This window comes from Panulirus ornatus, chromosome 14 (genome assembly GCF_036320965.1).
Source record: "Panulirus ornatus isolate Po-2019 chromosome 14, ASM3632096v1, whole genome shotgun sequence".
NCBI lineage: Eukaryota > Metazoa > Arthropoda > Malacostraca > Decapoda > Palinuridae > Panulirus > Panulirus ornatus.
In genome coordinates this window covers 7,246,291-7,318,379 of record NC_092237.1, presented here as the reverse complement: position 1 = coordinate 7,318,379, position 72,089 = coordinate 7,246,291, and the positions used below count along the sequence as shown (strand labels likewise).

The 72,089-nt window shown below is 38.7% G+C and overlaps 4 protein-coding genes across 9 annotated transcripts in view; 3 read left to right on the top strand and 1 right to left on the bottom strand.

The window, feature by feature from the left end:
* The window catches only part of LOC139753250 (uncharacterized), a 25,236-nt gene extending 22,545 nt beyond the window's left edge, over window positions 1-2,691 (top strand). The window contains exon 6 of the mRNA XM_071669502.1: window positions 1-2,691. This exon is cut by the window's left edge and continues 12,148 nt beyond it. The gene's annotated coding sequence lies outside the window, so the exon portion shown is untranslated.
* Window positions 2,692-17,177: 14,486 nt separating this feature from the next.
* LOC139753247 (uncharacterized) lies at window positions 17,178-42,319 on the top strand. The gene is made up of 7 exons (XM_071669494.1): window positions 17,178-17,290; window positions 20,563-20,701; window positions 25,026-25,449; window positions 33,242-33,618; window positions 35,377-35,497; window positions 36,580-36,684; window positions 41,360-42,319. The coding sequence occupies exons 2-7, from the start codon at window positions 20,685-20,687 to the stop codon at window positions 41,465-41,467; spliced, it is 1,152 nt and encodes a 383-aa protein (XP_071525595.1). The 5' UTR covers window positions 17,178-17,290; window positions 20,563-20,684; the 3' UTR covers window positions 41,468-42,319.
* A 2,424-nt stretch (window positions 42,320-44,743) lies between these two features.
* Window positions 44,744-63,576, bottom strand: LOC139753248 (uncharacterized). Of its 6 annotated transcripts, none has more exons than XM_071669500.1 (8): window positions 63,413-63,576; window positions 56,719-56,741; window positions 54,595-55,018; window positions 52,636-53,021; window positions 46,939-47,065; window positions 46,321-46,425; window positions 45,240-45,332; window positions 44,744-44,963 (listed from the first exon to the last, which is right to left on the bottom strand). In XM_071669500.1, exons 2-7 carry the CDS (start codon window positions 56,721-56,723, stop codon window positions 45,309-45,311), a joined length of 1,071 nt encoding a protein of 356 aa, XP_071525601.1. In that variant the 5' UTR covers window positions 56,724-56,741; window positions 63,413-63,576; the 3' UTR covers window positions 44,744-44,963; window positions 45,240-45,308. The 6 variants fall into 6 exon arrangements, with proteins under 6 accessions (XP_071525601.1, XP_071525600.1, XP_071525599.1 ...); XM_071669499.1 differs by lacking the exon at window positions 63,413-63,576 and adding an exon at window positions 58,899-59,001 and having other exon boundaries at window positions 44,744-44,969; XM_071669498.1 differs by lacking the exon at window positions 63,413-63,576 and adding an exon at window positions 58,899-59,001.
* A 6,289-nt stretch (window positions 63,577-69,865) lies between these two features.
* Window positions 69,866-72,089, top strand: part of dUTPase (Deoxyuridine triphosphatase) — a 10,148-nt gene continuing 7,924 nt past the window's right edge. Inside the window, exons 1-2 of the mRNA XM_071669501.1 lie at window positions 69,866-70,050; window positions 72,009-72,089. The exon at window positions 72,009-72,089 is cut by the window's right edge and continues 157 nt beyond it. The gene's annotated coding sequence lies outside the window, so the exon portion shown is untranslated. The remainder of the gene's footprint in view (window positions 70,051-72,008) is intronic.

Below are 72,089 nucleotides of genomic sequence, written 5' to 3'. Positions count from 1 at the left end.
GGACATTCCATGCCAAAACCTTTTGAACTCTTCTCTAACCTGCAGTTTAGTTGACAGATCTGAGGCCTTTTAAAAAGCCTGAGACATTGAAAAGTGTCCCTTTTAGGTTGTTTATTGTGATGTCATTGAGACTGGTACAAACTCCTATGCTTTCTCACTATGGTCCCAGCATGTCCTCAGTGTTTTTGGAGTATGTATGGGAGATGAATACAAAAGGCTTAACTAAAACTGCAAGAGACCCTATGCACTTCAACATTCTGTTCCTAGTCCAGAAGGGTTCACACTAGGTATAGGACGATTCCAGATCTTTCTAGTCTTCTGAGAGCTGATTTATACTTGAAGGTGACAATGATTGATTTGGTTTGTTAAGTTTAGGAGAAAAGAGTTTGGACTGTCATAGTGAGGCATCCACCTAGCAATTCAGAGGTATGCTTGATTGGCTCAGCATAACATTATGTGTTTGCCTGACTTCTTTCAGTTGTTGTGAAGATTCCAGAAAGTAAAGAGAACATTACACTTCAGCTAAGGATTATTTCTTCATGGTTGAATCATCAAAAGTGAAATGTCTATTAAAAGTTCAAGTAGTTTTGGAGACTTTAAATCTTGAAGCTCATCCTTGACTGAAAAAAAAAGTATAGCAAAATTTTTAAGGTCAATTCACATTTATCATTGATGTGTCAGTGCCATGTCAGCTCAGTGTCGGTGAAATCCATGACGCATCAGCAATGCCTATGCACTCATGTCTGTAGAGTTTGAAGTCAGTGATTTTCGAGATGGCAAAGTTTACAGGCGTGGAATTGGCAATGAATGCCATATTTTGGATGAAGAGGAAGAAGGGAAGCATCAGGTGAAAAAAGGCAGTGGGTAAATGAGGCTTGGAAGAGAAGAGAAAGTGAAGGAGAATTTGCTACCCTATACAAGGAATTTATTGATGCTGTTGAATTGAAAGACTTCATTCCAAACAGTGCTTTGCAGTCAAGTAGATTTCTTGTTCATTGATTGGACTTAATAGTTATGCAAGGGGATTGGAGCAGAACTTAGAAATTATATCATATTGAGAGAGGAATGACATTAGTTCTGAGAAAAGTGATCCATATTTGTTTGAAGGAAATACAGAATTGACATATAAGTGAGCCAGATTTCTGGAGAACACAGAAATGATTTGTGCTGTTTCCAGAAGTTAGCAGTGCATAGAACCTAGTCCAAGTAGTCAATTTTTGCACCCAAAAAGCTTGAAAAGTGATTGTACATTTTTTGAAATGATTAACTCTGAGAAGTAGAAGTGAATTTTAACAAGTGAGTCTGACTTAAGTCAGAAACAGTAGTGAGCTGAATGAAATTGTCAATTGTGATTTTGAAACTGTGATATCACTTAACTTTGCTGTGGCCATTAAAATCACAAGATGTCAAAGAAATTTCTGCTGCTTGTGATCCTGGTAAGATAATTGGTTGCGAAGTATATGTACCAAGTTAAAGAAAAAGATCTAACATTAACCCCAAAATACCATTGCTATTTAACTTTTTCATAATCAAATAAGGGTTTACTAGAGATCTTGCAATCATTTAGAATGCACTGTAAGTAAAGCATGGAAATTATTGCCACTAAACAGGGCAGATTTTCACAACTTTGCAGGCTTTCAAAGGAAAACTTTCATCTGAAAGATTCAGTTATCTAATGTCATGATATAAAAAATCGACTGGCAGAAGATTACTCACCTGCATTACTTATGTCATGGATATGGCTAATCTGAATCCCAAAATGACTAGGGTTACCACTTGAGACAAGGGTGTGAAGTGAATGCTAGTAAGCATCCTGACTTGTTCAATGTATTTACAGACCATTTTTTCTATATCTTTTTGGGTATGAGTATGCAAGATAAGCCTAGGGCCCTACAAGGTAACTGCTTTGAATAAAACAGATCTGGGAGAAAACTTTTAAGCAAAAGAGAAAGGTTAAAGGATATTTGGTTTTATCATTAAATGTCATACAAAACAATGCACAGAGTGTTACAAACCATACTCTCTTCAGTGAGATGATTAATTTTTAACTTAGTTGAGTGTCATTGTTGTGTTTTCCTGATGTGAGAGGCAGGAATAAATTCTTTACAATGTGTTATTGCTTCAAACAATACAAGGGACTTTTAGTTACCTTTAAAGTAATAACATAAGCAGAGTAGAGTTTATCTTTGCAAAGATAGAATAATGTTTTTGTACACTTGCCTTTAACATTACAGAACCAAAGCCTGGAATACAATACAGGCTTCTTCATTGTGACAGTTATCTTTGTGATTTCATGATTTATGGTAATGACAACCTCAGGAACATCTTGGTACAAGTTTTTTATGTGAAATTAATCATGACCTCAGGAACATATTCATTCAACCTAATTTGAAGCAACTGGATGCTAAGTGGGCTATATGTCTTTCCTAAATTCATAAATATTTCTCTCTTACACTGGTAAGTTGAAAGGCAACAATTTGATTGCCTCACAGATTCATGAATCATACTTTCTTGTATACGAAAGCACTTTATAACCTTTTTTTTGAATCATTACTAAAAAAGGAATAGAATATATGGCATATAACCTCCATTTTGCATCAGTGATCCTGTGTAGGGTATAATTGTGACCTCAGGAAGGTGAATGCACCAAGTGTGTATTGCCCATGTACAATACAATAAAACCTCTCTCTATTGTATCTATGTATACTGCCTTATTGACATGATCTATATCATATAAAAGGAATCATGAGTATGTTTCTTGGCGCTACCCCGCAGACGCGGGAAACGGCGATCAATAAAATTATATATATATATATATATATTGGAAAGGAGTGGATCTGTCAGCGGATGGAACCATGGAAGCGGAAGTGGATCATAGGGTGGGGGAGGGGGCGAAAATTTTGGGAGCCTTGAAAAATGTGTGGAAGTCGAGAACATTATCTCGGAAAGCAAAAATGGGTATGTTTGAGGGAATAGTGGTTCCAACAATGTTGTATGGTTGCGAGGCGTGGGCTATGGATAGAGATGTGCGCAGGAGGATGGATGTGCTGGAAATGAGATGTTTGAGGACAATGTGTGGTGTGAGGTGGTTTGATCGAGTAAGTAACGTAAGGGTAAGAGAGATGTGTGGAAATAAAAAGAGCGTGGTTGAGAGAGCAGAAGAGGGTGTTTTGAAATGGTTTGGGCACATGGAGAGAATGAGTGAGGAGAGATTGACCAAGAGGATATATGTGTCGGAGGTGGAGGGAACGAGGAGAAGAGGGAGACCAAATTGGAGGTGGAAAGATGGAGTGAAAAAGATTTTGTGTGATCGGGGCCTGAACATGCAGGAGGGTGAAAGGAGGGCAAGAAATAGAGTGAATTGGAGTCATGTGGTATACAGGGGTTGACGTGCTGTCAGTGGATTGAAGCAAGGCATGTGAAGCGTCTGGGGTAAACCATGGAAAGCTGTGTAGGTATGTATATTTGCGTGTGTGGACGTGTGTATGTACATGTGTATGGGGGGGGGGGGGTTGGGCCATTTCTTTCGTCTGTTTCCTTGCGCTACCTCGCAGACGCGGGAGACAGCGACAAAGTATAAAAAAAAAAAAAAAAAAAAAAAAAAAAAAAAATTGGAAAGGATCACAATTTTTGCACGTGATCAGGTATATTCCCATGAGTCCACGGGGAAAATGAAACACGATAAGTTCCCAAGTGCACTTTTGTGTAATAATCACATCATCAGAGAGACACAAAGAGAGAAATATGAGTCAGTTGATATACAACGAAGAGGCGTAGCTAGGACGCCATTTGGTAAACATCGCATGTTTACTAAATGGCGTCCTAGCTACGTCTCATGTGATTATATATATATATATATATATATATATATATATATATATATATATATATGTGTGTGTGTGTGTGTACGTGATTACCGTTTCCCGTGTTAGCGAGATAGTGCCGGGACCAGAAGAAAGGTTGCTTCCGGTCATATCCTTTCTGCTGTTGTCATGTTTATTGCACCGAAACCACAGCTCCCTATCCACAACCAGGCCCCACAGACCTTTCTATAGTTTGCCACATTCATTGTTTTGAGACCAGAGGTTACTACGTGCAGCTGTCCACAAGTCTTACATTGATGTGGTGCTGTGTGTGCATTTGTAGAGATTGCAGGGCAACGAAGTTGTAAGTGTTGTTTGTCTATGGTACTCGTCCATAATGGCATAAAGAGTCAAGAGATGAGATGAAATGAAATGGTGTTAGTAGTGTTGCATGATGGGTAATGTCCATTCTATAGACGGGAGAGTGTGGCTTTTAATGGGTGTATGTCTGGTGGGGTAGAGTTTAAGACCAAGGTCGTTTATTTAGTGCTTGTCAGGTTTTATCATTGTGTATGTTTTATCAACATTACTTTTGTTGCGGGCGAGGGAATCTATGAGTAGAGGTTTCTGTAGCGAGATGGGGTAAGCTTTTTATTTTGCCTGGGGGGGGGGGGGGTTAGTTATCATCGAATGGTTTTGGTTGGGGAGGGTTTAGTGCTGTTACATAGATCAGATGGCTGAGTATGTTGATGTTGGTTTCTACTGAAAGAGTGTTTGCTTGAGTAAGTGAGCATCTGTGGTAGGGAAGCAGACAGAGTGGTTTGCAGCTGCTAAATTTGCTCTTGTGAGGGTGGAAACCGGACAGACGAGGAGGCGTAGTTTAAAGTGAAATGAATAATCGTTTACAGGCTGTTGTGCGATTTTTTTTGTTTCTAAATCTGGTGCCAGTTCTCTGGGCATTTAGTTTGTTGCTTCTGTGTTGTTTTTTTGGTGTGGGGAGTGAATATCATGAAAATGAATGTAATGCTTAGAATGGTTGGTGTTTTGTTTATTGGGAGTGATTGTTTAAGCTGGATTCAAATCCGTCTGGGGTTAAAGTCTTAAGAATCTCGAGATGTCTGGGACTAACTGAAATTTGACATTTTTAAGAAATGTACGGATGTCCTTGTGATTCCACACTATAATTACTGGTTGCGATATAATTTCCTTTAATTGACATTGTCATATGGATGAATCTTATCTACACATTTTAAATTGTTAAAGGAACCTGCTATGATATACTGTTTGGACATTCACATAGGTGTTAATAAAAAGCGAGGTATGTGGTATGTTGAGAGAAGTGGACTAGTTTAGAAGAAAAAATCCATTTTATCCTTTTAATGTTGTTACAATGATTTTTATGGTTGGGACTTTTCTCATTAGAAAGGACTGCGAGACAAGAAATTGGGTAAGAACACAGAGGGTGTGTTATTTTATAGAACTCGTGTTGGGATGAGCCAAAAAGTTTCATGCGTCTGTACTCCTGTTGTTTAAGAGTAGGCTGATTATTCATTCTTAATTTGGTTTACACTCTAGTGTTTATGTGATTCATGCATCCACTTAAAATCTAAATGGCATACTAGGAATAAAGTTGCTTGGCGGTATTTATGCCCATTGTGCCTTTGTTGATGACTTTGTTATCTGGTGATGATGCATGAAAACGGCGATTTTAAGAAGTTTGTGAAAGATTGATTAAATTAAGGCATGGAGAAAATCCATTTTCGATAACTAGTACGTGTTTCCAGTGTACCTCACTTAACCTTTTTGCTTCTAAACCTCATTCATTGGTCACCCCTGAAGTACTCAGAACGAGCCATATCCACCAGGCAGGGCAAGTAATGAGATAATTGTGTGATTGAGATGTAAGTGCGGGACAATTAAGTGTGAAAGTAGCATCTTGGGATAAGGGGTCTCATACATTGAACTGATGTTTATGATCATGCTGAGATGGTTGGTGTCCAGAACGAGAATAAGAGTGTAACTCATATGCATCGAGAGAGTATAGTTTCCTTGTGGGAAATAATTTTTTTTTTTTCCGCCGTTGACGTTAGATGTTTCGGGTTCTTAGCGGTCCATGATTACTAAGTTACAACAGCTGCATAACGCTCATTAGGATCGTAATTATTAACACCTAACAGGTAAAGAATGACCAATGATAGAAAAATGAATTACAAACATATATATATATATATATATATATATATATATATATATATATATATATATATATATATATATATTTTGTTTTTTGTTTTTTGTTTTGTTTTCATGCTATTCGCCATTTCCCGCCTCAGCGAGGTAGCCTGAAGAACAGAGGACTGGGCCTCTGAGGAAACATCCTCACCCGGCCCCCTTCTCTGTTCCTTCCTTTGGGAAAAAAAATGGGAAGATTTCCAGCCCCCCCCCCGCTCCCTTCCCTTTTAGTCACCTTCTACGACACGCAGGGAATACGTGTTAAGTATTTTTTCTCCCCTATATATATATATATATATATATATATATATATATATATATATATGTATGGACAATCACTTGTTTACCAAATGGCGTCTCACTTCTTTCTTTTTCCTGGAGCGGGAAACAACTGTTCCGTGTGTAGCGGGGTGGCGATGAGAATGGATGAAGGCATCAAGTATGGATATGTACATGTATCTATATGTATATGTCTGTGCATTTATATGAATGTATACGTTGAAATGTATATGTATGTATATGTGCGTGTGTGGGCGTTTATGTATGTACATGTGTATGCGAGGGGTGGAGCCATTTGTTTCCTTGTGCTACCTCGCAAACACGGGAGTGGCGGTTAAGCATATATATATATATATATATATATATATATATATATATATATATATATATATATATATATATATATATATATATATATATGCTTAACCGCCATCTCCCGTGTTTTCGATATGAGAGAGAGAGAGAGAGAGAGAGAGAGAGAGAGAGAGAGAGAGAGAGAGAGAGAGAGAGAGAGAGAGAGAGAGAAATGTGGCACCACCGCTTCAATCTGTGACAGTTGTCAGCAATTTACTGACACAAAACGTCATAGAATAAATAGCACACCCTGAAAGCATACTTCCCTGCCTAAATGAAATGTTCACCGAGATGAATGCCTTATATATGTATTTTTAAAAAAATCCTTTTGCAATTTGTCCTGCAGGCTGAATGAAAAATATTTGAGATAAAACACGTTCGACGCATGAATTCTTAGAACCCCAACGTACGGTGCAGAACTCGCCCAGACCTTGGGAATTAAAGGCAAAACGTATCGTGTGCTTGTGGCCTGGACCACCGGCTGCTTGAGTTCTTACGATGTTGTTTTATTTAGTTCCGATTTCCGAAAACATAGTCGTGATGAAAGGAGGGGTAAATGTCAATGAAAGGAGGGGTAGATGTCAAAGACTGAGTAGTTTACATTTGGGTTCAAGTTTGAAGCTTACCTCGTCGAAAGCATAAATTGGATAATTACACTATGTCGAAAATAAACTTACAAGCAAAATAATATGACATACCGGTGCGACTAGTCGGCGGAATAACCACTAAAAAGAATTAATCGATATGTAATCATTTCCCACCTTCCATTTGCAGTCATAATTCATAGTTTTCGAACAATGAGAAACAACTGTGGTCAAAGGCATACAATATGATTACCAGAGTCATTTAAGATAGTGACATTTCAGATCCATCTGTGAACTTCGGTCAAATGCATCTTACAACAACAAAGAAAATTTTTTTCATGTGTCAGGCTCGGCAGCTGCCACTAGGTATGGAGAAATTTAAGAGGATGTAAGTTTGGATAGCGATATTATATCCTTTTCTGTTACTCCCAGATATGTTGTTCATCATTAACATCGTCACTGTGGGAGGCACCACATCCAACAGGATATGATTGTTAACACTGGCAGTGTCCCTTGTGGTAGGCGCCACCACCAAGTCATGATTGTTATAATTAACAGTTGCCACTGTGGTAGACGCCACCTCTATCAGGTCATGACATTATTAATATTAACAGTGGCCCTTGTGGTAGGCGCCACCTTCATCAGGTTATGACTTGTTATAATTAACAGTGGCCACTGTGGCAGGCACCACCACTAGCAGGTCGACATAATTAACAGTGGCAGGCGTCTCCAGTGGTTGGTCATGACGACGACAATTGAGTGGCCATTGTGGTGAGTGTCCCCAGCAAATGGTCATAGTAATTAACAGTGGCTACTGCGTAAGCAATACCACCAACAGGTCATGATTACTATGATTAACAGTGGCCATTATAATAGGCGCCACCACCAGATCATAGTTACCGGAAGCAGTAACTAGTTACTGTAGAAGATACCAGTCATACCACCAGCTTATAACAACATCAGATGGTTAGTATTACCTCGTAATATTAACGAAACGGCAATATTTGCCTCCACTGATGCTAAACCTTTACCAGTTAAAACATAATTACGACTACAGACACTACAATGTTATTATTATTATCATTATTATTATTATTATTATTATTATTATTATTATTATTGTTGTTGTTCTTGTTATGATTATTATTATTCATACAAGAATAGATGGCCATGTTATGTAGTAGAATTATGTGATCTACCTTCAACATCAAAAGATTGTGATTCAAGCTTTTCAGTTGTCTATAACAAAACATTGACGGTATTAGGGACTGACGGTTGATGAGCGTAAAGGCCCAAAATGATTAACATGTTTATTGTGACCTGGAGACGGGTAGTGCTATTCCGTTAACCAGAAGATCTACTTAACAGCTTCATCGAGTGGTTCTTGGTATTGACCGCATCGCCCACGCACCAGCTCTTTGTTATCAGTGATACAAGAGATAAAATAATCGAGTTCTGAATGACATCATGGGGTAATATATTCCTTGCATTTAAGTGAAGTATTGACGGACCACCTCCCTACTCATTCAACTTCAAAGGTTTTTAATATGTGTTTGGCAGTATAACCATAAGTGGTAAGCATGCCTAACTCACTGTCCAAAATGGTTCTGGTTGCATTTTGTCCTGCTTGGAGACATACGTTGTCTAGGATCTCCACCAATAGCATCACGCGATTCTCATATGACGTGTTTCTCCCCTCAAAGAGAAAGCTATTCTTCAATTATCATTTCTTAGAACTTTGTATTTAGTAAAGTTACATATGATAAAAACATAGACTGAAAAATTCATATAAGTTACAAATCATGGAAACATAGACTGAAAATTTAGTAGTGAAGATACAAATAATGAAACCTTGACAAAATTTTAGACCCTAGCGAACGTATGAACACAGCTTTCCCATGTAAACTATTGCCTCAAACTTTGTAGTATTAAGTCTTGAGGTCAGAGTCTCTAAGAGTCTAGATTTAAATTGCTGCTTAATTACCACGATTTTTTTTTCAAGAGAGAACGCTCTGTAAGCCACTAGAAAAAATATATAAATACATCGTTCGGAAATGGCAGCCGGAGCGAATCATGGTGAAAGAGTGATACGTAAGCAAGGAAGCGACGGTGCCACCTCTCGCAGACCGTGTTGCCGACAACAGTGCGCTGCTTTGCCGCCACCTTTAAGACCTTGCATGTCACAATAAAATGCTTCTGCGGCTGATGAATCCTACTCTTGTGGAATTATTTGTAAGATGACATTTCATGCCACTTCCTGCACGCTACTTGACGCTTGGACTTTTCTCATACGCCAGATATTTCAAAATATCCCTTTCTCTCACTCATGACCAATTTAAACCATAGCTTTTCTACTACTATCCTTACTAAGCTTTACTTCCAGCTATTTGAATTCATCCATAATTTCCAGTCTTTTATTGTGCAGTTCTCGACTAGAAGGTGTACGTCAAAATATTTCTCATTACTTACTATGTTTGCAGAGTACGTTCTGGTCTGCTGGTGTGTGATTGTAATTTCCTTCAAGTATTTGTTCTTCAAGGACAATTATATAGTCATCTCTAATTGTATCCTCATTAATTTCTTCACAGACATTGAACAGTTTTCCAAAACCTGAGACATTTATCTTTCATCTTTCATTTGTCTATTTAGTTGTTTCTCGTTTTCCCTTACCCTTTTCCGACCCTTTGAATAAAGGACTGGTGCAGTTCCCTTAATCATTTTCCCTTAGAGAGAGAGAGAGAGAGAGAGAGAGAGAGAGAGAGAGAGAGAGAGAGAGAGAGAGAGAGAGAGCATCCCATATCGCCAAAATTTTAAAGATTAAAGCTTACCTTTGCCTCACCTTACTCATCAGGCACCCATGTCCAACCTCCAACAAACACAACACACAGACAAAACACATGTTCATAAAGATGGCCCAACAAGCAATTGACAACCACCGTCTTAGCTCAGGCCGAAACACTGCCATACAAGATACACACACACCCATCTGAAACCATACGACCCACTCACCTCTACAACACTACTACCACCAGGTCAGCATAACCCAAGACCCTTCAGTGATGCTAACGATGCAACTACTACAACTAAGGCACCGAACTACTGCACTGACGTGCAGTCTCTACAAGAAGCGCTCACATCACTACACTTTATGACCCCCTGGTGGCCGTGGTGGCCTTCCTGAGTGTTGCGGTAGCCCCATAAAGATAGAAGGTTACGTCCACGGACGGCGTGGAAGATGCTTTCAAGGTTCGGGGTCTGAAAGTGCAGGAGGGTGTGAGGCATGCATGGGACAGAGCCTGAGCGATTTGGATTACAGGGGACGACTATACATTGTCAAATGGGCTGGACCAGGGGATATGAAGCGGCCAGGGGAAACCATAGAAAGGTCTGTGGGACCAGGTTGTGGATAAGGAGGTGCGGTTTAGGTGCATTACAAATGACAACTAGAGAATGCTGTTTTACTGTCGCGTTAATTCGGGAAACGGTGATCAAGTATAAATCAAGTATGAAATTATATATATATATATATATATATATATATATATATATATATATATATATATATATATATATATATATACGTTAGACAAGTACTTATTTATTGACAAGGCTCGTATCATGGTGAAACCGTTGGCGCGCTGAGGCGGGGCCAAACCCGGCGCGGGAGCAGTCCAGACCGGGCGCAGCCCCGTGCATACTTGCCAACCCCCACCCACGTGACTCACGCCTAGTAACTCCAGCTGCCTATTTCGTATCAGCTAACAGATAAAAAAAAAAAAAAAAAATAATTTCAGACATTCACTTGGGGTCTGCGTAAATACACTTCGTTTTCAGAGGGGTAAAATACTTCATTCTATGTTACAAAGTTTTGGTATATATATATTCCGTAAACATATTACATTTACCGATGTGATCGATGAGTGGCATGACTTCATATGAAAGATGAAGTTGTAACATCTACACCAGCGTTATCAACGTTCACCCCCTTGAACACGACGGTACATCCCTTAGGGTATCATGGCCCTAAAGGTTTTATTTACTCAAAGGCCAGAGCAATACATTTAAAAGGGGTTAAAGATCCACACACACACACACACACACACACACACACACACACACACACACACACACAAATGATAATGAGCGTAGCAAGAGACATACTTATATTCATATCTAAAATGTATCTTTGTTTATCATCAACTGCGACACATCTCTGAATGAAATAATGGTTGAAATTAAACGTTTTTGCTATGAAAAGTTGTACAACACATTACGCGTCGTGAAACGTTGATGATGAAATTTCAGAACAACTTTTTTGTTAGGGAAGGTCATCAGTTTTGTTATAAAAAAATGATACGAGTTAGAAATCATAATTTGTACGCAATATAACCATAACACCAATATCAAAGAGAAAATCTATATACGTATGTTTTAATTTCAGGCATCACGTGCTTTGAAACAGACACGTATGAGACAGCACACGTTGCCGATGTACGATGACATTCGTAGACATAAGATAAAGCTAATACTAAAGTGATAGCATTAATGATCATGATGATAACAATAACTCCATATCAAAATAACAACCATATACTGCTGGAAAAAAAATCAGTAAAACCTGATATGGCACATAGAAAACATAAAACCAAAATGTTGGTGGCCGACTGCCAATACAAACATTTTTTCTTTTTTCACCACCGTTTCATCAGCCGCTCTATATGCTGTAGTGTGGCCAATATATATACCAAGTACTTCACTAACTTGAGTGTATAGATTTACACAAATGTGTGTAAACGTGAGCCGAGTTACAGGCGGGAAGAGTGCCATAGGTTGCATCAGTTGCTCGGTAAACAGAATGTCGCTGAGGGCTCTGTACATTCATAATGTTGGTACACATAAATTTGTAAAACTTCAGGAATTAATGTTCTCAGATATGCATATTACTGTTGATGTTCAATACTTGCTCTAGAATTTAGGCAACGGAAATTTCATATTTGGAATTGTTAACAAGGCGATATATTCAGTGGAAACGCGGGAAGTTACTGTTTAACTTGATGATGACAACCGTAACGAACCCTGGCAGTCAGTATTCCTTAAAACCCAAACAAACACCCAGTCTTACAAGATGGCATCAGTCTTTTGCTTGAGGATAAAACGGGCCATCCACGACAGAGCTGATCAGTCTTTTAACTACATAGATGTCCCATTTTACCTCACTGGCAAGTGACCGATGCCGTGCTGTAAGCATTCCAAATTCTCTATCTATAAAGGAAATACGAAACACCAAGAGTAACATTTTCTGCCTAAGTAGAGGGTAAATGGTTCTAATGGACCAATTAATGAAGGAAAAATAAAAATCCGAACCACTTGCTAAGCTTTATACAATTTGGGACGAACGTGGTCTACCTCCAGCTTTAGTTTTCAGATTTTAAGTCTAGGATAGTCATTGGTTCAGCTTCGTGCAAGTCCCATTCAAGAAGCTTATTATCCGATGCCATTACCGTTAGTAGAAAAATGGAACTGGCATTGCATGTAGAAGTGAGGTTATTGTAGGTGAGGGCAAGGGCTTTGTGTTTGATGGTATAGCATACCATAGAGATTATCTGAGTGGAGTGGGGACACTCTACCTTTGGCGTTTCGTAACAAAAGGAGTCAAACACTCAAGAGGAGTCTCCAATCGCCCTACCACTCCTGCAACAGACTTGACCCCTGTTTTGCTTTTGAACCCTCCTAATATATTTATATATATATATATATATATATATATATATATATATATATATATATATATATATATATACATTATTTCAGCCCCCTCGGAGTCTTCCACCCACAATATTATCATCTAGATGGGTACGATCAACCTCTCTCTATTCCCTCTCACGGAAACAGCAACTTTGCCGCAAGAGCCCTGTAGTCATCTTTGCACAACCAGATATTATGCCGACTTTTCTTCAGATCATTTTTTTTCTCACCAAAGTTGATGTTGCTCTAAAGCCCGTCACTTCAGGGGAAGGGCTTATCGCGTCAGGAAACTCTTGCCTTCTCTGGAATGACACGCTGCCTTGGTTAACTGCACGGAATCATGGTGAAATGGTAGGAGTCGGCTAGGTTACTGAATGTAGGAAAGAACAATCCTACCAGGGCGCTAATGAATTGCTTATTGGTTGCAACTAATGTGATTTAGGAAGCTTAATCGAAACTTACTGAAATAACAAGGAAAATATACAAATATTGCACGTAATTGATTTTCATCGAAATGAACATGTTCGAAAAAAATTTTGTAATTGCTTCATTTTTTGGTGTACTCCGGGGGCTCCCCCTCCTCAAATTCCCCATTCAATTCAGGTTCAGTCGGACTTTCTGTGGTGACAGAACTATCCATGGGCCATGAAAGACAGTAACACTGCTGGCTGTGTGTGCGTGCAGGCCATTACATTTAACGAACACAACAATGAGTTAGAAATATATCAAACATTTTAGAGCATAGTGGTTGAAAGACCCCAAATATGAAAAGTGGGTAAGAAAAGTAGAGGTAGATGACACAAAATGTCTTTGCATGTACTGTCATTGTCCATTGCCTGCCAAACTTAGTGACATTGAAAGACACAGCAAAACAGCTAAACACAAGAAAGCTGAAGAGCCATCCAGTATTCAAAGACAAACCACAATTCCGTTTGAAAAGTGAGTGATAACGCACGGGAGAGTGAAACTGATCACTATTCATTGCAGTATACTGTTCATTACGTGTTGCTGATCATCTCAGTGAGTTTTGCAAACAACAATTTGCAGACAATTAAGGGTGCAAAAGTTTCAACTTAAAAAGGTCGAAGTGTAGTGCAGTTGTGAGCAATGTGATTGCCCCGCATTCTAACAGTAACTTGAAAAGTGATGTAGACAATTCAGAAGTTTAGTCTTTTAACTGATGAGAATTAATGACATTACGGTAACGAAACCATTGGGTATCGCTATCCGGTTCTGTTCTGAAAGTAAGAAGATTGTACTGACTTTCTTGGACCTTGCTGAGCTGACTGACTGTAATGCTAATGGGATATGTGATGCCATTAAGAAATCTCTGAAAAATAATGGTTTGAAGTTACAAAACCTTGTTGCAATTGGCACCGACAATGCCTCTGGGATGACAAGTGTTAACAGTGGAGTGCATGCTAAACAAAAGTTAGAAATTCCTCATTTGATCCTGATCAAGTGGGTGTGTGTGTGCCTGTGATTCTCTACAGATAGCTGTGTGTCATGCTGCGGTAGAGCGTTTCTCTAGGAACCTGGATTTTGTGTCAGAGAAACCTATGATTGGTTCTCCCACTCTGCCATACACCATGCAAGGTAAAAGATCTTTTCTTTGATCAGTGATGGTCAAGCTCCATCGAAATTAACACAGCTAAGCCAGACTCGATTATTGACAATTGAATTAACAATTGTCATAATATCGCAGCAGTGGGTTGATTTTAAGATTCACTATGAAATGGCAAGAAGTGGTGAAAAGTGTTACGCAACTCAGATCCTCTATAACATGTTTTGTGGCAAGAAAAAGTATGCCTTCCTGATATCATTCCTGAAAGATATTCTTGGAGAGGTTCAGCGTGTAAATGAGAAATTTGAAACGGAGGAACAGGATCCAACTAAACTGCTTTGTGACCTTATTCAAGGAAGGCGAATCAGTAGAGGACTACTTAGACCCATATCCGTACTTAGGGTACGTGTTTGGAGAGGAGATGGCATAACGTAAGTTTCCTGATGAAAAAGGGTATTCGAGGAAGATGCATACAGTTTGTAGTAGTGTTGGTGAAACAGACTTCGTCAACGTTTGCCTGACAGTGTTCAAGTGTTACAGTCAATGTCATCATTGAGTGCAAGTGAATGCCTGCAAACCTTAAAACCTGGAATATTGGAATCAGCAAAGATGTGCACTGATAACGAAGAAATTCTCACACGCATTGAATTCCAGTGGAGAAGCTTCGTTAGGCTTCTCACAGCATGAGCAAAAGGTTCACGCCGTACGCCTTTTGCCATTCTTGTGGTTTGGAAAGAACCCAAAAGTCATGCTTCAGATTGCTACTTCTGCCTGACAAATATAAATGGTATGACATCAGAATCCAAGCATTCTGTTAGGTATCCTAATTCATCATCTGCTATGAGTACAGTACCTCACAGTCAGGATTTACTAGTGCCAAAGCCTTCAAGAAACATGACTGAGTAACGATATGGATCCAACATTTGAAGCAAGCTGTTCTTCAAGTGAACCACCTCTGCTGAGTTGAGATCTTCATAACCTCGTCCGCGATTTAGATTTGTCTAAAAAGCAAGCCGATCTTTTGGGTTCCAGGTTAAAGGGCTGGAATCTTCTTCAGGATGAAACTAAAGTTTGTTTTCATCGTGATCGCCAACGTCGTTTTCAAAGAATTTTTCTCCCTTGAAGATGTTCTGTTGTTTTGCAACGATATTCGTTCTGTTGTGGAGGCACTTGGCCACGAATAGAACACAGGTGAGTGGCGCTTGTTTATTGATTGATTCATCAAAAGTAAGCTTGAAAGCGGTCCTACTCCACGATCGAAATAATTTCCCCTCCGTTCCTCTGGCTCACGCAGCTAACATGAAGGAATCGTATGATAACATGAAGCTTCTTCTGGGGGGGGGGGGGGGGTAAGTATGGGGACTTTAAAATGAATGTATGTGGTGTCTTAAAGGCTGTGGCACTTTTACTCGGAATGCAACTTGGTTACACGAAGTTCTGTTGTTTCCTGTGTGAGTGAGACAACCGGGACAAGAAAAATCATTTTGTAAAGAAAGTTGTGGCCAAAACGAACATCACTGACTCCATTGAAGAAGAATGTCATCAATCCTTGTTGATCCTGAGAAAATTTATCTGCCTCCTTTGCTCATTACGCTCGTGTTGATGATCTCTGTCAAAGGTATGGATAAAATTGGCCATTGATTCACATTTTTGAGGAATACATTCCCTAGAATTAGTGATGCAAAAATCGAGGGTATATTTATGTAGGACCACAGACCAGATGAAAAGTTCGATGAAAAATGAAGTTAAAAAAAAATTGCATGGCTGTCATTTGAATTTGCAAAGATTTTGGGGGAATCACAGATGAGAAAACTCCTGTGTTGTAAAAGATCTATTGGCTGGGTTGGAATATGTCTAAAGATTCACTTCTTGGACTCGTATAGACTATTTTCCGGAATTTTTTTTTTTTTTTTTTTGGGGGGGGGGGGTAGGGGCCATCAGTGATGGGCACGGAGAAAGATTTCAGTGGGACTTTTGGACATGGAAAAGCGGTACAAGGGAAAGTTAAGCTCCTTTATGTTGGCAGATTACTGCTGGACACTAAGGAGGGACGTTCCTGAGGCCAGATATAGCCGAAAATTGTACACTTCTACATTTTAGAGGTGAGTATTCTAAGGGTAAAACCAGTAATACCAGCCTTATTCATGAATGAGTAATATACACTTATTGTAAAATCTAATTCCTGTCACTTAAAAACCACGCCTGATAGAAAAATCCTAAAAACATTCAAATTCAGAGTAAAAAGTAATAAAAGGCTGACCTATTTTAGTTCGTTAGACAAAGAAAAAAATAGAATTTTGTTGACCGGTGTTATAAACTGCCTAAGGAAGTACCGAGAAACATTAGGTTATTGATAGCAGACGAGCCATCGCGCCAGCAACTAGGACCCTCACATAAACCACCACAATCTCAGGACACCAAGGACGAAGAGATTGTGGATTGGGAATCAGCAATCAGTCGTACTTGTTATTAATAATCTGCCACGTCAAAGAGCAGAAATAATTCGAAGAGCAATTTTTTTTTTTTTCCGCTGTCGTCCTAGTAAGTTTAGCGCTTCTTGGGAGTGAGTCGAGCGCTATCAGAAATATTGAGTTGGCAACATTGTACGTACGAAGCAGACAGTATAAATACCAATGGCAGAGCGCGGCACATGACAGTAGAGTGTATAATTCAGTGCACTTGAGACATTCACTTGAGACAAAGATCTCTCTGTGTTACATTTCATTAAGGTTAGTTCTACATTAAATTTACAGACAGCAGTTTTATGTAGCCCGACGGAAAATATGAAATAATTGTCATCTTACATGGTTTTTTTTTTTTTTTATATAGTATGAGTATCAGTCGAATGTTGACTTTGGTGGCGCTCCGCCTTCATGCAGCAGATAGCTTTTGTGATGTTATCTTTTGGGAAAATATAATTCAACAGTCTCAGTAAAATGTAATTCCTGATTGAAGGACAGTTTGTTTGTTTTGCCCAACAGATTATTCATTCAAATATTAAAATGAAAAATCGAAACATGGTTTGAATGAAATTTTTCTTGAAATGTTTAGATCTTTGTTGCGAGGTGATTTCTTGCATGTACTGAAAATATGTATTATAAGTCGTTTTGGAAATGTATATACATAATTGATAAGATGCAACAGAATTAGACCGAGTATCTATACAGTTTCTGACATCCGGCGACTTTTGGTGTTTAAAAGTCGGAATCTTTAGTTTAGGCAATTGTATGACCTTTTTCTTCTTGACCATTTCACGTGCAAGTGATAACTTCCGTAGGAAATTAGGATACTTTTGTCTGAAAATCACTATTTTTTTTTCTTAAGTACATCAATAACGACGAACGAAATGGTTGGCATACCGGGTCATCAGTCTCTTGCGAGTTTTATTAAATCACATCAGACCTTAGGTTATGGGTCTGTGGTTAGGTTTGGTTTGCTGGAAATTCTTTTCAGATTCTCTTAAGTTTTAATCAATCTGCTGTTGAAATGGTAAGAATCGTGCAAATATATATATATATATATATATATATATATATATATATATATATATATATATATATATATATATTATATATATAATACGATGAATCATGATTTCAATCGATGGATTCCTTATATTGCTGTAATGTGTACAGTTGCTATACACTGTTCTTTCCAATCAGTTTTCCTTTGCTTCAAGAGTCCAACCCACGTTATAGGGAACTCTGCCTTCAAGGAGTAACATGGTCTCTTCAAAACCACATTATCAGTCCTGCAGAGAAGGAATAATTTGTTGGTACCACTTTCACCAAAATTCATTTTGCTAGAACACATGTAAAGTGACGAGATGCATTATATTTATGATAAACATTTTTTCATGTTTCAGTAAACATGAAAAGCAAAATTGAGAATAGAAAAAAAAAAAAGCACCATCCAACCCGGTATCACTGATGTCCTGTTAAACATACAGAAATTTCACAACTTCCATAACTCGCCTTCACGTTGTATTCTTTCCTCTGGCTGTAGCTCACTCCATCTCCCAATACAGTATTTGCTGTTAACCTACTGCATTCGTCTCATTTACTTGTACCTTAACCCTTGAGTAGGATTTTTGAGACTGCTAGGGTTTTTGTATGCCTTTGTTTTTACCTAAGAAAACAATAATAATTAGACCTGAAAAGTTTTTTCTTTTTCAGGACAAAATTATTTTGAATTTTTTTTCATGAACTGTAGCTTTATTTTAATGTATCTTTTGAATTACATCTGACAGATTTCGTAGAGGTTGCATAGTTTTAGTTCCATGAAATTGATAATACTTTTAAAAGTTAATTGTAAAAACTGCAATATCTTTTTTCATGAGCTTGAAATGTATGTGAATTTTGACTCGGTAAGTGTACAAACCTGTAGCTGTACTCGCCATATAAGCCATATTTGTCAGCCTCTAACCCACCTAGACTTCTCTCAGATGCCTTTCAGATTTGGACATTTTGAACACAGTTATGGTCTCTTTTGTGGACACCAGCCTTGAATTATTATAAACAAAAGTCTGCTTTATTAAGTTTCTTAAGAATGATGTCTTCATTGGAAGTAGAACACCATTATATTATTATGATTATTATGGTACTATTATGTTATTATTATTGTTGTAATTATTATTATTATCATTATTATTGTTGTGCAAATATTAATGTCATTGTAACTTGTTAGCCATTTTAATTTAAGATGCATTATTCACCGCCTCCCTGTTGTCTTTCAGCTCTCGCACACAACCGAAATCTATCAATCTATGGTAGAGCCATTCATATTATTATTAGTAGTAGAATTGGTAGTAATAGTATAATTGTCATTGTTGTTAGCCATTTTCAGTTAAGATGAATTATTTACATCCCTGTTGTCTTCCAGTCCTCCTTTCAGTTGATATTTATCCTTTTATGGTAGTCATCCATATTGTTATTATTACTAATTTACACTTGTAAACCATCTTTAGTTAAGAAGCATTATTTACATCCTCCCTCTTGTCTACCAGTCCTCATAGTTGATATTTATTCATTTATGTTAGAGCCATCCATATTGGTGTACTGCAGAAATATTATGTTTATGAAAGCTTTTATACTCACTCAAGCCTAGTACTGAATCCCCCTATAATATACACCAATTCCAACACCCATCAGAGTCGACTGTTACCTGCCCTAATGTAAACAGGATTTACAGAGAGTTAGGAAGCAGTGTCCTTAAATAGTATTTTTGCTGTAGTCAGACTAAACCTCATATGAACATGTGTACAAAAAAGAAATGATTATTGTTCAAATCACAATTTGTTTTTATCCTTTGTTGCAGTTAATTTTCCTGCTTCCTCTCTCTGTTTACACTTGTTGGGATGACAGATTGTCAAAGTGAACAAAGACCCAGACATAGGGATCATCAGGAAGATGTACAGAGAAACCGCCTCAAACTCGTTGTTTGCCCCTTGAACCTTCCCAACACTAGACTTCTCTAAACCCAACCCATTATTTATCAGAAAGCCAGTTCTCCCCTCAGATCTAGTGTTCCTCAAAAACTTTTGTTATGTCTCCTGAAAGCCAATTATTACTTCCCTCAAGTTCTAGTATTTACTTTATTGCCAGTCTGCTTATCCTTAACTAAAGAACTCCATCTTTCAGAATTCATCTCAAGATACTAGCACTTATTTGAGCATTAGCATTTATCTAAACCCCAGTGCTCATCACTTACCCCATTACAGTTCTTGTTCCTACCCAGAGCCTTGGTACATATTTCAAACCTGCATAATCCTACCCAGGGTAGCCAGTCATATTTGCTCTCAGACCTCTGAATTTAGTTGTACCTCAAGCATTAATCCTTAACCATGTTTGGTTTAGATTTGACAATAATTGATATACTTCATTCTTTATTCAGAATATTGTATCATTTCAGTGACATGAAACTTGGTTGAGATTTGACAATAATTGATATACCTCATTCTTTATTCAGAATATAACATTTCAGTGACATGTTTACTTCTCAGATATTGAAGTACTGAGAGCCATAGTGTTTGGTTCAGTTTTCCAAGTTTTACTCTGAAGAGAAAAGGGACTTCATCCACAATACAGAAAAGTGCCTGAATTACATCAAGAGCCACAGCTTAAAATGAGCAACAATAACATGTAAGCATTAGTGTTTTGTCTCTCACTTCTTTGTAAATGCTGAATGGATTTTATCAAGCAAGACATGAATGAAGTGAGTGCTTTATGGTAGTCTTGCCAATTTGGCTAAATCCTGAAGGTACATGTTACAGATATATATTCCATTGGGAGATGAAAGAGAGCAATTATGTAAGGTAATGCTTATATGTGAGACTTGGTTGAATACAGTTTATGCACAAACCTGTAAGAAATAACACCACTGATGTAATTTTTACAAATGACATAGCACCCAGCATTAACTATGAAGTTAGTTAGACAAACATCTAGGATCATAACATCATATGTGTCTACTAACATTAAGGTTGAAATTGATAAAGGCAAACAATGAAGTAATAGATACATAAGTATGTATTATAAGCAACTTCAATTTTTACAGAGAGAATAGAGTGAAAATGAAGCCTGTACTCCAATAGCTAATACAAAGTGGAATGAAGGTCTCAGCTGTATTGGTACAAAAACAAATACTATACAAAACTTTTTTTTTTTGCTGGTGCTTAATTCAGATGAGGTGCACCATGGACACACACACACACACACACACACACACACACACACACACACACACACACACACACACATTTATGGAGGTGTTGGTAATGAAATGTTTGAGGACAATACGAGGTGTGATGTGGTTAGATTAAGTAATGATAGGGTAAAAGATATTTGTGGTAATAAAAGTGTGATTGAGAGAACAGAAGAGGGTTTGTTGAAAGGGTTTAGACATATGAAGAGAATGAGTGAGTAAAGGTTAAAGAGAATATGTGTGTCAGAAGTGGAGGGAACAAGGAGAACTAGTTTACCAAATTGCAGATGGAAGGATGGAGTGAAAGAGATTTTGCATGATTAGGGCCTAATCATACAGGAAGGGGAAGGTGTGCACAGAATTGGATAAATTGGAATGGTGTGGTTTACTGGGGTCAAGATTTTGTCAGTGGACTGAACCACAGCATGTGAAACATATGAGGTAAACCATGGAAAGGTCTATGGGGCCTGGATGTGGATAGGGAGCTGTGGTTTCAGTACATTGCACATGACAACTCGTGTATGGATGCGAGTGGATGTGGCCTTTCTTTGTCTGTTTCCTGGCATTACCTGCTGAGGCAGGGGGCGGCAATTGGATGTAGGGGAGAAGAGAATGCATGTGTTATCTTTTCTATAACAGGGAATAGACAAAGGAAGGCCACATCCGATCAGATCTATACTCGAGTTGTCACGTGTAATGCAATGAAACCAATTCTTCCTATCCGTATCCAGGCCTCACAGACCTTTCCATGGTTTATCCTAGGTTTTTCACATACCCTGGTTCATTCCTTTGACAGCACATTAACCCCACTATTCCACATCATTCCAATTCACTCTATTACATGCACTCCTTTCACCCTCCTGTATGATCAGGACCCGATCACTCAGAATCCTTTTTCACTCCATCCTTCCGTCTGCAATTTTTTCTCCAAGTTCTCTTTGTTTTCTCCACTTCTGACACATATATTCTCTTTGATAACCTTTCCTCACTCATTCTCCACACATCCAAACCATTTCAATACACCCTCTTCTGCTCTATAAACCACACTTTTTTTGTTACCACACATGCCTTACCCTTTCATTACTTAATTAAACCAATTCACAATGCACATTGTTCTCAAACATGTTTCCATAGCCTCCGCCTTCCTCTGCACAATCCTATTTATAGCCTCTGCCTTGCAACCATATGATCATGTTTTTTTAAGTATTTTTCACACACATTCTTTGACGCAAACACTTGATCCACACATCCTCCACCATTTCTGAAACCACAGTGTCCCTCCCCAGTTTGATGCTCTGTACATGAGTACACCCTCTCAAACATTATCTTTCAAACATACCCATTTTTGCCCTCCTAGATAACATTCTCTCTTTCCATACATTCTTCAGCCCTCCTCTCTCAACCTATGACTAACTCCCACTTCCATTGTTCCATTTGCTGCCATGTCCACACCCAGATATCAAACTCTTCACTTCCCCAATTTTTCTCCATTCAGTCTTACCTCCCACCTAACTTGCCCCTCAACCCTGCTGAACGTAAAACCTTGCTTTTATTCACATTTGCTTTCAACTTTCTCTTTTCACACTCTTCCCAACTCTGTCCTCAGCTACTGCAGCTTCTCACTCTCATCAGCAAACAACAACAGACTCACGGCTCACGCCCTCTCATTACCCATAGACTGCATACTTGCCCCTCTCTCCATGACTCGTGCATGTACCTCCCTCACTGCCCCACCCTATAAACAAATTAAACAACCATGGTGACTTGGATAGGTCAACAGTATAGTAATCCCCAACTGCTGAGTTGTTATACATGAGCATAGGTGCTATAACATCCATAAAAAATGGTATCACATTCTCGTAACATACAATTATTAAACTCTACCTGTGAATACTAGCTAGGTGAGTTTTACTATATAAAATTGGAAGAAGAAACAAGAATTACTGGAGAGTTACTGAAAATAATTCAAGTTCAGAGTGAGATAGCCTGAATGGAAAGGTGCTGAAAATAGTTCAAGTTCAGAGTGGGATAACCTGTCAAGTTACAGTAATTCATGCCACACAGCATGATGATGACACTAATCTACCATAGGCATCTGGTGTCATGGGTTACTTCATGTGATATCAACTTGTTCCATTAATCATTGAATGTGAGTGTCCATAACGACTTAGATAGGCTGTGCCCATTTATAACTGGACTCTAGATAGGCAATGTCCATTCATCCATGTCTTGTTATTGAACAGCACTCTCCTCCTTTCACACACCCTGAACTCAGTCATCAACTAATGCAGTTTCTCACTTGATTATGACACCAGTGCTATGTCATCAGCAAACAAGAACTGATATCCCAAGCCCCTTCATCCCTTACAGCCTGCATACTCGTCCCTCTTTCCAAGGCTCTTGCATTTATGTCCCATAGGATATGTGGATCAGGTGTTTTCTCTAAAGAATTTGTTGAGAAATACTTGAGAGAAACGAAGAATATGTATGTGGCATTTATAGATGTAGAGAGACTGTAGTATAGAAGAGTTGATAGAGATGCCTTGTGGAAGGTCTTAAGAATATATGGTGTGGGAAGAAAGCTGCTTGTAGCAGTGAGTAGTTGTAATCAAGCATGGAAGAGAGGAGGGTGAAGGGTTCCAAATGAGAGTTGGTCTACTGTGGCAGGGGTGTGTGTGATGTCACCATGGTTGATTAATTTGTTTATGGATGGGGTGGTGAGTGAGATGAATGCAAGGGTCTTGAAGAAAGGGGCAAGTATGCAGTCTATAGGGGATGAGAGTCTGGGAAGTGAGGCAATTTTTATTTGCTGATGACACAGCACTGTTGGCAGATTCAAACGAGAAGCTGCAGAAGTTGGTGTCTGAGTTGGAAGGGTGTGTGAAAGGATGAGAGCGGTGTCTCATCAAAATACAGATACTGCCTATCTACAGTCCACAGCTAATAGGGGTTACTCTTATCTTTAATAAGTGGAATGAGTTGATGTTGAGGAATGTGTGGGAAGAGAGGTTTTTACCCTGGAGGGCAAAAATGGGTGTTATGAGGTATAGTACTCCCATGGATATGAGGCATAGGCTGTAGATAAGAGGATGTGTAGAGGAGGGTGGACTTGATGGAATTGAAACGCTTGAGGGCAATATGTGATGTGAGGTGGTTTGACTGAATAGATAATAAAAGGGTAAGAGAGAGGTGTGGTAATAAGAAGAGTGTGGTTGAGAGAGCTGGAGAGGGTATGACTGCTATGAGGTGTAGTAGTCCCATGGATATGAGGCATAGGCTGTAGATAAGAGGATGTGTAGAGGAGGGTGGACTTGATGGAAATGAAATGCTTGAGAGCAATATGTGGTGTGAGGTGGTTTGACTGAATAGATAATGTAAGGGTACGAGACTAAATAGATAATGAAAGGGTAAGAGAGAGGTGTGGTAATAATAAGAGTGTGGTTGAGAGAGCTGGAAAGGGTGTGATGACATGTTTGTATATATATAGAGATTGAGTGAGGAATGGTTAACAGAGGATATATGTGTCAGAAAACATGTGTAATGAAAGGGTTAATTGACTTTTTGCACACTTTTCAATGGTTAGCATTAACTTTTTACAGATTTAATTCAGGAATTTTTTCACATTGGACTTAAAGGACTAGATTAATTTATAATTAAGGGTCTGTCAAGATTTTTTCTAAATGCAATACATTGATACGGAAATACTTAATGAGTATTGTAAAGTATGTTTACGTCTAATCCCAACAATTTGTTCTTTTCTAGGGAACCTACGGCATTACTGTTAGATGATTTGCTAACTTATGACTTGACCATTATGTCTGATGGTTTTATGGGAGATGATGATCATCAGAGGCAAATAGTAGACCCAGGACAGAGGCCTGTTTTTGTGAAAACGGAGAATATAGTGGAATCAAAAGCTACAGAACAAGCTGTGAAGGAATTAAATATGGGGCATGCATATGGAATTAACCAACAAACAAAGGAGCCAACACTTCAAGATGCCGTTGAGTGTCTAGACGACACACTTATGATACACGGACAACAAAACATAGACGTGTTCGAGTCAATGTCATGCATAGATGAAATGAACAACTTTGGCCTGCGGCGGGTAATTCATTGCTTAACCAATGACAGCATAGAGATCGGGGCACTCCCCTCAAAGAAGAAGAAAAACCCTCCTTATAAGGTAAGAAGACGAGTTCTTTTCAACGTGCTGTCAATGGACTGAACCAGAGCATGTGAAGCGTCTGAGGTAAACCATGGAAAGGTCTGTGGGGCCCGGTTGTGGATAGGGAGCTTTGGTTTTGGTGCATTACACATGACAGCTAGAGACTGAGTGTCAACAAATATGGCCTTTTTTTTGTCTTTGTTCCTGGCTCTACATTGTTGAAGATAGGGGCAGCACTGCTGTTTCCTGTGGGGCAAGGTGGCAACAGGAATGAATAAAGGCAAGCAAGTATGAATATGTACATGTGTATATATGTATCTATCTATGTATGTGTATGTATATGTTGGTATGTATATGTTTGTATAAGGGGCGTTTATGTATATCTATCTATGTATGTGTATGTATATGTTGATATGTATATGTGTGTATAAGGGGCATTTATGTATATATATGTCTCTATGAGTGGATGGGCCATTCTTCGTCTGTTTCCTGGTGCTACCTTGCTGACGTGGGACTGAATGTGAATGAATGTGTTCTTTTTTGTCTTTTCTGGCGCTCCCTCACTGGATGCTATTTTATGTGTGGCAGGATGGCGACAGGAATGGATGAAGGGAGCAAGTATGAGGGTGGTTGGGCCATTCTTTGTCTGTTTCCTTGAGCTGCCTTGCCAACTCGCTGCTGCGGGGAAACTGCGGTTAGGTATGATAAATGAAAATAATTAGAATATATATATATATATATATATATATATATATATATATATATATATATATATATATATATATATAACAAGTAGTGGTGATGTGAGAAGGAGATGGAGTGAGTATTTTGAAGGTTTGTTGAATGTGTTTGATGATAGAGTGGCAGATATAGGGTGTCGTGGTCGAGGTGGTGTGCAAAGTGAGAGGGTTAGGGAAAATGATTTGGTAAACAGAGAAGAGGTAGTAAAAGCTTTGCGGAAGATGAAAGCCGGCAAGGCAGCAGGTTTGGATGGTATTGCAGTGGAATTTATTAAAAAAGGGGGTGACTGTATTGTTGACTGGTTGGTAAGGTTATTTAATGTATGTATGACTCATGGTGAGGTGCCTGAGGATTGGCGGAATGCGTGCATAGTGCCATTGTACAAAGGCAAAGGGGATAAGAGTGAGTGCTCAAATTACAGAGGTATAAGTTTGTTGAGTATTCCTGGCAAATTGTATGGGAGGGTATTGATTGAGAGGGTGAAGGCATGTACAGAGCATCAGATTGGGGAAGAGCAGTGTGGTTTCAGAAGTGGTAGAGGGTGTGTGGATCAGGTGTTTGCTTTGAAGAATGTTGTGAGAAATACTTAGAAAAGCAAATGGATTTGTATGTAGCATTTATGGATCTGGAGAAGGCATATGATAGAGTTGATAGAGATGCTCTGTGGAAGGTATTAAGAATATATGGTGTGGGAGGCAAGTTGTTAGAAGCAGTGAAAAGTTTTTATCGAGGATATAAGGCATGTGTACGTGTAGGAAGAGAGGAAAGTGATTGGTTCTCAGTGAATGTAGGTTTGCGGCAGGGGTGTGTGATGTCTCCATGTTTGTTTAATTTGTTTATGGATGGGGTTGTTAGGGAGGTGAATGCAAGAGTTTTGGAAAGAGGGGCAAGGATGAAGTCTGTTGTGGATGAGAGAGCTTGGGAAGTGAGTCAGTTGTTGTTCGCTGATGATACAGCGCTGGTGGCTGATTCATGTGAGAAACTGCAGAAGCTGGTGAGTGAGTTTGGTAAAGTGTGTGAAAAAAGAAAGTTAAGAGTAAATGTGAATAAGAGCAAGGTTATTAGGTACAGTAGGGTTGAGGGTCAAGTCAATTGGGAGGCGAGTTTGATTGGAGAAAAACTGGAGGAAGTGAAGTGTTTTAGATATCTGGGAGTGGATCTGGCAGCGGATGGAAACATGGAAGCGGAAGTGGATCATAGGGTGGGGGAGGGGGCGAAAATTCTGGGAGCCTTGAAGAATGTGTGGGTGTGGAAGTCGAGAACATTATCTCGGAAAGCAAAAATGGGTATGTTTGAAGGAATAGTGGTTCCAACAATGTTGTATGGTTGCGAGGCGTGGACTATGGATAGAGTTGTGCGCAGGAGGATGGATGTGCTGGAAATGAGATGTTTGAGGACACTGTGTGGTGTGAGGTGGTTTGATCGAGTAAGTAACGTAAGGGTAAGAGAGATGTGTGGAAATAAAAAGAGCGTGGTTGAGAGAGCAGAAGAGGGTGTTTTGAAATGGTTTGGTCACATGGAGAGAATGAATGAGGAAAGATTGACCAAGAGGATATATGTGTCGGAGGTGGAGGGAACGAGAAGAGGGAGACCAAATTGGAGGTGGAAAGATGGAGTTAAAAAGATTTTGTGTGATCGGGGCCTGAACATGCAGGAGGGTGAAAGGAGGGCAAGGAATAGAGTGAATTGGAGCGATGTAGTATACCGGGGTTGACGTGCTGTCAGTGGATTGAATCAAGGCATGTGAAGCGTCTGGGGTAAACCATGGAAAGCTGTGTAGGTATGTATATTTGCGTGTGTGGATGTATGTATATACATGTGTATGGGGGTGGGTTGGGCCATTTCTTTCGTCTGTTTCCTTGCGCTACCTCGCAAATGCGGGAGACAGCGACAAAGCAAAAAAAATATATATATATATATATATATATATATATATATATATATATATATATATATATATATATATATATATATATATATATATATATATATTCTTTTATTTTTAATACTTTGTTGCTGTCTCCTGCATTAGCAAGGTAGCACAAGGAAACAGATGAAAGAATGGCCCAACCCACCCTCATACACATGTATATACATGCATGTCTTCACACGCTCATATAAATACCTCTTCATTTCAATGTATACATACATATACATACACAGGCATATACATATATACACATGTACATAATTCGCACTTGCTGCCTTTATTCATTCCCGTCACCACCTCGCCACACATGAAATGACACCCCCCTCCCCCCATGCGCATGAGGTAGTGCTAGGAAAAGACAACAAAGGCCACATTCGTTCACGCTCGGTCTCTAGCTGTCATGTATAATGCACTGAAACCGCAGCTCCCTTTCCACATCCAGGTTCCACAAAACTTTCCATTGTTTACCCCAGACGCTTCAACTGCCCTGGTTCAATCCTTTGACAGCATGTCGACCCCGGTATACCACATCGTTCCAATTCACTCTATTCCTTGCATCCCTTTCACCCTCCTGCATGTTCAGGCTCCGATTACTCAAAATCTTTTTCACTCCATCCTTCCACCTCCTATTTGGTCTCCCACTTCTCTTCGTTCCCTCCACCTCTGACACATATATCCTCTTTGTCAATCTTTCCTCACTCATTCTCTCCATGTGACCAAACCAGTACACCCTCTTCTGCTCTCTCAACCACCCTCTTTTTATTACCATACCTTACTTTTTCATTACTTAATTAAACCACCTTACACCACATATTGTCCACAAACATCTCATTTCCAACACAAACACACCCTCCTCCGCACAACCTTTTATCTGTTGCCCATGCCTCACAGCCATATAACATTATTGGAACCAGTATTCCTTCAAACATACCTATCTTTGCTTTGCAAGATAATGTTCTCACCTTTCACACATTCTTCAACGCTCTCGGAACCTTCTCCCCTTCCCCTACCCTGTGACTCATATCCGCTTTCATGGTTCCATCCGCTGCCAAATCCGCTCCCAGATATCTAAAACACTTCACTTCCTCCAGTTTTTCCCCATTCAAACTTACCTCCCATGACTTGTCCCTCAAAAATACTGTACCTAATAACCTTGCTCTTATTCACATTTACTCTCGGCTTTCTTCTTTCACACACTTTACCAAACTCAGTCACCAATTTTTGCAGTTTCTCCCCCGAAACAGCCACCAGCACTGTATCATCAGCGAACAACAACTGACTCACTTCCCAAGCTCTCTCATCCACAACAGACTGCATACTCGCCCCTCTTTCCAAAACTCTTGCATTCACCTCCCTAACAACCCCATCCATAAACAAATTAAACAACCATGGAGACATCACACACCCCTTCCGCAAACCAACATTCACTGAGAACCAATCACTTTCCTCTCTTCCTACACGTACACATACCTTACATCCTCGATAAAAACTTTTCACTGCTTCTAACAACTTGCCTCCCACACCATATATTCTTAATACCTTCCACAGAGCATCTCTATCAACTCTATCATATGCCTTCTCCAGATCCATAAATGCTACATACAAATCCACTTGCTTTTCTAAGTATTTCTCACATACATTCTTCAAAGCAAACACCTGATCCACACATCCTCTACCACTTCTGAAACCACACTGCTCTTCCCCAATCTGATGCTCTGTACATGCCTTCACCCTCTCAATCAATACCCTCCCATATAATTTCCCAGGAATACTCAACAAACTTATACCTCTGTAATTTGAGCACTCACTCTTATCCCCTTTGCCTTTGTACAATGGCACTATGCAAGCATTCCGCCAATCCTCAGGCACTTTTCCATGAACCATACATACATTAGATAACCTTACCAACCAGTCAACAATACAGTCACCCCCTTTTTTAATAAATTCTGCTGCAATACCATCCAAACCCGCTGCCTTGACGGCTTTCATCTTCCGCAAAGCTTTTACTACCTCTTCTCTGTTTACCAAATCATTTTCCCTAACCCTCTCACTTTGCACACCACCTCGACCAAAACACCCTATATCTGCCACTCTATCATCAAACACATTCAACAAACCTTCAAAATACTCACTCCATCTTCTTCTCACATCACCACTACTTGTTATCACCTCCCCATTAGCCCCCTTCACTGAAGTTCCCATTTGCTCCCTTGTCTTATGCACTTTATTTACCTCCTTCCAAAACATCTTTTTATTCTCCCTAAAATTTAATGATACTCTCTCACCCCAACTCTCATTTGCCCTCTTTTTCACCTCTTGCACCTTTCTCTTGACCTCCTACCTCTTTCTTTTATACATCTCCCACTTATTTGCATTATTTCCCTGCAAAAATCGTCCAAATGCCTCTCTCATGTCTTTCACTAATAATCTTACTTCTTCATCCCACCACTCGCTACCCTTTCTAATCAACCCACCTCCCATTCTTCTCATGCCACAAGCATCTTTTGCGCTAGCCATCACGGCTTCCCTAAATACATCCCATTCCTCCCCCACTCCCCTTACCTCCTTTGTTTTCACCTTTTTCCATTCTGTACTCAGTCTTTCCTGGTACTTCCTCACACAAGTCTCCTTCCCAAGCTCACTTACTCTCACCACTCTTCACCCCAACATTCTCTCTTCTTTTCTGAAAACCCCCACAAATCTTCACCTTTGCCTCCACAAGATAATGATCAGACATCCCTCCACTTGCACCTATCAGCACATTAACATCCAAAAGTCTCTCTTTCACGCGCTTATCAATTAACACATAATCCAATAACGCTCTCCGGCCATCTCTCCCACTTACATACGTATACTTATGTATATCTCTTTTTCAACCAGGTATTCCCAATCACCAGTCCTTTTTCAGCACATAAATCTACAAGCTCTTCACCATTTCCATTTACAACACTGAACACTCCATGCATACCAATTATTCCCTCAACTGCCACATTACTCACCTTTGCATTCAAATCACCCATCACTATAACCCGGTCTTGTGCATCAAAACCACTAACACACTCATTCAGCTGCTCCCAAAACACTTGCCTCTCATGATCTTTCTTCTTATGCCAAGGTGCATGTGCACCAATAATTACCCATCTCTCTCCATCAACTTTCAGTTTTACCCATATCAATCTAGAGTTTACTTTCTTAGACTCTGTCACATACTCCCACCACTCCTGTTTCAGGAGTAGTGCTACTCCTTCTCTTGCTCTTGTCCTCTCAATAACCCCTGACTTTACTCCCAAGACATTCCCAAACCACTCTTCCCCTTTACCCTTAAGCTTCGTTTCACTCAGAGCCAAAACATCCAGGTTCCTTTCCTCAAACATACTACCTACCTCTCCTTTTTTCTCATCTTGGTTACATCCACACACATTTAGGCACCCCAATCTGAGCCTTCGAGGAGGATGAGCACTCCCCACGTGACTCCTTCTGTTTCCCCTTTTAGAAAGTTGAAATACAAGGAGGGGAGGGTTTCTAGCCCCCCTTTAGTCACCTTCTACGACACGTGAGGAATGCGTGGGAAGTATTCTTTCTCCCCTATCCCCAGGGATAATATGTATATACTATATATATATATATATATATATATATATATATATATATATATATTTCTTTTTTTTTTTCTTCTTTCAAACTATTCGCCATTTCCCGCGTTAGCAAGGTAGCGTTAAGAACAGAGGACTGGGCCTCTGAGGGAATATCCTCACCTGGCCCCCTTCTCTGTTCCTTCTTTTGGAAAATTAAAAAAAAAAGCGAGTGGAGGATTTCCAGCTTCCCCCCCCCCCCTTTAGTCGCCTTCTACGACACACAGGGAATATGTGGGAATTATGCAGTCTGTTGTGGATGAGAGAGCTTGGGAAGTGAGTCAGTTGTTGTTCGCTGATGATACAGCGCTGGTGGCTGATTCATGTGAGAAACTGCAGAAGCTGGTGACTGAGTTTGGTAAAGTGTGTGAAAGAAGAAAGTTAAGAGTAAATGTGAATAAGAGCAAGGTTATTAGGTACAGTAGGGTTGAGGGTCAAGTCAATTGGGAGGTAAGTTTGAATGGAGAAAAACTGGAGGAAGTAAAGTGTTTTAGATATCTGGGAGTGGATCTGGCAGCGGATGGAACAATGGAAGCGGAAGTGAATCATAGGGTGGGGGAGGGGGGTGAAAATCCTGGGAGCCTTGAAGAATGTGTGGAAGTCGAGAACATTATCTCGGAAAGCAAAAATGGGTATGTTTGAAGGAATAGTGGTTCCAACAATGTTGTATGGTTGCGAGGCGTGGACTATGGATAGAGTTGTGCGCAGGAGGATGGATGTGCTGGAAATGAGATGTTTGAGGACAGTGTGTGGTGTGAGGTGGTTTGATCGAGTAAGTAACGTAAGGGTAAGAGAGATGTGTGGAAATAAAAAGAGCATGGTTGAGAGAGCAGAAGAGGGTGTTTTGAAATGGTTTGGTCACATGGAGAGAATGAGTGAGGAAAGATTGACCAAGAGGATATATGTGTCGGAGGTGGAGGGAACGAGGAGAAGAGGGAGACCAAATTGGAGGTGGAAAGATGGAGTGAAAAAGATTTTGTGTGATTGGGGCCTGAACATGCAGGAGGGTGAAAGGAGGGCAAAGAATAGAGTGAATTGGAGCGATGTGGTATACCGGGGTTGACGTGCTGTCAGTGGATTGAATCAAGGCATGTGTATGGGGGTGGGTTGGGCCATTTCTTTCGTCTGTTTCCTTGTGCTACCTCGCAAACGCGGGAGACAGCGAGAAAGCAAAAAAAAAAAAATATATATATATTTTTCATACTATTCGCCATTTCCCGCATTAGCGAGGTAGCATTAAGAACAGAGGACTGGGCCTTTGAAGGAATATCCTCACCTGGCCCCCTTCTCTGTTCCTTCTTTTGGAAAATTAAGAAAAAAATGAGAGGGGAGGATTTCCAGCCCCCCCGCTCCCTTCCCCTTTATTCGCCTTCTACAACACGCAGGGAGTACGTGGAAAGTATTCTTTCTCCCCTATCCCCAGATATAAATATATAATCTAATAATGCCCGTTGACCATCTTGTGTATATCTCTCTCTTTTAGACCTCAATCTTTTTATCTTTTCAGGTGGATGGAAAAGATATTACCACATTAAACAAGACTCCAGTGTCATTTTTCTTGTGTGGGGTAAAATCAGAACACTCAGTTCATGTATCCATGAGATACATTGATGAAATCTGTAAGAACACGGCAGTAAATCCCTGTAAGAATCATCAAGATTGGAAAGAAAGGCCAGCGAATTTGCCCTTGGATTTCAACTTTCATTTGACCAGAGAGTGCAGTTATCAGAGGAAAGATAATCACCCTACAGCTGTAGTTAGATTTGATAAAGTAGATGCTAATGAAATGGTTGAATTTAACATTGTTTTCCTGTGCTTGAATTCTTGCCATAAAACAAATGGAAAATTAACTGAAGTTGTCATCACTGTTCTCGGTTCTGATGGGTAAGTCATATATCTTAATTTTGTATTAATAGTGCTACATTTACTGTTCATTTTATATTTCCAGTGAGTGTTGTTCAAAAAAGCCTTTTAAGTGTTGTGCATCTGAGATTGAAATATATCTTAACAATGTTTGCTTCAGCAAAAACCCTCAAATTTCTTGCATGTAATACATTTGTTGAACTCTTAATATTGCGAAGGTGCTGTTTCATGTGTGGCGGGGTGGCAATGGGAATGGATGAAGGCATCAAGTATGAATATGTACATGTGTATATATATATATATGTCTGTGCATGTTTATGTTAAATGTATAGGTATGTATATGTGCGTGTTGGCATTTATGTATATACATATGTATGTGGGTGGGTTGGGCCATTCTTTCGTCTGTTTCCTTGCACTACCTCGCTGATGCTGGAGACGGCGATTAAGTCTAATTATAAAAAGGAAAGGGTAGCAACACTGCAGCAGACAGAAAGGATAGGTTGCAGAGATTTTATGGCTGGAGGATTATTGAGACAAGATTTTTTTTATTTCACTTTTACTAATAGGGAAGTGGATGAAGATTCACCCCAGATGTATGGGAGTACTCTTTACTGTGACAAATAAAGCCCCTGGAAATAACTGCGTACAAGATAAATAATTATGGCGACTATATAGCACCCTCAGCTTTTAGGAAACAAACTTTGTCATGCTGATTATGTGAGTGTTTCCAGAATAGATTGGAGGATATGGTTATGCTCAACATGTTTATCTTATTACAGGGTTGGCTTGTAGTGTTTTGAAACTGTTCAGGGTGAAACAAATGACACTTAAGAAAAGTTACTGTGAGAAATCACATCTTAGCATTGTTGAATTTAACCAGGTTATTGTTCTCCTATTTAAAGTTGATGCGCCAGTCTGAATTGTATGTTTATTTACATATACATGTAGAGAGAGGTGTGGTAATGAGAAGAGTATGGCAGAGAGAGCCCACATTCACTCACACTCATTCTCTAGCTGTCTTATTTTTTACTTTGACAGAATAGGCAAGGAAACACTTATGACAAATATTATACGTGATTTGTCATGTCAGTTGCTCCAGGTGCATATGATCCACCTCAGTTTAAAGTGTTAATATGTAGGTTTTTCCATACTGGATGTAAGTTTAGGATGTGTATGTGAGAAAATTTGTATTGTATTTGCATTGGTTGCGGAAAAGAAAATAGTAAAAGTTGATGTTAATGGTTGGGGTTCAAATCTACAAGTTTTATCTGAAAAACAGTGGGAGGATATGTAAATTTCACTAGAGTCAGATTTTGCTGTGATACCATTGTCTGGGTATTGGATGCTTTTGGTTTTAGCATGTGAAGTGGGTTAGTAGCACCTAATTGGGTGAGCCTAAAGAAGTTGATGTTTGAGTGATATTAGTCATTTCTCAAGAATCTTGATGAGTAAAAACTTAATATTCTTATTCACTGACTTAAAATTTCTTATAAATTTCTTATTCACTGACTTAAAATTTTATATATTAGACACAGTGAGACCCACCCAGTCATGATAGCCCTTTGAAACAGTGCTGATTTTGTGATTGAGCATGATTTAAATTTATTTCTTTTCATGAGGGAGTTTAAAGAGCATTATAAATGAACTGCAAGGATGTTTCTTCCTCTACTCAGTTTCATTAATGTGCCATTAAACTAAGGTATAACTTAAGTGTGTTATATTTGTAACATTTTGAATATGATTTTTTTAAAAATCTGTTTTTATCTGCTCATTTTACAGAACAGTGGTACTAATGGAAGAACGTTTTTCAATGCGCATTTGTAGAAATGTTAAACGGGATCATAAACAGAAATGTGAGGGTATCTTGAAACGCAAGTGTTATAGAGAAGATACTGAAGAGGTAAATATAACACTTTCAGTTGTTTATTCCTTGCTCAAGTTTCAGTCTTTTGTGCTGGCCTGAGGTTTATTGATTTGTAATTTTCATCAAGTGAAGTAAGATATATAATGATGGGCTTGCTGTCAACCTTTGATCTAGTCCCATAGTTCCTTTTCTCAGTGGGAGCATGCTTTACTAATCTGATTTTCATTCATATTTGATCACCATATCTTGCATTAGCAAGTTAGCTCAAGGAATAGTTGGTGAAAGAGTGCATTTGATTACATCCTTGCTCTAATTGTCAGATGCAGTGCACCAAAGCCAGAGCCCCTTATATACAACTGGGCCCCACAGACTTTTCTATGATTTCTCTAACTGCTTCACATGCCCTGGTTTAGCCCATTGAAAGTTTGTTCTTCTACCTCATTCCTCCCCTTTCATGCCTTTCACCCTCCTGCATGTCCAGGCCTGGATTACTCAAAATCTTTTTATTTCCATTCTTTCTTCACCAATTTATCTCCCTTTTCTCCTTGTTCCCTTCACTTCTGACACATCCTCTTTATCAACCTCTCCTTGATTTTTTTATCATCCCTTTTCCCAGTGTTGGAGTATCCTTATCTTACAGCTTTAAAGTAATTTGTATATTAGTACAGAATGTATTATATAATGTTATATTTTATCTTCATCTGGTTGTTTATTTGGCCATAACTTCACAAACTTGTTCTATTATGTCAGACACAAGTGAATTTATCTAAACTTCTTACCTGTGCTCGCATAGTTCTTTAACATATTATGTAATTGATTAAGATTGTCACAAGGAAAACAATCTTCATATCACAGTTTTGTTTCCTTCCGTGAATTGTATTCCTTGACTTTTATGTCTTTCCACAAACAATGATACTTTATTGAAATTTTTATGCAGCAGGGGTGAGAAAGCACTATTTAACATAAACATACCCCCACATTGAGACATGTGCTTAAATTACTGAAAGTGGCAAACTTCACAAACTTGTAGAATGTAGAAATTTTTGCCTTAATTATTAGGTATTTTTATCCATTGCAAATGAGTTTAAGGATTTAACTTGATTCTTTATATATGACAGGTACCTAAGAAAGGCCAAAGGGTTATGGATGAAATTTCCCAAGACCTACTTCTTCCTCTTGAAGCCACTTCAGGGAACAGTGAAGAAAAACCAATAAGTTATGCTGTGAGTAGCACTCTGAATTTAACTTAATTTATACCTTTGATACATTTAAATGAAGATTCTCAGACCATTAAAGAATGCGTAAAAGAGAGATCACTATCCCATAGGGAAAAATTGGGTGTGATTGAGGATGTAGCAGTTCTGATGGTGTTGTATGAATGCTAGGCATGGGAGTGTATGGAAGAGGGTGAACGTGTTGGAAATGAAATTTTCAGGAAAGTATGTGGCTTGAGGAGGGTTAATTAAGTAATGAATGAGTAAGAGATGCATGAGCACTGGAGTGTGGTTCAGAACTGAAGAGGGTGTGCTGAAATGATTTGGACTTGGAGAAAATGATCGAGGAGAGGTTGACAAAGAGGTTATATGTCAGGAGTGGAGGGGATAAGAAGGGGATGACCAAATTGGAAATGGAATGATAAGATTTTGAGTGCTTGAGGCATGAACATGTTGGAGGATAAATGGTGTTCAAGGAAATGAGTGAATTGGATCTTTGTGGTATACAGTGGTCGAAATACTGTTAATGTACTGAACCAGAACATATGAAACAGTAAAGGGAAACCTTAGAAAGTTCTGTAGTGCCTGGTTGTGGATAGGGGGCTGTGATTTTGGTTCATTACACATGGTAACTAAATAATGGATGTGAGCAAACAAGGCCTTTCTGTTCCCGACATTACCTTGCTAATGCAGGAAATAGTGAATGAGTGTGAAAGGACATTTAAGCATCTGTTGATGTTTCACTTGAGGTAATTGCTTTATGTGTAACTGGTAAGATGAAAAAACTTGTTATCTCAGGTATTTTGTCTGTTGATAAAAAAGTTTTGGGATAATAAGAAACTGTGCTGGAAGGAGGTGAAAATAGAAAGAGGTGGATGTAAGAGTGATGTTGTGAGAAGTTAGGAAGGTGAGCTGCTGAATCAAATGGAGGAAGTGCAGAGATGGAAAGAGTATTTTGAAGAACTAATGAATGTGGGGGAAAGGGGAGGCAGCAGTTGTTGCATGTATGGGTATGGAGGATGGAAGGAAGAGGATACAAGCTCAAGGGCTTATAGCAAAAAGGGGGGGGTAAGAAGGGCAATAATGAGGCTGAAGGTAGGAAAGGCTCCTGGAGTAGATGGGATTATGGCTAAAATGATGAAGTATCGAGGAGAAAGTGTGAGAGTTGATGCATCTTATATGTAATTTAGCATGGAAACAAGGATTTGCCTGAGGATTGGGTGAAAGCTATTATTGTTCCTTTATTCAAAAGAATAGGTGGAAAGGATGTCTGTAGTAGTTAAAGGGGAATAAGTCTGTTAAGTATACCAGGAATAGTGTATTTACGAATATTAATTGACAGAGTAATGGAAGTGACTGAATGCAGAATAAGCAAAGAGCAAGGGGTTTTAGGAAAGGTAGGGGATGTATGGATCAGACTTTTGTAGTAAAGATGGCTGTGGAAAAGTATTTAGCAAAAGGTAAGAAGTTGTATGCAGCTTTTATGGATCTGGAGAAAGTGTATGACAGAGTCAAAGGCTTTGTGAGATTTGTTAAGTATATGTGTTATTGGGGACAACTGTTGGATGGTGTGAAAGCCTTCTGTAGAGGTGCAGATGCATGTGTAAGAATGGATGGAGAGCTGAGCTAGAGTTCTGGGATACATGTAGGTGTGAGACAGGGTTTTTTATGTCACCATGGCTTTTTAATGTATGTATGGATGGAGTGATAAGAGAGATGAAAGTAAAACTAAAGAAAAAGGGTGCAGATGGAGTGTGGCGGCAAGATATGGTGGCTAGTGGCAAACCTGTTTGCAGATGATACTGTGTTTATTTGCTGAGAGTGAAGAGGAGTTGCAGAAGGTTGTAAGTTTTTTATATGATGTGTTTAAACTTAGGCAATTGAAGGTAAATGCAAATAAAAGTAAAGTAATGGTGTTTGAAAGGAAGCAGAGGGAAAGATAGATTTTGTAAAACCATATAGTGCTGTCGATATTGGGGGGGGGGACTGGAAGTGAGAGAATTTAAGTATCTAGGAGCTGTCTTAGGTAATTGTAGTGATATCTGAGGGATTTATAAGAAAGTCATGTGCTAGACATGAGGCGTGATAAACATTGGTAGTCTTACATTTAAATATGTGGATTGAGGCAATAGGGAATGGACATTGACTGGTAAAAGTCCAGTTTAGCCATTGGATTAGAAGCTCTCAAGCTTTTGGTTTTAGTATGCAGTTAGGAGTAGTCTTTAGGAACATTAGATAGGAGCCTCTGCAAACACAGCTCTAGACTTGCCCTCTGCCAGTGGCCTGTCAAGGGTGAGGCACTAAAGGCTAAGAAGAGGCATTGGTGTTCTTTACTTGATAGACACTGTTGCCATGGCCACTCCTTTGAGGGAGTTCTAATTGGAACAGGCATCATATATATTGATAGAAAGATAACATGTGATGTGTGAGGAACTATAAAAGCTTCTAATGCATAATAGCCTGCTATACATTAACCCCTATTTCCCAAAGGTGGATGTTTGTTAGCTGAATGAACAACACTAGATATGAATTTACATCTTGAGTTGCATATTCATTTCAAGGCTTCATGTTGAGCCATAGTGTTTGTCAAGGGGACAGTGCATGATAATTTCTCCCACAGACAATCACCCTTCAGCCATGCCAGTGACATGAGTTTTATTTATTATTTATTTTATTATACTTTGTCGCTGTCTCCCGCGTTTGCGAGGTAGCGCAAGGAAACAGACGAAAGAAATAGCCCAACCCACCCCCATACACATGTATATACATAGGTCCACACACGCAAATATACATACCTACACAGCTTTCCATGGATTACCCCAGACGCTTCACATGCCTTGATTCAATCCACTGACAGCACGTCAACCCCGGTATACCACATCGCTCCAATTCACTCTATTCCTTGCCCTCCTTTCACCCTCCTGCATGTTCAGGCCCCAATCACACAAAATCTTTTTCACTCCATCTTTCCACCTCCAATTTGGTCTCCCTCTTCTCCTCGTTCCCTCCACCTCCGACACATATATCCTCTTGGTCAATCTTTCCTCACTCATTCTCTCCATGTGCCCAAACCACTTCAAAACACCCTCTTCTGCTCTCTCAACCACGCTCTTTTTATTTCCACACATCTCTCTTACCCTCACGTTACTCACTCGATCAAACCACCTCACACCACACATTGTCCTCAAACATCTCATTTCCAGCACATCCATCCTCCTGCGCACAACTCTATCCATAGCCCACGCCTCGCAACCATACAACATTGTTGGAACCACTATTCCTTCAAACATACCCATTTTTGCTTTCCGAGATAATGTTCTCGACTTCCACACATTCTTCAAGGTCCCCAGAATTTTATCTGATGAAAATTAAACGGCTAGTTAGATGTAAAGGACTAGGCAGATAATGCGCATGTATTCCTTAGCATCAGTGGTCTGTTTTTGGATTGTATAAAGAGTGATATGATGACACTAGTTCTTCCATTTGTGAAAGTTGACCAAGATGAGGTAGGAAGTGTGTCTAGCAGAAATAGTGGGATTGTTGCCAGTGCCTGCCATACCTTGAGAATGCTGCATCTGACTGGTGTGGCTGGTAATTTAAAAAACCTGTATAGTTTTATGAAAAAATATCAAAGAATGACAATGAATACAAGGAAAGAACTTTTACATAAGATAAAACGGGATAACATAATCAGTAATCTGTAAAAATAAAGTTTTAAGAATATGTAGTGAAGAAAGCATAAAAAAAAGGAATTGTGGATAAGTCTTAAGAATGATGGATGTAGGATGTATGGCAAATGGTGTAAAAAGTGATATGATGACACTAGTTCTTCCATTTCTGAAAGTTGACCAAGATGAGGTAGGAAGTGTGTCTAGAAGAAATAGTGAGAGTGTTGTCAGTGCCTGCCATACCTTGAGAATGCTGCATCTGACTGGTGCGGCTGGTAATTTAAAAAACCTGTATAGTTTTATGAAAAAATATCAAAGAATGACATTGAATACAAGAAGGAAAGAACTTTTACATAAGATAAAACAGGATAACATAATCAGTAATCTGTAAAAATAGTTGTAAGAATATGTAGTGAAGAAAGCATAAAAAGAAAGGAATTGTAGATAAGTCTTAAGAATGATGGATGTAGGATGTATGGCAAATGGTGTTGATAAGAAAACAAACTGTAGTATAGTCGATGGTATAAGGAGTAGAAATATGGCCACATAAAAGCTGGATAGGTACTGAGAGTTGAAGTGGTCTAGGGAAAATTCTGAAGCCAGAGGAATGATTTGGATTAAACATGAAGCAATTTGTGTATAGTGATGGTGTAAGTGTGAGCACTTGGCATAGGGTATAATATGGGTGACATGAGAGGCTTTATGTGAGTAACACAGCACATGGGATCGAGTGTGGTTTTAAATACTGTGCATAAGGTACTTCAAACTGAATAGCAAGTACTGAGTGGTAGTCCACATACTGCATACTGGGCAGCAGTTTTCAGGCACTGGTTGGCAGATTTTTCACATTCTTGGTAGCTTGGTGATTTATAAAAAATATTTTTTATCTCTGGCACACTTCATTGGTGTTCATTGTATTTACTGTTTTAATGTCTTCAACTTTACAAACCTTATGAAAGTCTTGTTCTTCTCATCAACTTCCATTTCCTTAATCTGATGTGTGTATTTGCTCTCAGTTTCAGATGAAGTCCAAGAATCATGAGGACTTAATCTTGATGCTCATTAAAGAAATGGGTGGAAGTTACTACCCTATACATACACCATTCAAAGATGCACATCTCTGATCACCATGAAAAGTATGAATATGCCCGTGCGTGAGGGTCGTAATGTTTATATTGCAGTGAATGGAATACTTATTTCACTGTAAATCACACTTAACATTCCTTGCTTTAGTAGATTTTTTGGACCAGAATTAATATTAATATGGTCACCACTAACTGACTGGCTTTGATATACCTTTTTGCATATTCACTTTCTTTGCTTATTAAGTTTCAGGTTAAGGTACCAGTATCACTGTTCCCTTCAATTTTTTCTCAAATGGAGACACTTGATTGAGATAATGTATTAGCAAACCAGTATTTTGTGAAAGTTCATAAAGATAAAAAATTAGCACTGCACTGAAAGATAAATCATCTAATGTGTATTAACTTTGTTATATAATTTTTTTCAAAATATATATTGGTAAATTTTAGAAAATACAAGACAAGTACAAAAGTTATTACACAAAAAAAAAAATATTTTTACCTAAATATTTGGTAATACACGTCTCTATTTTTGTGTTGTTAATGTGTATGTAATAATGCTAGATGGAGTAGTAAATAGATGTGAAATTGACCAGGTAAAAAGCTGTGATTGTCCAAGTATATTCGTCAATGTAGAAGACTAAATCTTCTTTCAAAGTAGTAGTAGTATAAGAAGAGGTGGAAGTTGGAAGTAGTATCATATGAGATGGGTTTCCATCAATCTCGCCCTTTTCTAGCCATTTGAAAATGTCTGTTTTTTATGTTATACTGTCATCATACATAATGTTTTAAAAGAGTACATCATTAACCAGTTTATGTACTCTTCTGTTGCATGTCTTAATGTAAAGCTGATTAAATATATATAAATGCTTTAATAAAATGAACTACCTTAAACCTGTTGAAAGACAACGTTGGTTTTCTGAGGATTTTGTTAGTTGGCAGCCACCAACCAAGGAAGTATGTTGCTACCCACTTAGGTATTGGGAAGGTAAGTTACGGCTGTGTAGTGCACCAGCACTTCAGTGGTTGTCAAGTTGCTTTCCTTTGACCCAGGTAGCTGTCTTTTTTTTTTTTTTCTGCTTCACCCACATGTGGACTGCTGGTATAGTCTCTCCTTGTCACACACAGCACTTGACTACACAACTTATGCAACTCATATTTTGTAACTAGATTTTCCTGTGGTGAGCACTTTGTGCTACCCCCTGCCTTTTGGCAAAAAGTTAGGCATAAAAGATAGAAATAGCGGGTAGGATCATTTGGTGGTAGAATTAGTAAGTAAGAACATTAGGTAGGAGAATTAGGTAAAAGAGTAGGTAGTGGTTGGTAGGCAGCCACCAACCAGGGAGGTATATTATCGATACTTCTCCTCTGGATGTTTGGGAGGGTTTATGACAGCTGCTTTGTAAGCCAGAACTTCAATGGTTGTCAAGTTGCACTCCTTTGACAAAGATATTGTCTTTTCTTTTTGCTCTCAAAACATTTGCATCCAAAAGTCTCTCTTTTACATATCTATCAGTTAATATGTAATCTAATTATAAATAACCTTTGTACCCTTTGCCTTTACAGAAAGGCACTATATATGCATTCCACCAGTCCTCAAGCACCTCACCATGTTCCATACAAACACTGAACATCCTGACCAACCAATACCAATAACAGTCACCCCCTTTCTTAATAAATTCAAAAGCAATACCATCTACTCCAAGTGCCATGCCGCATTTCATCTTAAGCAAGGCTTTCACTTCCTCTTATTTCTCCACCAAACCACTCTCCATGACTATTTCACTTCATATATCACCCTGACCAAAACACCCTACTTCTGTCAGTCTATCATCAAACAAATTTAACAATCCTTCAAAATACTCCATCTCCTCCTCACTTTATCACTTCCTGTTATCACTTCCCCTTTTACCTCTTTCACTGATGTTTCCATTTATTTTCTTGTATCTTACACATTTACCTCCTTTCAAGACATATTTTTATTGTCCTCTTGACCTGCTGCTGCTTTCTCTTATAAATCTTCTAATCGTTTGCACTCCCTCCCTGTAAATATTGCCCAAATGCCTCTCTTTTCTCCTTCACAAGCAGCTTTACTTCTTCATCCCACCTCTCGCTATCCTTTTTAATTTGCTGACCTCCCACCTTTTGCATGCCACATGCCATCACTACTTCCTGAAATACCTCCCATTCCTCACCCACTGCCCTCACTTCATTTACTCGCACCTTTTGCCATTCTACAATTAATCTCTTTTCTAAGCTTACCTACTCTTACCACTCACTCCTCCCCAACATTGTTTCCTCTTTTTCGAAAACCTCCTCAAATCTTCACCGTTGCTTCCACAAGATAGTGATCAGACATCCCACCAGCTGCTTCTCTCAGCACATTTACGACCAAAAGTCTCTCTTTTACATGCCTATCAAATAATATGTAGTCTAACAATGCTCGTTCACCATCTCTCATACTCTCATATGTATGCCTTTGTATATCCCTCTATTTAAACCAGCTATTCCCAATCACCACTCGTTATGAAGGACACAACGCCACTAAGCTCTTCACCATTTCCATTCATAACACTGAATACCCCATATGCTCCACTTATATCCTCAATTGCCACACTACTTATTTTTGTATTTAAACCACCCATCACTAATACCCAGTCTTGTACAACAAAACTGCTGACACACTCTCTCAGCTGCTCTCAAAACACTTGTCTCTCATAATCTTTCTAATCATGGCCAAGTGCATAAGCAGCAATAATTGCCCATCTCTCACCATCCACTTTCAGTTTTACCCACATCAATCTAGAATTTACCTCCTTACACTCTATCACACACTCCCACAGCTGCTTCAGGAGTAGTGCTACTCCTTCCTTAGCTCTTATCCTCTCACCAATCCATGACTGTACTACTAAGACATTTATTCATATACATCTACAAAAATTTTGTACAAAAATCTAGAATTATTGATATAAATATTCTCTCCTGCTTGGACAGCACAAAAATGATGTACTATCCACCATGGCATTGTGTTGGTTACCAAACAGCTGAGTGGAAAAAAATATGAGTGAAGTATGTGGAAACATTGTGTAGCTGTCAGACATCACTTCCTGCCTTTTTTCTGTGTTATTTACCATGCTTGGGATTTTCAAATTCCCCAGACTGTATGACACACTTGCAGTCAACTGCTGGAGGCATCCCACATCAGTGGGTTAATAATTCTCCAAGTATGGTGTTCCATCAACAGGTTGAGTACTGTTTATACCCCTGCTATTTACTAAAATGCATGATGAATTTTAACAGGATGATTTAACTGCCTGATGAATACTGAAATAAGATATATTATTATATAATGTTACAAATGGCAAATGCAGTTTATGAATTAGAAACTTGATGCCCAACAATTGTCAGTCACAGGTACCACCAGTAGCTTCATGATGTCTACCAAATCTTACTCTTACATTTAATTGGTAAACCATTTAACTCCATCCAGTCTGTCAATCAAATTGAGGATTAGGTCTTCATCTTCCCTGGATTTCATCTGAAACTGACAGTAAATAAACAGATATAAAATGTGAGCATTGGTAAGTGATTTTTTTTCAAGCAATACAACATTAAAAAGCAGAGTGAATGCAGAAGTTCATGGCAGAAAAAAAAAATATTCTACACCATTATCAAAGTGATTTAGGCATTAGAATTTTTTTTCATACTTGATCACCATTTCCCACTTTAGCACCAGAAACAGACAAAGAATAGCTGCATCAGCTCATCTATTCTATAGCTGTCAAGTGTAATGCACCAAAACCGCAGCTCTGACCTTAGAAATAAAGCTTCAAATCTTATAACACACTGAAACTGTTGAAGGAGCATCAGTGCTTGGACATTCTTACATCCTGGGAGAATCTACAATCTGAAAAATAAAGAAAACAGAAAAAATTCAAAGTGCCTTGGTCCGCTCTACTCCACTGTCTGCCAAGGTAACCACAAGGGTTAAAAATCTACCAATGGAAAAGAGAGAAAGCTCTTGTTATACATAAAGCATGAGGAGAAGTAAAGCAGCCTTAGTAACATTCACCTCATGTCTTAAGCTCTGAAGATTTATGAATGATTATGCAAAGAAGATAATGTGCCAGAGCCAGAGCTACATAATGTCAAGGCAACAGAAATCTACCAGTGCTGACCACAAAGCTGCGGAACAAATCCCATTCTCCTCTATGTATATCGGTTCGCTTTATGCAGTTCTTTTTGAGTGAGATTTATGCCAAACACAACCCTCAATTAAAGCAAGGGACAGGCAATTTCTGAATTATTTAACATACTTAAAAGAAAAAATAAAATAATCAGAATTTTTATTAAAAACCACTAATTTCCACATGTATTTTTGAGAACAGAGGTTTATTGTATCTACAAAATTGATGTCAAGAAACACACATAAAAGAACAGGATACATGTTCATGATGAAAATATCACAGACAAAAAAAATTCAAAAGTTCTACAAAGCAGTAACTGTGAACAAGTCAGTGATGAAGTCTAATTGCAAAGACATGCCACTCCACCACCAAGTCAATCAGACGCCTGGAAAGGTTATTGTATGATTGTTGGGCCTCTATGAATAAGCATAAGCCTTAGTTGTACTGGTCAGGAAGGGTGAAATACAAGTGATGCCCTCTTTTGAAGAGTACAATGTGGTTTTATCCCCATGTAAGAAGTTTCTCTCTAATGCTCATATGCATCAGTCCAGAAATGAGAAATCTTACTTTGTTGTTATCTAATTGCCACAGCCACTAATAAAACTGAAATTTTTCATAAATAAAAGATGCTCACGTTTGAACACCATATCTTTAAATTCTGACTAATCTATGATTAATACAGGTAGAAGTCATATCTATTTGACTTACTGTAATTTTCCTTGGTGCATCATCATTTCTCCCTTTAGAGGTGTCACAGGAGAGACATGACTCTTCAAAACTTTTATGCTCAACCTTAATGATTCTCGGAAGATCCTGTTAATCAGTGGTACAGAGTGAGATTCCTTAAACTGTTCACTTTGGTAAAAATGTATTATTTCAACAAGTATATCTCTGCAAGTTTCAGTAAGGTACTATTCCCCAAATTGTGAGCAGATGTGTATATATTATACAATATATCACTGTAAGCTCACCAGAGCTAAGTATACTCATTGTTTGAGTGGTAAGAATTCTGGGTAGAGTAATCTGATTAAAGGCAGATACAAGGTAGTAATGTTCAGAATACTTTGGCTGTTAATACAGTGGTCTAATGAAAAAGTTACCAAACAAGTATTTTATTCCTCTGGGGCCTTTAGGTGCCACATGAAGCTGTAATAAGTCTGAACTTTGAAAGGTCACATCTGTTAGCCATTAATGGTGTGCTATGTCCAAGAAAACAAATAAAATAAGGTAGCTGTTTTATATATATGAGAGGAAAAACAAAAAAATGGCTTGATAAATGCCAGAGGAAGGAAGCACACAAAGATGTATAGACTGTTTAGTAATTACCTCTCCCTGATCTTCCTCTGCTGGCGAATTTTTGTGTTTCATGGCATATGCACTCTTCTCTTTGTGATCACGTTTTACGTTTTTACATGCACGTATGGTGAAATGTTCTTCCCCTACTAATGAAGAGCTGCAGAAGAAAAAGATATAAAAAAAAAACTAAAGATGTACAAAATATTTCAAAATACAATTCATACATACGTATTTGCCATTTCCCGCATTAGCGAGGTAACATTAAGAACAGAGGACTGGGCCTTAGAGGGAATATCCTCACCTGGCCCCCTTCTCTGTTCCTTCTTTTGGAAAATTAAACAGTAAAATAATACTGCTTATGTAATCTCTCACAGCCAAACCCTTTATTATCCACTTATCTCCAATCCTAAATGAATGCATGGTCAACATCAACAGAAAAACTGTCAAAGTTTATCATGTATTATTGAGTTTTTTTTTTTTTTTTTTTTTTTTTTTTTTTTTTTTTTTGCCGCTGTCTCCTGCGTTTGCGAGGTAGCGCAAGGAAACAGACGAAAGAAATGGCCCAACCCACCCCCATACATATGTATATACATACGTCCACACACGCAAATATACATACCTACACAGCTTTCCATGGTTTACCCCAGACGCTTCACATGCCTTGATTCAATCCACTGACAGCACGTCAACCCCGATATACCACATCGCTCCAATTCACTCTACTCCTTGCCCTCCTTTCACCCTCCTGCATGTTCAGGCCCCGATCACACAAAATCTTTTTCACTCCATCTTTCCACCTCCAATTTGGTCTCCCTCTTCTCCTCGTTCCCTCCACCTCCGACACATATATTCTCTTGGTCAATCTTTCCTCACTCATTCTCTCCATGTGCCCGAACCATTTCAAAACACCCACTTCTGCTCTCTCAACCACGCTCTTTTTATTTCCACACATCTCTCTTACCCTTACGTTACTTACTCGATCAAACCACCTCACACCACACATTGTCCTCAAACATCTCATTTCCAGCACATCCATTCTCCTGTGCACAACTCTATCCATAGCCCACGCCTCGCAACCATACAACATTGTTGGAACCACTATTCCTTCAAACATACCCATTTTTGCTTTCTGAGATACTGTTCTCGACTTCCACACATTCTTCAAGGCTCCCAGAATTTTCGCCCCCTCCCCCACCCTGTGATCCACTTCCGCTTCCATGGTTCCATCCGCTGCCAGATCCACTCCCAGATATCTAAAACACTTCACTTCCTCCAGTTTTTCTCCATTCAAACTCACCTCCCAATTGACTTGACCCTCAACCCTACTGTACCTAATAACCTTGCTCTTATTCCCATTTACTCTTAACTTTCTTCTTTCACACACTTTACCATCTCAGTCACCAGCTTCTGCAGTTTCTCACATGAATCAGCCACCAGCGCTGTATCATCAGCGAACAACAACTGACTCACTTCCCAAGCTCTCTCATCCCCAACAGACTTCACACTTGCCCCTCTTTCCAAAACTCTTGCTTTCACCTCCCTAACAACCCCATCCATAAACAAATTAAACAATCATGGAGACATCACACACCCCTGCCGCAAACCTACATTCACTGAGAACCAATCACTTTCCTCTCTTCCTACACGTACACATGCCTTACATCCTCGATAAAAACTTTTCACTGCTTCTAACAACTTGCCTCCCACACCATATATTCGTAATACCTTCCACAGAGCATCTCTATCAACTCTATCATATGCCTTCTCCAGATCCATAAATGCTACATACAAATCCATTTGCTTTTCTAAGTATTTCTCACATACATTCTTCAAAGCAAACACCTGATCCACACATCCTCTACCACTTCTGAAACCACACTGATCTTCCCCAATCTGATGCTCTGTACATGCCTTCACCCTCTCAATCAATATCCTCCCATATAATTTACCAGGAATACTCAACAAACTTATACCTCTGTAATTTGAGCACTCACTCTTATCCCCTTTGCCTTTGTACAATGGCACTATGCACGCATTCCGCCAATCCTCAGGCACCTCACCATGAGTCATACATACATTAAATAACCTTACCAACCAGTCAACAAGACAGTCACCCCCTTTTTTAATAAATTCCACTGCAATACCATCCAAACCTGCTGCCTTGCCGGCTTTCATCTTCCGCAAAGCTTTTACTACCTCTTCTCTGTTTACCAAATCATTTTCCCTAACCCTCTCACTTTGCACACCACCTCGACCAAAACACCCTATATCTGCCACTCTATCATCAAACACATTCAACAAACCTTCAAAATACTCACTCCATCTCCTTCTCACATCACCACTACTTGTTATCACCTCCCCATTTGCGCCCTTCACTGAAGTTCCCATTTGCTCCCTTGTCTTACGCACTTTATTTACCTCCTTCCAGAACATCTTTTTATTCTCCCTAAAATTTAATGATACTCTCTCACCCCAACTCTCATTTGCCCTTGACAGTGTTATTTTTTTTTTTTTTTTTTTTTTTTTTTTTTATACTTTGTCGCTGTCTCCCGCGTTTGTGAGGTAGCACAAGGAAACAGACGAAAGAAATGGCCCAACCCCCCCCCCCATACACATGTACATACACACGTCCACACACGCAAATATACATACCTACACAGCTTTCCATGGTTTACCCCAGACGCTTCACATGCCTTGATTCAATCCACTGACAGCACGTCAACCCCTGTATACCACATCGCTCCAATTCACTCTATTCCTTGCCCTCCTTTCACCCTCCTGCATGTTCAGGCCCCGATCACACAAAATCTTTTTCACTCCATCTTTCCACCTCCAATTTGGTCTCCCTCTTCTCCTCGTTCCCTCCACCTCCGACACATATATCCTCTTGGTCAATCTTTCCTCACTCATTCTCTCCATGTGCCCAAACCATTTCAAAACACCCTCTTCTGCTCTCTCAACCACGCTCTTTTTATTTCCACACATCTCTCTTACCCTTACGTTACTTACTCGATCAAACCACCTCACACCACACATTTTCCTCAAACATCTCATTTCCAGCACATCCATCCTCCTGCGCACATCTCTATCCATAGCCCACGCCTCGCAACCATACAACATTGTTGGAACCACTATTCCTTCAAACATACCCATTTTTGCTTTCCGAGATAATGTTCTCGACTTCCACACATTTTTCAAGGCTCCCAAAATTTTCGCCCCCTCCCCTACCCTATGACCCACTTCCGCTTCCATGGTTCCATCCGCTGACAGATCCACTCCCAGATATCTAAAACACCACTTCCTCCAGTTTTTCTCCATTCAAACTCACCTCCCAATTGACTTGACCCTCACCCCTACTGTACCTAATAACCTTGCTCTTATTCACATTTACTCTTAACTTTCTTCTTCCACACACTTTACCAAACTCAGTCACCAGCTTCTGCAGTTTCTCACATGAATCAGCCACCAGTGCTGTATCATCAGCGAACAACAACTGACTCACTTCCCAAGCTCTCTCATCCCCAACAGACTTCATACTTGCCCCTCTTTCCAGGACTCTTGCATTTACCTCCCTAACAACCCCATCCATAAACAAATTAAACAACCATGGAGACATCACACACCCCTGCCGCAAACCTACATTCACTGAGAACCAATCACTTTCCTCTCTTCCTACACGTACACATGCCTTACATCCTCGATAAAAACTTTTCACTGCTTCTAACAACTTGCCTCCCACACCATATATTCTTAATACCTTCCACAGAGCATCTCTATCAACTCTATCATATGCCTTCTCCAGATCCATAAATGCTACATACAAATCCATTTGCTTTTCTAAGTATTTCTCACATACATTCTTCAAAGCAAACACCTGATCCACACATCCTCTACCACTTCTGAAACCGCACTGCTCTTTCCCAATCTGATGCTCTGTACATGCCTTCACCCTCTCAATCAATACCCTCCCATATAATTTACCAGGAATACTCAACAAACTTATACCTCTGTAATTTGAGCACTCACTCTTATCCCCTTTGCCTTTGTACAATGGCACTATGCACGCATTCCGCCAATCCTCAGGCACCTCACCATGAGTCATACATACATTAAATAACCTTACCAACCAGTCAACAATACAGTCACCCCCTTTTTTAATAAATTCCACTGCAATACCATCCAAACCTGCTGCCTTGCCGGCTTTCATCTTCCGCAAAGCTTTTACTACCTCTTCTCTGTTTACCAAATCATTTTCCCTAACCCTCTCACTTTGCACACCACCTCGACCAAAACACCCTATATCTGACAGTGTTATATGTATCAATATTTATGTACCTGTACTACTTATCCATATGGTAAGAATGATTTTTTTTTCATTATTATTATACTTTGTCGCTGTCTCCCACGTTAGCGAGGTAGCACAAGGAAACACATGAAAGAATGGCCCAACCCACCCACATACACATCCACACACGCACATATACATACCTATACATTTCAAAGTACACATATATACACGTGTACATAATTCATACTTAATGCCTTTATTCATTCCCGTCGCCACCCCGCCACACATGAAAGACAACCCTCTTCCTCTGCACGCGCGCGCAAGGTAGCACTGGGAAAAGACAACAAAGGCCACATTCATCCACAATCAGACTCTAGTTGTCATGTGTAATGCACTGAAACCACAGCTCCCTCTCCACATCCAGGCCCCACAAAACTTTCCATGGTTTACCCCAGATGCTTCACATGCCCTGGTTCAATCCATTGACAGCATGTCGACCCCGGTATAGCATATCGTTCCAATTCACTCTATTCCTTGCACACCTTTCACCCTCCTGTATGTTCTGGCCCTGATTGCTCAAAATCTTTTTCACTCCATCCTTCTATAAAATTTGGCCTTCTTGTATATCATAATACATATAAGGGGGCTTAGGAGCCATGATTAATATGAATCATGTGATTTACTGCAGTGACAGTATCATAACCAATGAGGTTGAAACAGAGGGACCAGTATGAAAGGAAGGTAAATGAAAGCTTGGATGGAAGGGCAGTGAATGTAGTGATGCAGTCATGTGTGAATGAGCTGTTCAAAATGTTCAAAGAAATACTATTAAAGGTTGTAGAATTAATAGTTGGATACTAGTTCATGAGATATAGGAATAAAAGGGCAATGCATGGTGAATAGAAGAGATTAGAAATGCCAAGGAAGAGTAGAAAGAGGCATATGGTTGATTGCTCGACTGGAATGTATTAGTGGAAGTTCAGTAAAGAAGGAGGGAAGAACATAAAATATGTAAGCTGTATGTTAAGAAGCTCACAGAGGAAAGCAGAGAAATAGTAATTGCTTCCCTTACCACCCTATCCATAAACAGATTGAGCAGCCATGGTGATATCACATATCCCTGCTCCAGAGGCACCTTCAACTGGAACCACTCACTCTCCTCTCCACCTACTTGCACATGTGCCTTATTCTTGTAATTGATTTTTAAAGTATAATAGTCAGAAAAACAAGAGAACAAAAAACACCACTGAAGGGAGCAAATAGAGAAGTGGTAATGGACAGAGATGAGGCAAAGAGGGGTTGGACTGAGTACTTTGAAGGACTGTTGAATGTGGTGAGTCTGCTTATTACAAGACCATTGTCTCTCATCATATGAATTCACTGAAACGTCAAATGTCCCTATAAGGCATTACTAACAAATTAGTAGGTAAGAAGCTTACCTAGTATGGTCATTCAGAGTGATGACAAGTTTCATCCTCTTTCCTCTTAATCTATGAGGTTCACATGAATTCAAACACAGGAAGACTACAGAAAATCTGATGGTTCCATCACCAGCAGTGTTTTTTCCTTGGATATTTAATACAGCAGTTGGATGACCTGATTCAGTTATAACATAACTACAAGCTGTAGTTATGTAAAAATTAAAATTACTGGTATTTGATTTTTCTTTCCAATCTTGATGATTTCTACAAGGTCTTACTGCTTCATTCTCATAGAATTCATCTATGTATCTCATGGATACACAGACTTGCTGTGTAGCTTTTACCCCAGAAACAATAAACTTCACTGGAGTCATGTTCTTTGTAGTTATGGCTTTTCCCTTTACCTGGGGGGAAAAAATCAGTTTTAAAGTTTTGAAAACAGTTTTCTCTAGCAGAGAAATCAGGTGTATCTATCAGGATATCACCCTCATCAACAACAACATTATCTATGAGATCCTATCACTCGTTAACTATGGGCCTGAAGTTATAGTTTAGGAGCATCATACAAAAAACTTAGGATTTGGAAAAGAACATTTCAGTGAACTTATACAACAACATATCAGTGAACTCGATATGATAAATAAAAGTTAACTTTATTGTGGGAATGTAATTTGGAGCATTACTCCTTATATATTAACAAATAACTATAATAAGGAGGGCTATGATGATCCGAGAAAATGTGGGGTAAGAGTATAAAAAAAAATAAAAAAAAAAAATTAGAAATCAACAGAGCCTGTAAAACTTTACCTTTCTTTCCTTAGCAACCTAAATTTGTTGTTTTTTGAAAATGTTTGTGGGGGGAGGAGATGTAAATATAATGATATTTATAGTTGGCTGCTGGGAAGATTACATACCAAGTGTTTTTAACCATTCATGTTTTATGAAGAAAATTTTAAACTCATGTTGCCCTGTCTATAAACTTTGTATATGTGTAACATGTCTTTACTCCTATGTATGCACACAAACACACACCCTAGCCTAGGTACCCAATTTTTGATCAGCCCTAATGGGAGGATGAACACCTGGGTTGGGTATGGGCGAACAGCAGGCCCAGGATTTGAACATTTCAAAATTCTAACTCCTGGTCACTTAGTGTATTTGTCCAAGGCTAGCACATCAATACACCAGTACATTTATTTTCCTCAACTAACGTGGCCTAGGCATCATGACCTAATGAAAGGACATCTAGTGTGAGTGAAGTAAAGTGAAAGAAAAAGAAAAATTAATATTTCTTATTTACTTAAATTCAAGGAACATGCACAGTATAAAATACATGTACTACCAAACTGTATAGGAATAATAATAGTAACTTTTTCTGTTATTTTTAAAGATTTGTGTGCTTGCATAATAAGTACTAAACTGTATAGGAACATAAATAAATAATTCCATCTTTATTACATTTCCCTGCTTTCTGAAGCTCCCAGAATTTTGATGTCTGGATTTTTGATGCTGTACCTGTAAGGTACTGTACTATAATACTGAGCTTCACACAAATATAAAAAAAAAAGAATCAATAGTCCAAACTCCAACATGGTACACACACACTTGATGAGAATCATTGAAATACATGATAAACATTTCCACAAGCCTACTTTAGTGAGAACTTCAAAAGAAACTCTTGAAAAAATAAGAGAATAGAAATTAATGCTTCACTGAGAAGTAGCAAGCAGAAACAGCATCCCATATAAAAATCTAGACTGATGTGGAAAAGAATAGGTGGCTGCTGCAACACTGCATAGACCATTTTTAAGCTTACATCTGTTGTTTAAAGAGTAATTTTATTCATAAATCCACAAAGTATATGCAAACCCAATTCCTGCACTAATGCATAATAGTTCTGTAAAATCTATCTGAATCAACATTAACAACTAATTCTTTTTGGGAATAAAAGGGTCAAAGAATGAGTTTTCTACTTACCAAGTATGGAGAGTTCTTCCTTCTCTCTGATGGAAGTACATAGATTCCAAAGAACTCTCCGTTTGTAACACTGTCACTGAATTGAGTCTCATCACTGATATCTGAATCAACTGCATTTGTGCTTGGCAAGGTGCGAATCATATCCTCTATATAATGTTCACTTAACACAGTAAGTTCAGAATCAGAAGGTTCAAATGAATCTTGAAGCATTGGATATCTAATATTTTCATTACTTACACAATCATTTCCCATTTCTAATTCTTTTCCAGTCTTGAGTGTTATCTTACTACTGATGTTTTCCCCTTTTACACTAAAAGGCCCCTGTTCCATGTCTGTCATTTTTATTAAATTTTCAGGTATTCTGACCAAACTAGGATCATCATCCATCATGATTTGAGCAGGCAGATGAAAAGTTGGGATCTCCCTAAAAAATTATAAAATTGTCAAAATACCAGATGTAGCACAAAATTTCAAAATGAACATACAGTAATCAATATTACTCTATCTCAGGATCTCAAAAAATGTGTCTTGAAACATGAAAGACATTCGCTCTCAGATGTGCTGTCCCACACGCAAACATGAAAATCCTTGGGGATTATTTGTGTTTATATCATTACAAATCCTTAAGTATTGGTGTGGAAACCACTTGCAGGACACTCAGAGAAAAGGCTTTTCAAATTTCAAAACCTATATTTCTGTACAGCAGTTTCTCATGACCAACTGAGAGCATACTCACATTAAGAATGGTTTAAAGAAAAAGGCTTTTCAAGACACTGAAAAACCATAGCAACTGATCAATTACTTTCACTTGTGAATTGGAGGGCTGTAACCCAAGTCTGATGAGAAGATCCATCATGTCTAAACTAAGGTACTGTTTTAAGAAGTTGGAATACTAATGCCAAAAGGTTCCTTCTAGTGACCTCTAGCAAGATAATCCAAAGTAAAGGCCACCTTCCTTATATCATATGTTCCTGCATAAAGCCCAGGTTGAGCCAAAGACAAATTTCTTGTTCCATATACATTTGTTAAAAAAAAAAAAAATCATTGCCCACAGGATTTTCAAGGCTCAAAGATGCAAAAACAAAATGGTTTCCTCAGTAATCTATATTGAAATGAATGAATAAAAGATAACTCGAAGGCATTTCACTCAGTACAAAGCATGATGTTTTCCACTGAAAGTGTAGATAACAAAAGAACTTTTGTTTTACAGTGCCAAAAAAGAGGGGAAGGGGTCTTGGATTACCTTAACCTATAAGAGCTCATCATGAAGAAACATGAAGATTCTTAAAACTGGAAATTGCATGTAATTCACAACTTCCAGAACCTAAAGCTTTAAGAAAAGGAGTTTTAAAAGACAATGTTAAGGAGACTGCAACAATTCTAAGTGTTAAGAAAGGCTTCAATTGGGCTGAAAGGAAGAGGTAACTGATCTCAAAAACAAGGACTAGAGAAATTATACCAGAAAGGCCCTGGCAAATTTGCACTAAAAGTAATGCAAAGGGTTTCTTGAAGGGCACTTTTATAAAATGAAATAGCCATGGAACTGTCATAAAACAGGCTAGAAAAGGAAATCAAGTAAGGTTTACATAACTTTTGAGTCATTAATATCTTTCAGGAAGGACTGAAAAATCTTCAGACAGTTCCCTCACTCACTCTCTCCAGGTGACCAAACCATTTCAATACAACCTCTTTTGCTCTCTCAACCACACTTTTTATTATCACACATCTCTCTTACCATATAACATTATTGAAACCACTATTCCTTCAAACATATCCATTTTTGCTCTCCGAGATAACGTTCTCGCCTTCCATACTTTCTTCAACGCTCACGGAACCTTCGCCCCCTCCTAACTATGAAATGAAAGAAATGTCTTTCTTTACCCAATACACTATTTTTGTATATACCTACCATGTCTCCTGAATATGTATGTAACACACACACACACACACACACACACCAACCTTCACATATGCCAAGTACCAAGGTAATTAAAAAAAAAATACAAGTCCTTGAACTTCATGTATCTTACTGATTGTGCATACATATGTGTATGTGTACAATTTATCTTGGGATCTCCCTAAAATAAGGTATTAATCATAGTAAATACAATTACTAATACTTACATCATTTTGTCACGTCACAATACCTGGAAAGAATAGGCGAGGATGAAAAAGTTATGACAATACTAGAGCATTTATGGCATCAATGATGTAATCATAAAATCAATATAAACAAATATTAATTACATTTCTCTGGGCTATAGGCAAGTATCAGAACTGTACCTTCTGGAAGTTTTCTCTTGCACGTAATTACTTAAACAAAGGGTAAAAGTATGATTTTTAGTTTATTGAACTTACAGAGATTATAGGCCTGGCGTGAAAATGCCTAAAAGATTAAAAGGGCAAAGAAGCACTTCCTATTAAAAAACTATGGGCATTCTGAAGTTACCTAATACTCAAGTTGGGTATGAAGCTTCAAGGCAATAGAGAATTAACATTAGTTATATTAACTGTCAAAGAAAAAGACCTCTAGCCAAATGGAAGATACCTAGCTGAGTTGTTAACAAGCTATTCATATCCTACAAAAGGCTAAAACTAGAATATACTTGTCAGATTTAGTCACCACACCTAAAGAGGAACAAAGAGCTCACGGGAAAAGTCAGAGTGCAACAGATATAAGAGAGAGAGAGAGAGAGAGAGAGAGAGAGAGAGAGAGAGAGAGAGAGAGAGAGAGAGAGTTACAGGCAAAGACTAGAAGCTTTTAAATTTACCTACTTTGGAAGAAAGAGGGTCGACCTGATTACTGTTTAACTGGGACCGATAAGGCTTGGAGAGATGTAAGCAAGAACCCTATTAGCCTTTTGGGGACCCCTCCACCCTTTAAACTTCCCATCCCCTCCCCTCGTATATCACGAGCCATGTCCCAGAAAATTTTGAAAATCTAAAAAACTAAGTTGTCTCGGACAATACCGTTTTCTGAAGGTTGCCATATACCGCTGGGGACTACGCTTAGAGCGAACAAGAGCTTGGAGGAGGTAAGGGCAGACCTAAGATGTAAAGCTAAAGCAGCAGAGGATATAACGTGAAATTAAGTGTGTTAATAAGGATGTAAAGAAATACTCTTATAGTACAAGAGTGGTGGATCAACAGAAAAATGACTGGAGACATGGCGAGTGCAGAGAGCATACATAATTGAAGAGGTTCTATGATCGCATAGAAAGTTAAAGGTATGGAGTCCCACGAGTGTGTACCTAACTACCTTCCTATACAGTACAAGTAATTAACCACACAAGTTTAGAGCTACGCAGTAGTTATTTTTCCCGATTTGTCAGCACCATAGAGTTAAACGATATATTATCAAATATTTTACTTCATTTATTTCCACTGTGTTACTAGTTATATACTTTCATTTTTGCAAATTATGAAATGCATACAAATAACAACCTAAGGATGCGTTAACGACTTAAAATAGGGGAAGAAAAACATATAACTAAAACCAGAAGAATCCATTTGATCCAATAATCAATCTCATTAAACTTGAACGTATGGTATTAGGTGTATTTCGTAAGTATAACGATAATCATTATTTCATTGCAGAATTATTTTTAGGTCTTTATTACCGTTTCGGACGTCCAAAGCCTTGGTTAGGATAGGTTTGTTAGGTTAGATAGGTTTGTTCGGTTTGGTTTGGTTGAAATTATTGGTCTGATGGTTTTCGTTGTCTTTTGAACGATTCTGAATATTTGTCGCAAATCACTACTTTATGTTATTTCCCCCTTCCAAAACCCAGGTTCTCACAGGGAGTCCTTCGTTGGATTAAGGGGAGGAGGAATATCTCAAAAGGTTGGGATTTGCTGTAGACATTATCACAATCGTGCAAAACACATCAAAAGCCATCGAGGGAACAAAGGTCAACTTCCAGACGGTAGGAAATCCGAAATTGTAACTTCAACTTATCTTTAGCTTTCGAATTGAATTTTCAAATACTTTTTATAAATTGTACGAGTCAAAGGCGAAAACTAACCAAACGCAAGAAATGAACGCTAAGCTAAAATACAACTCAATGTATTTTACTTGGAAATTTAAAGTTTCACATACTTTACGTCAATTAGGCATGCCCCTAAAACTCTCTTTAACTATACCCCTTTGAACACACTGTAAATGACACTTTAATTGCGTTACCATGGCAACGTTTTAATTTACAATGGGCCCCCTTGCGTTTCATTATGACAGAACTCATTTCTTAATCAAGCAGAATTTGAACAGTTTTCTATTATGATACAACACCACATTTATAAACAAACCTCAGACTCTGTCTCGTTGACTCTTCTCACATTCACTCACTCAAACTTCACCGCTCCCTCAGCAGAATTTACTGCAGGAGACACGTCGACCGTGGCACTCGTACACGCCATTGCATGTTGTTGTACCTTCTGCAGTCTCATCGTATACTCTATGTCTCTTTCTTAAAATCTACCACACATAATAATTCCAGTCAATGTGTATCCCTACATGACTATGTATAATATGTGACTTATATTTGTACATTAAGGATAGAGTTTTTGCTCTTTTTGCCCAGTGTTATTGGAGGCAACAAGTCGGGGGGAAAAGACGAAAAGCACAACAAAGTCTTTTGTGACTCTAAACCCTGACCTGAACTAATCTGACCTAAGCTAACCTAGTCAACTAAAACATGGAGAAAAACACCCTACCAGACTTTATAATACATTAGCCGCTTTAACAATATATATATATATATATATATATATATATATATATATATATATATATATATATATATATTATTTTTTTTTTTCCAAAAGAAGGAACAGAGAAGGGGGCCAGGTGAGGATTTTCCCTCTAAGGCCCAGTCCTCTGTTCTTAACGCTACCTCGCATACGCGGGAGATGGCGAAATATATATATATATATATATATATATATATATATATATATATATATATATATATATATATATATATATATATATACCGTCGAAAAAGACTGACGTTTAAAGGTTGTCCAAAAGAAATTTAGAAAGGATCTATGGAGAAGATATTAAGAAAGAATAAAGCAGTGGCAATAGAAAGCAGAAGGATGAAATGCATAGCGGTTTAGGATAACATGCATACGGAAGGAAAAAAAGCTTGGGGATACTTTGTGGCAAGAATAAAACTAGGATACAAAACTAGTTGAGAAGATGGAATAAAGCTATAAGGATGATGATAAAAAATGTAAAATTTGTTTCGCAGGGAAGAGTATACTAAAGATGAGCGTTATATCTAGGAATGCTAACATACTTTCTGGGTTTAGATTGAGACATAATCGTGAAAGGTCTTAAATCGACAGAACAGATTGATGAAATGTGTTCGGACTTTGAAATCATTCAGTAATGTAAGTATAAGATATTCACTTGTTACCAACATATTCGAAGCCAGTTACAACTATTACAGTACTTCTGTATTGCGGACACCTAATTGTATTTTCACGTGATAATGAAATATTTGAATTTGAGGTTGAGAAATGAATATACGGTGACAATGCAGCGTCAACAGTGAGTTAAAGATTCGTTATTACTGTTTATGTATTGTGGGAAGAGTTTTACACTTAAACTTGCCCCGTTTCTTGACCTGTAAACCATATATAAAGCATAGATACATTTTTGAATATCTGGAGTTCGAATCATAAGATTTTTAACCAAGACTACTTACACGTACTTCATAAGTGGAGAAATAAAGGTTCAATTTATTGGTTTTCGAGCGTATTTAATACTTATCATACGCTGGCGCATGTAAGATAGTATTTACCCCTCCCCCTGCTCCCCCTCCAAGAACCCAAGGGCGCGGACAAAAACATCACATGATATAAAGTTGCCAACGCATAGGGAATAACATCTTTATTTTCCTATTACAGGGTAGAGCTATGAGTGATATTGACTAAATTTGTTCTAGTAGTAATGGATCATAATAATACGTCTTTATCCTCTGCTTATACCAAGAACCAAAAGACATATAAGTATACAGTAGTTACAACGTTGCCCATGAACGTCGCAACTGAGAGAGATGTGGTGGTATTAACTATAGACAGTGGCTTTTAACTGCAACTTGTGGGTTACAAAGATAGATTATGAATGTTAACAAAATGTCGACAGTGCAAAATTGGATGTACACCTTGATTTCTTAATCCTGATATTCTAATTCTGAAGTGGGCTATTTCAGCGATTCATTTTCACTCGCATACCTAAATCATGTTGCACCATGCAAGCCTGTCGCCCCATTGTCATTCCACCCGTTTGGATTTGAAGCAGGAAAAGATTTAACTCTTGTGTATTATCTTAAGAATGGCGATTATAGAGTAATTCTCTGCGATTAATAACAGGAGTTATACCAGGATTTTGAAAATTTCCAGCTGACAAAGACCCTCGTTCATTTTGACGTCAGGAGATCTTACAGTGTGCGTGTCAGGGGAGAAAAGAGGTTTACTATTGTGTTACCCCTGTCAACCTTGTTCGCCTTTGTGTAACATCGGGAAGCATTTTAGGCTGTTTAGTAAGTATTGCAAATCATTTCCGCCCACAATAAAATCCTAACAGAGAAATTTCACAGTGAAACCGATGGGGGCAAACTTGCTCCTGACAATGAAACGAAAGACCCTCAATAAACACTCGTTTCAGCCTTGGGTCATCCAAATTACTTATCAGTTTCCAGTGACGAGTGAAGCATAATGCATGTACTGCACTCGCAAGGCCAACCAAGCTTGAAACAGTGACAGAGATCAGTCAACCGTTAAATGGATAAAATTGACAAATAATACACTGACAGAAGTACGTGTGAGGAAAATGAATTGGCCCTCTTGGAATATCTGAGACTATTGCTATGTGAAATACATTAGTAACAACTGCCGCTGTATATTAATCGTCCGCTGTTACGTATCAGAGCTTTTCGGAGGGCCAGGACAGAGTGGAGAGGTGCACGTCCATAGATTCATTGGACATCAACAGATAAAAGCTGTTAGACCAGAGACTGCAGCATTCTTCAAACATATTGTTTGGGAGAGAGATATGAGCCACCGCTCTGGACCTCATCCGTTGGCGATGATTATTTATCGATAATGTTGCCAAATTATCGTGTGTTTTCGTCTACCTTTGTTTTCTCTTTAATTCATTGTAGTGCCATCCGTTTTGTTAGATTTTTTCGTAGCCTGGTCAGTGTAACGTTATACTTTGTCTTCAAACAATCTACGTGGCCTCTATAATTCAAATTTAAAGAAATTTTACTGGCGAACGTCTGCTTACGAACATGAAAGTTCACTGATATGCATCACACACACACACACACACGCACACACACACACACACACACACACACACACACACACACACACACACACACACATATATATATATATATATATATATATATATATATATATATATATATATATACATATATATATCACTGTGGTCTCTTGCCTGGTGGTGGCGAGGTTCGTCACAATTGATCTACATGCAACAGCGACAGCGCAAAGTCTATTTAGAATTCTCTTGGAACATATGAAGGTGCATTGTGAAAGCCATGTGCTGAGCATGGCTCCCATGAGTGTCACCCCTGGTAAGCCGTGGCATAGACATGAGATCTGTGGTAGAACATGGCACAGTGGACATAAAGTTCGACCGGTTATAAGCTTAAATGCACAGCCAGTAGAGTGAGACAGGAGATTCAGCCGAGGGAAGTCGTGTTCCGCTCTGGTGGTGGCACAGAGTGAGGGTGTGGGTGTGGCACAGAGTGAGGGGTGTGTAGCATGGAGTGAAGGGGGAGGGGGAAACAAAATGAGAGGGGTGGCACGGTGTAAGGGGGGGTGTGGCACAGAATGAAAAATGTGGCTCAAAATGAATTTGGTTTAGTGGGGTAGGTGTGACAGAGCGAATAGGTGAGCGATAGTGTGGTACAGAGTGAGGGAATGTATCTACGTCATCACAGTGCCAGTAACACGTCATCAGCGTCTGTTTATTGCAAGTATGGCTTTGCTTCAAGGGCTCGAGGCCTCTGAAACACTGATCGCTAGCGGTTCGGTCTCCAGAGCTGGCGAAGCTGAATACACCCAAGTGTCTGACTATGGCAGCTCTTCACCCCAGTAGCGGGGATGGCTAGGAATATATATATATATATATATATATATATATATATATATATATATATATATATATATATATATTGTTATTGTTATTATTATCATTATTATTCTTAATCATCGTCCCCTACGTTAGCAAGGTAGCGCAAGGAAACGCACGAAGAATGACCCAACCCACCCACATACACATGTATATGCTATAGACGCCCACACACGCACATATACATACTTATACATTTCAACGTATACATGCATATACATACACAGACATATACATGTGTACACATGTACATATTCACTCTTGCTGTCTTCATCCATTTCTGTCGCCACCCCGCCACACATGAAATAATATCCACCCCCTCCCCTCCTCCCCCCCCTTCAGCGAGCTAGCGCTAGGAAAAGACAAAAAAAGGCCGTTTTCGTTTACACTCAGTCTTTAGCTGTCATGTATAATGCACCGAAACCACAGCTCCCTTTCCACAACCAGGCCTCACAGACCTTTCCATGGTTTACCCCAGACGCTTCACACTCACCGTGAGATACAAGATTGCCCTAAGACTTCCAGTGAGCTGAATATGATTGCAAACGTGTAGTAGAGAGAGCAACAACTGATATAAAAACTTTTATCTAGCAGAAAAAGACATACCACGGACAACACTGTTGACGCCAGCTAAAACCAGATAACTAACCGTAATGTTGATGGGGGTTCCTTTTTCTCTCTTGCTATATCTCCACCACAAGGGATTTGATGGATGAAGCGAGAAATCCTTTCAAACAAGTGTTCTCTGCCAAGCTGAGAAAGCGGATGTACTCACACCGGACTGGACATGCATCACTTTATCACGAAAAAAAAGGTAGGTTTTCGCTGTCTAATCAGCATGCCAGAGATATGATAACGTCATATCACAATTTGCAAGTCTCCACCGTTGGTATTCAACTGATTAACTGGAAAATATTAATCATACGATGATATATTTCGATATTTTTTTATCTTTTCACCTAAGAACATATGGGCAAACAAACAAATGATGGTGCCACACTAATTGCCGCGGCAGTATATATATATATATATATATATATATATATATATATATATATATATATATGATTTTTTTTCATTCATATTCGCCATGTCCCGCGTTAGCGAGGTAGCGTCAAGAACAGAGGACTGAGCCTTAGTGGGAAAATCCTCACTTGGCCCCCTTCTCTGTTCTTTCTTTTAGAAAGTAAAAATTGGAGGGATTTCCGGTGCTGGTGTTCAGGGACGTGTGCGCAAGGTTGTAATAAAATCCTTCCCCACTGCCAGGATAGCCTAACCTCAAAACGGGGGGGTGGGGGATAGCTTAGCATTAAGCACGGGAGCTGCGTGCATGCACTGGGAGGCGGGAGCCTAGTTTACGGCGGGCTTCCCCGAGTGTTGCCTCCTAAAAAGAATAAGAGAGGGTTTGTCTTCATGACGCCATGCGGCTGGTAAGTGCATGGTAAGTCATGCAGACTTCTACACCGGCTGGTTAGCAATCTTTTGCAGGAAATAACCGCTTGAGCACAACGTTACTATCTTTGAGTACGACGAGACAATAAATGGATGGTTTTATCACCTTACCTTATCCTTAGAGGTTAGGTCAAAGGCTAGAACACTGTATTCAAAGCTCGCACCGTCGTGATCAGTGGGCTAATATTAATGCTGTATATTACTACGTCTAGAGCTCAGTGAAAAATATCTGAAACTTATAGACACCAAGGTTACTGTTAGTGTTAGGTGGTTCTAAGAGTCGCCAAGGTTAGCTGTCTGTAAGTGATGCCAAGGTTAGCTGTCGTTAAGAGATGCCAATGTCAGCCTTCTATAAGCGATGCCAAGGTTAGCTGTCTTTAAGAGATGCCAATGTCAGCCTTCTATAAGTGATGCCAAGGTTAGCTGTCTTAAAGAGATGCCAATGTCAGCCTTCTATAAGTGATGCCAAGGTTAGCTGTCTTTAAGAGATGCCAATGTCAGCCTTCTATAAGTGATGCTAAGGTTAGTTGTCTTACAGAGACGTCAAGGTTACCTGTTTCGAAAGGCGGATAACGCTGAAATGATACGGTAGAGTGGAAACTTTAATTGGGTAGCTGGTGCCTCTCCGACCAGCAGTTAAAGGTCCACAGATAACGAAAAGTTTTACCAGTTTTGTGTTATCGTAATTCCACGAACTAACGTTAGTGACAGCGCGTACTCAGCCGAGGGTGGCAAAGGTCTCGCCCTGCACGTACGTATCGCTGTACCTACCAGGCCTTGTGAAGCTATTGCGAAATCGATGATTTTGTTAGAGTGGAAGAAGCAGTCTTTGTTGCTGTGGCTTCCAGGATGCACGATGACATTTAAAAAGTCACGGTAAGTCATGGGTTAATGCCAGTCTTTTTTTGTTGTCGGGGTTGTCGGTATTGTTATTTTTCATTATTATTATTGCTCATTATTATTGTCATGAATATATATATATATATATATATATATATATATATATATATATATATATATGTATATATATATATATATATATATATATATATATATATATATATATATATATATATATATATATATATATATATATATATATATATATATATATATATATATATATATATATATATATATATATATATATATATATATATATATATATATATATATATATATATATATATATATATATATACCAAATGGCGTCCTACTTCGTCTCTTCGATGTATATCAACTGACTGTTATATTTCTCTCTTGCGTCTCCCCTGATGATTTGATTATTACACGAAAGTGCACTTGGGAACTTTTCGTGTTTCATTTTCCCCGTGGACTCATAGGAATATATGTGTGTGTGTGTGTGTGTGTGTATATAAGTATATATATATATATATATATATATATATATATATATATATAGGGGATAGGGGATTAAGAATACTTCCCACGTATTCCCTGCGTGTCGCAGAAGGCGACTAAAAGGGGAGGGAGCGGGGCTGGAAATCCTCCCCTCTCGTTTTTTTTTTTAATTTTCCAAAAGATGGAACAGAGGGGGCCAGGTGAGGATATTCCAAAAAAGGCCCAGTCCTCTGTTCTTAACGCTACCTCACTAACGCGGGAAATGGCGAATAGTTTAAAAGAAAAGAAATATATATATATATATATATATATATATATATATATATATATATATATATATATATATATATATATATATATATATATATATTCTTTCTTTCTTTCAAACTATTCGCCATTTCCCGCATTAGCGAGGTAGCGTTAAGAACAGAGGACTGGGCCTTGAGGGAATACCCTCACCTGGCCCAATTCTCTGTTCCTTCTTTTTAAAAAAAAAAAAAAAAAAAAAAAAAAAAAAAACGAGAGGGGAGGATTTCCAGCCCCCCGCTCCCTCCCCTTTTAGTCGCCTTCTACGACACGCAGGGAATACGTGGGAAGTATTCTTTCTCCCCTATCCCCAGGGATATATATATATATATATATGTATATATATATATATATATATATATATATATATATATGTATATATATATATATATATATATATATATATATATATATATATATATATATATATATATATATATATATTAGCATAAGCCAATTACCCATTTTACGACTAACCCCTGGGGGTGTTGAGCTGGGTTGACTCCTAAGATTCAGATCAAAGCGGGTTCGACCCCGGGCGACACGTGAATCCTTCACGGTCGACAGCAGTAACTGATCCACTGCAGAGGTCCATGCTTTATGTGAACACCAAAGTTGTAGCGTCAAATCCCGTTATATTTAGGATCCCATTCTACGAGGATTCCCGCTAGCCATGTTGACTAGGCGGCGCCACAGGTCAAGTTTGGTGTGGTGAAGTTACGTGCATGTCTGTGTGAGGCTACTGGATTGTGGAATAACCTTTCAGTGTCCTTACTAAGGTAGCTGCATCTTGGGAATGAGGGGCCTTGTAATGTGATGAATAGGTGTTTGTAATGTTGGAGAGATGGGCAGTATCCAGATATGCAGATGAGAATAAGTAATTGATACATGCCTTGGGGGCTAGGGTATCATATGGGTGGTGTTTAAAGCCGAGGTAGGAGGACACTTGCTTTGCTTGTCGATTCCTTACAGTGTGTACATGTTTTGTTTGCTAGTGTCCCTTTAGGCGAAGTGGAGGTCTGGAAGGATTGGTTGCCGTCGTGTGAAGCTTCGAGTAAATTTTTGTTTCTGGTTTTAGGTTTGGTGATTGTGTGTAGGGTGTTTTGGGTAGGAGTCCAGTGCTGTTGCAAAAAAAAAAAAAAAAAAAATTGTGCTAAGTATGTTCACTGAGAATGCATCGTACGTACTTTTATTTCGTAGTGTAGATGCTGAATGTTTTTTTGGTTACAAAGCAGCTCACTTTTGTATGATATAGGTATTAATGTTTAAGTTCTAAGAGGATGACCAAATTGATGGGAAAGTAGTTTGAGAGTGGAGAGGATGAATTTTGTAAATAATGTTATTTTTCTTCTAAATTGGTTCAAGTTGCTCTAGCTGTGTATTCTGGGGGCATTCATTGTTTATGGCATTTGAGGTGTGGTGATTATACATCGTGTGTTATGTGATCAGGTAACTAGTATAGATTGACTGCTACTGAGCGGACGTAGTTGATCACTGAAGGTGATAGAAGGGTGCAGATCGGATTCAAGTTTTTCAAGGATTTCTGTTGTGACCAGATATCCTGTTTTTAATTAAGCCAGTGTTCCATGTGCGTGTTTATTAAGTAGTGCTGCAGGTCTAAGGTCATCTGCAGATGAAAAGTTTTTCAAACTATGGTCTTCAGTATGGGATAGGAGGTCATTTGGAGAAAGGACACCCCTCGTAGAATTGATAATGCTGTTTCAGAATGATTGACAGACGGATCACATCTTCGCACCAGCTGCATGACCTGAAACATTTTTCCCTTCCCTTCTCCATTAGTCATCCTGTTTATTTCCACAACGGTTTTATACCATGAGTTGTAAGGCCAGAATGAGTATGGAAGATGCGACAAGTGAAATGGAGCGCTCTGTTGATTTTCTGAATTTTTTGAGAAAACAGGAAGCTTCAGGGCACTCTTTTGGACGTCCCCCTGGGCCCGGGAATAAGGTGCTCTTGCACCCGCCTCTCACAGGCCCTGCCTGTGGTGCTATTCCTCTGATATGTACGTCCATCGAGTGGGATAATTTTCCTAAGTCTACATACTAAACATTAGAAATTTATATCAGAAAATTAACCATTACGTACATAATTGCAAAGGAATCCATAATATGGAAAAATAAGGATGTAATTAAGTTACACATTTGATGTGGCACCAGAGCAATGTGAGCTTGCCTTGCAGTCTTGCTGCCAGATGAAAGATAACTAAAAAAGTAGTTTCGGAAAACGTACACCACATTGATATAACAATTATCAAATGTTGCTCAGATTAATTTTCACGCGCTGTTTTACGCAAAACGATTTACTGTAAAACATTTATATGTGTGTGTGTGTGTGTGTGTGTGTAACTTATTGGTGCCGTCTGTATCAGAGCCGTAAGAAGTGGATAGTGTTATGAGTGATCGTTTGTGCTGACGCTAGTTGTGCATGCCTCCCCTCCCTCCTTTAGATTAGGATGTATTTCATTAACTATTCCTCGATATCTACTTATACTGGAGTGAGAGGGAGTTCTACACTCGTGGGGCCCCATCACTTGCACGGTATCACATTATTCATGAAACTTCTGTATGCTGTTCGCATTCACAATTTTACCACTTATTTTATCCAGTCATCCGCCAACTCTTATGCCACTCTTACAATTTTGCTTACTAGTCTCTAGTTTATTTTCATATTGAAGCATCTTTCGAAGACTTTTCACTCTTGTCTTTATAAAAAGAATAAAAAAACTTGGAAGTCAACTCATTTACAGTAGAAAGTATACTCGGGGGCAACGGAGTATTATTCATGAATTGATCTTCCTCGGTAAAACTAAACTAACCAAGGTGTTTTGAGGTGGAAACTCGGTTCCATGCTGTGGTGACAGTGGGTAACCTCCCTTCAACCTAGGGCTGTTTGTGTGGTGGTTGACATTCACTCAACACATTCAAATCCCGGGTGGTGCTGGCCTGGGCTCGGGGGATCTGTGTCGAGGGATCTGTGTCGAGGCAATTGACTCAGCACGCTGTCTTTTTGAAGTATTACTAGGAAACAGAGAAAGAATGCATTATATCAAATGAAGATAGTAGATAATACTGTCGTAAGATTACTGGTTTTCGAGTAATCAGCCATATTCTACTTATGGTCATTTAGCGTAGATTCGCAAGCGACATCCCTAAGCTGTTCAGAGTAGTGGCTAGGAAAAATAGAACCTGGCCTCTCGGTGCAGCTGGGAAGTGTGTATTCCTTGTTCACACCACGTGCCTATTCAGGCTGGGATACAACTTCCTTCACAACTTCCTTCACAGCTTCACTCGCAACACACTTCCTCCTTCACAAGAAATCCTACCATTATGGCACTATGTAACACCACAGAAATATGTAGAGTATGTCATGACCTATGATATATATATTAATATATATATATATATATATATATATATATATATATATATATATATATATATTTAGTGTGGACGTGTATGTATATTCATGTGTATGTGGGTGGGTTGGGCCATTCTTTCGTCTGTTTCCTTGCGCTACCTCGCTAACGCGGGAGACAGCGACAAAGTATGATAAATAAAATTATATATATATATATATATATATATATATATATATATATATATATATATATATATATCTTTCATACTATTCGCCATTTCCCGCGTTAGCAAGGTAGCGTTAAGAACAGAGGACTGGGCCTCTGAGGGAATATCCTCACCTGGCCTCGTTCTCTGTTCCTTCTTTTGGAAAATCAAAAAAAAACGAGAGGGGAGGATTTCCAGCCCCCCGCTCCCTCCCCTTTTAGTCGCCTTCTACGACACGCAGGGAATACGTGGGAAGTATTCTTTCTCCCCTATATATATATATATATATATATATATATATATATATATCTGAAAGTAGGGAACCGTCGTTAGAGCAAGTCCATTTCGCTCTTACCGAAGAGGCAACGTAAATTTACCCCAAAATCTTTTCAGGTTGGCCATGCACGGTGATCAGTTTGTTCTTCGGTGCCATAACCTGTGAGGGAACCCTCCGGGTGAGCACAGACCTAGAACTCATCATACGTACCCGCGCAAGTGCATTGTTGACATATTCACCATGAGCACTTTACCCTCCGTGAGAGTCTGATGGCGGTCATCATACTTCGTCTTCACCTCCTTCTTCGTAAGTGTCGTTGCCCTTTGGACCCCTCTTCTTCCTTTGTAAGTCTCAGTAACGTGATGTATTTTATGATGGCACCAACAACAAAAAAAGAGAGATATGAGAAAGTCGATCTTGTACGACATTGGTATTCTTATAGGAAGAAATAAGCGTTCACAAGCCAATGAGCAAAGTGGCATGTTTTCCTGAGCGGGCTTGGCCAAGAGGTAGAGTGAGTGTGGAAGCCGTACACTCCTGGTAGAAGATATAGACCGTAAGGATTCTAGGTAACACCAAACTTGATGTTCTATGATAATGTTATGTACTAGATGACACTAAAAGGAACCGACTTTCCTAATCTACATAGATGAGACGGGGTTGTATAGCAAAAGTTCTCTGTAGTGTGATTGACTCAATGAATTTGAAATGGGTTGAAGTTGGTTTCAGCGGTTTGGTTTCACACACACACACACACACACACACACACAGGCTTTTGTGGTAAACTAGTTAGGTCTGCGACCCATCTCAGGCTCAAACCCCAGATGGGTTTGAATCCCCAGTTGGCTCACAGATAATCCATCTGTTCTTGCTATTGACACTGGTCCTGAATGGGTACGTAGCATAAGCAGGGGGTAGGTTTGCGTGTGTGTATACATAAAGATAAAAGACGGTATATATATATATATATATATATATATATATATATATATATATATATATATATATATATATATAATAAGATTCGAGTCGGGCGACACACACATGTAAAAATTCATTCCCAGTAGTACTTAAGAACTGTCGCAACCCCTAACCCGAGTCATAGAAGAAAATATCAATGAGATACAAATATTGAGATCAAAATGTTGCGAATTAAGGGGAACATTGGTAACACAGTGGCGGCGGCACAGTGGGGACTGAAATCCCCCACTTTGAAAAGCAGGGAGACTTATCCCCCCACTTTGCTTAGACTTGTATAGAACTGGATATGTTGTGGTAATATGACAATGTCTGTGAACGGGACAAATTCCCCACTGACCGCTGCCTCAAAAGAGTAATATTGATTAATCTTTATATATTTTATAAACTGTACCTTATGCTGTACAGCAATTTCTATTACGGACTTTTAATACTTGAAACAAGCTTGAAACATAAGGGCTTATAACGCCATGTCGCGATGAATAAGAGGGTCTGCCTTTTCATTTTTTAGTATATGTGTATTTGTAATTCTGACCCAATGATATTATCATTATTATTATTATTATTATTATTATTATTATTATTATTATTATTATTATTATTATTGTTATTGTTATCATTATTATTATTATTATTATTATTATTATTATTATTATTATTGTTATTATTATTATTATTATTATTATTGATAGAAGTACACAGCATTGGTTCGATCTTATTGTTGGTAATTTTGGAGCCAATAAGAATGTTCTTTGGAGTTTAATGGTGTTTAATCAATAATACCCCCAACACATACAAGCAAACGCACACAATTTGCGTTCGATTGTACATTAGGTTTTGTAGAGGGCTTTGAACAACAGGGAAAAGGTGGATCTAAAGTTATTGGATTAATGAAGGGTTACTAAAAATCCATATTTGTTAAGATCTGACCCAGAACCAAACAAATCTCTCGCTGTTCTTATTAATACCGGTGTGTCTTTGTCTCATGAGTGCCGTTTGGTTAGGAAAACCATGTTCTTCTATTTTCTATCATATTTCTATGTAGTCTTTTGTGATGAAAAAATTCTGTATCAAATCAATTTACATGTTGCTACTTAGGACAATTTATTATAATTTGTTTTCCATTTTTTATGATTTTTTTTTTGGCTTTTACTATTATACATTTATGATATACACAGCTAAACACAATATGAGTACTATTATAAAAGAGTAGCCATTTGATAATGAATAGAGTATGATCTTTGATATAATTAGAGAAATTGATTATTTTGTTTAAAAAATTGAAGGTGTGTGTTTGGCCGTTGGCGGGCCGTTTTCCCGCTATATCTTTTGAAGTACATTGTGTGGCAGTGTGAGGGAGGCAATCC

Bases quoted from the DNA above. Each gene is read 5' to 3' on its own strand.
- LOC139753248 (XM_071669496.1), bottom strand. The intron at 46,426-46,938 runs GTAATTACTAAA...ACTGATTAACAG, and splicing joins CAGAGGAAGATCAGGGAGAG to GATCTTCCGAGAATCATTAA. The intron at 44,970-46,320 runs GTAAGTCAAATA...ATTTACTGTCAG, and splicing joins ATGCACCAAGGAAAATTACA to TTTCAGATGAAATCCAGGGA.
- LOC139753247 (XM_071669494.1), top strand. The intron at 25,450-33,241 runs GTAAGAAGACGA...TTATCTTTTCAG, and splicing joins AGAAAAACCCTCCTTATAAG to GTGGATGGAAAAGATATTAC. The intron at 35,498-36,579 runs GTAAATATAACA...TATATATGACAG, and splicing joins ATAGAGAAGATACTGAAGAG to GTACCTAAGAAAGGCCAAAG.